General features: G+C 44.7%; 1 protein-coding gene across 1 annotated transcript; it reads left to right on the top strand.

Moving 5' to 3' along the window:
* Positions 1-14,067: 14,067 nt before the first annotated feature.
* On the top strand, positions 14,068-43,057 carry PCSK1 (proprotein convertase subtilisin/kexin type 1). Its single transcript, XM_054809643.1, has 14 exons — positions 14,068-14,392; positions 15,768-15,872; positions 19,272-19,382; positions 21,501-21,647; positions 22,100-22,176; positions 24,287-24,375; positions 28,384-28,556; positions 30,811-31,023; positions 32,209-32,309; positions 33,265-33,498; positions 35,009-35,166; positions 37,256-37,389; positions 39,209-39,370; positions 39,915-43,057. The coding sequence occupies exons 1-14, from the start codon at positions 14,213-14,215 to the stop codon at positions 40,275-40,277; spliced, it is 2,247 nt and encodes a 748-aa protein (XP_054665618.1). The 5' UTR covers positions 14,068-14,212; the 3' UTR covers positions 40,278-43,057.
* Positions 43,058-72,089: the final 29,032 nt, after the last annotated feature.

Below are 72,089 nucleotides of genomic sequence, written 5' to 3'. Positions count from 1 at the left end.
GCTCAGAATTCGGACGCGCACACCAGATAGTACCATTACTCCATTGTGTCTCCTTGGCGTGGCTAAGAGCAACCAGTATGGCCACGCAGGCACCAGCCCAGGTGCTGGGATGCCGTTGACTGCTCTGGTCATGCTGCTGGCCATGCAGGTATGAATTTTGGCAGGTCTGTGAACAGGTCTACAAGGCAGAGTGCAGTGCAGCGAGCTGTGGGTAAGGATGACCCAGGGAGGTGCACGTGGCACAGCCAGTGCCATCTGCACGTCCCCGTCCACAGCCATAAGAAGCTGGTGCACACCTTCTCAACAGGGTTTCTGAGCACTGGGTGAACGTGCCCATTTGGTTCCTCTTCCCGAACAGCACCTGGGCAGAAGCCAAATTGCCAGAGGGAAGTCCTAACGCCATCTGACTAACGCGCAAATGTCGCGGGGCCTCCAAGCCCCCGTGGGAACCAGGGGTGTATATCTCAGCCCACGGACACGGACACGGGTTCACGTGCACTGACTGCTCTGCCTGGGATGAGAAGAAGGTGTACAAAAAATATTCAATTCCAGAAAGCGCAGTGGCTTGCAAGAAATACAGCTCTGCCACTAAAGGAGACACCGCTAAAGCTACTGGGGGGTCTCCACTCACTTTGCAATTCCACCTGATGTGCGTGCTGAGCTGACATGAACAGGGCACCTCTGCCAGACCTGCTGCAAGAAGAAAGGATGAACCATGAAGAAAGACTCTTCCCAGGCACATGCGAGGCATCATGAGCCCTCCCGGTCTCTGGCAGCTACGAGGCAGGAGGCTGATTGTTCACCGAGTCCTTCCTACTACGTAAAGTGAAATGATACACAAGCAAAAGGAGATATTTTTTTTCTGTACGTGGAGAGTAAGCTCTTAAGTGGTTCTTGCAATTGTGAACATAAGGGATTTTTTGCAATATAGCATTTCAGCAAAAAGTTTCAGTTGCTCTGATTTGACTGGAAGAGAAAGCCATACAAACGCTGGCAGGTTAGTGGAAAGAATTTCTACTTAAAATTCAGCCCATTTCACTCATTATTCAGAGGTGGTCATTTAACTGTGGAGGCTGTCCTAGCAGTTCCATCAATATGGTACCTTTTAGTCAAATAGCAGAACTTTTTAAGGATATGTTCTAGAAATATGGTGCAATACAAAATAATAGTTACAAAGTCATGTCAGATTTTTATGGAAGAAAACCATTAAAAGAGAAGAGGTTACAAGAAAGTGAAATGTCTGCAGCAATTCAAAGATGAGCTCGTATGGTTTGCCTTCTATATTGATTTTGCTTTCTGCTTAGCAACAGGATTTCATGCTGGTTATATAAAAATACAGAGAAACCTGCAAACATTCTCTTATTGTTGACAAAAAAAGACCAAATAAAATTATTTAGGATAACCTGATCTGTAAATGTTGCTGGTATTAATCTTAGACAGAGTTGTTATTAACTTGGAATTTTCAAACAACAAAATACATCCAAACCCAACTATTTGATCTGTGGGGAACTAACTGGAAGCACTTGCTTGTATCTGAAAAAGACTTTAATTTGATTAAATACATTTTTATATGGAGTCCTGTTCAAACATATCACAGACGACAGAAGACAGAAGACAAAGAAGATGGGTTGATGGAAAGCAGCTTAGAAAAGCAGGCTGTCCATATCGACATATTTCAGAGAAAAGGGTTTATTAAACTTTATATAATTTTTCAAGATAAACCAAGTATTTCTATATACGTGGTCCCTTGCAACTTCCCAGCAATGTTATGGTAGCATACCTCTTGGTCTAGGTTATTCTGATTATAAACGACACCCAATCTGACGGCTGTGCAGAACTACTGAAACAATTATTCAAGACGATTGGCCTGAAGTTTCAAATGCATTTGCTTTGATTTCACTAACCTTTTATGTCTCTTTTCTAACGATACTCGATTGACTGTATTCCCCAGAAAGCACATTTTTGCCTGTGGCTAGACACCATCGTCCTGGAAGATGCTTAATGTCTTCAGCTGTCACTGGAATTAAGTTTAGCTTGTTGGGAGCTGAACTTTCCTTGCTTGCACCATCAGCCTCATTTGCCCGGCGTGGCCCTCTCTCCTGCCTCCCCCATCTCATGGCACTGTGCTCTGCCTGAGTTGTCTTTTGTTAGAGGAGATGCTGGAAGATTGCTCCTCCCTGGACTCAGCAGTGGTACGGGGAAATCACAACGTGCCTTTGTTATGTGGGAGCAAGGAATTTCGGTGAGTGTTTGGCATTGGAAAGGTGATTCAGGGAAGATTGCTTTTAAGACATACGCCCTTCTCCTTTTGCGGCTTCCACCAAATACTGGATGAGAATAAATCATCCACTGACATTTGAAGCTGATATTTTTATAAATTTTAAAGGAAACGGTTCCTCAGGTAAGTGGCAGTCACCTTATGGCATTTAATATTAAAAAAAAGACGCAGAGCTGGGCTCAGGTCACATGCTCAGCTGGGTGACCCCGACACGCGTGCCTGGGGGTAGTTCTCCTGCCCACTTAAAGAATGCAGCATCTCCACCCACGCCCCAGCAGCCCGGCTCATTGCTCCTCGGAGGACCACTGCTTCTGCATTGCCCGCAGGGATCAGCTGGCTCATAGGCCAGCACGCGGTGCTGAGACAGTAAAGGTGCAGAAGGGGTCCTGTATCTCTTCTTGGCTCCTCTGTTTTTAACTGCAAATGTTAAAAGTCCTAAATCTCAACATGCACAACACCTTTGTGATCATTTATATATGCTAATGGCATTTTGCGGTGCGCTGACCCTGGCCAGCAGCCAAGCGCCCGCCCTGCCTTTCACTCGCTCCCCTTTCCTGGGGGATAGGGAGAAAAAAATTGAAGGAAGACGAAAAGACTCGTGGATTGAGATAATGGAGTTTAATAGGGAAAGCAAAAGCTGCACACGCAAGCAAAGCAAGATAAAGAATTCATTCACTACTTCCCATCGGCAGGCAGATGTCCAGCTGCTTCCTGGGAAGCGGAGCCTCAGCTCAGTTAATGGCTACTTGCAAAGACAAATGCCACAATCATGAACGTCCCCCCTTCCTGCTCTTTTCCCTGAGCTTTTATTGCCGAACATGACATCATATGGCATGGGATATCCCTTTGGTCAGCTGGAATATCTCCATGTCCCTTCCCAACCTCCATCCCACCCCCAGCCTCCTTGCTTTGGGGCAGGGCGGAAGACACAGAGAAAGCCTCGACGCCGTGCCAGCACCGATGAGCAATAGCCAAAACGCCAGTGCGTTATCACACTAGTTTATCCACAGATGCAAAGCACCATATGGGCTGCAATGAGGAAAGTGACTTCTGTCCCAGCCAGGCCCAGCTCAGGCACCAAAAAGGACTGCGGTGGGTTGACCTTGGCTCACTGCCGGGCGCCAACCCAGCCGCTCTCTTGCTCCTCCTTCTCAACAGGGCAGGGGGAGAAATGAGATGGAAAAGCTTGATAAAAAGACAGGGATATCACTTAACAATTACCATCATGAGCAAAATGGGCGTGACTTGGTGCAAATTAATTTAACGCATTGCCAACTAGAAATGGAGAATGGTTAGAAACAAAAAGGAAAGCTAAAGACCCCTCTTGCCCCTCTTCATCCTGGGCTCAACTTCACTCCTTCATTCCTGACTCCTCTACCTCCTCCCACCTGAGTGGCATGGGGGGAAGAGGAGTGGGGATTGTGGTAAGTTCATAACACACTCTCTGACTCACCTTCCTCCTCACACTTCTCTTGCTCCAGCGTGGGTCCCTTCCCTGGGCTGCCGCCCCTTAGGATGAACCCACGCCAGTGTGGGTCCTCTCCATGGGCCACAGTTCCTGACCAAGAACTATTCCCGCATGGGCACCTCTGCCCGCACTACAGTACTCCCCACATCAAAATCAACGTAACATCATCAAATCACTGACAAAGGTGGACAATTTACACACACAATAAAACTCCACAACTGCTTCACCCCTCACAACATTATGGTAACAAAAGATTCTGCACAATTATTCCACTCTCTGGTGATGTCTGGTCCAAGTTTTGTCCGTTACCTCTCCCAATTGCTGTCCTTATCTCAAATTCCTGACCAGACCCTTCCTGCTCCTAACCAGAAGGAAAGGGAGACCCAGGTGCCATCGTCTGGTTCTTCCTGTGGGACCTGGGGAGGACATGAGGAAGTGGGACAGTGAAGCCACCGGTGAGGCCACCTCTCAGCTGGAAACCCACAAACAGAGGGGCAAGACAGAAGGGGTCACCTCTTCCTTACTAATCGATGGTATGGATCCATCCACCTCTGTGCCCAGAGCCTCTCTGTGACTACTGGGGCGACGACTGCAGCCGGGGGTTGGGTCGCCGTCTCATCCATGGCATCCTCAGAGGTGGTCTGGGTCCCTGTCTCAGCCATGCTCCTCCAGTGGTGCTGAGGGGAGGCACGACAGGCTCAGGGCAAGCCCCAGCAGAGCGGTAAGAGCTCAGGGTCTCTCCGAGGTCAGCAGGGTTGGGATGGGATGGCATCTTTAACCACATGGTCATGGCCTTAAGCCCACGGAGGGGGCAGAAGATGGTTTACTTTTTGTCTTTGCTTCTCACCATCCTATTCTATTTTTAACCAGTAATAAATTATTGCCAATTAAATTCAATTAATTACATTAATTTTTCCCCAAGTCACATCTATTTTGTCTCCCACAGTAGTTGGCAGGTGATCTCCCTGTCTTTATCTCAGCCCACGAGCTATTCCGTTTTATTTCTCCCCTCCATACCCTGTTGCGGAGGGTGAGTGAGAGGGTGGCTGGGTGGGTGCCTGGCAGCCAGATGAGGTCAACCCACCACACCTGTGAAGATTTTAATTTCTTTGTAGCCTTAATATGCTTTTTATTTAGGGTGGCATCTTGGTTTTGTTATTTTGGAATTATATTTCCTGAAGTGCAGAAAAATTTCGAAAACCCCACTAAGAATCCTCTGGGGAAAGAATTCATCGGTACAACAGATGCAGAGATGAGCACAACAAGATCCAGGCATCTTTACCAGGCCGAGTATGCACATGAGATAAGAGAAATGTCACTGGGCATTCCCTTCTGGGATCCGGAGAAGCCTGGGATGGACCCGTTATGGGTGGTGTTCGATGGAGGGGGTGTACGCCTGCGGAAATCTTCTGATTTTAATACTGCATCTTTAAAGCACTTTCTAAAATGCACACCCTATCCCTAAAAATTATATTTGCTTTGGCTACCACGCTGCTCAGCACTGGTAAAAATGGTTCCTACTAACATGCACGACACGCAGACAGAAGGGCTGGCTGTGTCTTTAAACAGCTGCTTTCGGGGGTGATTTCCTTTGAAATGCCATCGCTTTCTCACAGCTGAACCTCAGCTCAAAGAATATTTAAAAACTCTTCTCCAACAGTCAGTGCTGCTCCAGTAGCTCAAACACTTGCGCCTTTCCAGCTGGATTTTAATCATTTGATATAAATCAGCACTTGAGTTATTAGATGAAAGTACACAGGTAGTCCTCGAAAGCATCCGACAGCACAGCGCGCGGCTGAGCGTCACTTTGCACTGCGGGATGGGTAGCACGGACACCTGAAACGCTGCCCCGAGGAGCAAGGCGCAGGCAGAAGCCTCATCCATCCACAGCCCGATGCTGCTTTGCCTGTATTGGTCAAACCAAAATGGGGACATTTTAATTTCAGTTTCAGAACGGTTAGACTTAAAATTCATTGACTTAATGCAAGCCAAAGTTAAGTGTTTGAAACTGAAACAGGATGGCCAGAGAGGAATATCCCTTGTTTGAACAAATCAGCCTGATTTCAGGGAAGTTTTACAGAGAGTGGGTGCATCTCCTGGTGAGGTGACCTCAGGCACCGACGTGGCTTCAGAAGGGCAGTCGGACACCTTGGCAAACAAGGGCGGCATCGTAGCCTGCTCAGGTGGGACGTGGAGGAATGCTGTGGGAAGGTGGAGGTGAAAGCCCCACGCTTCCGCTCACCCCGTGTTCACCTGTGCGTGGGGTGACGGCAAAAAGGGACTTGGCAGGGGACACGCAGGGACCTCCTCTCCGCAACAGGCTGACCACGTAACGTCAGCATTCCTGCCATGGAAAGGGTTCTCCATCACTGGGACGGGCTGCCCAGGGCAGCGGTGGAGTCCCCATCCCCGGGGGTATTTGAAAGACGCGTAGATGTGGTGCTTGGGGACATGGGTTAGTGGTGGCCTTGGCCGATGGGTTAACGGTTGGACCTGGTGACCTTAAAGGTCTTTTCCAACCTAAATGATCCCAAGATTCTATTCTGTTCTGTGAGTCTTTTCCATTACGTGTCCAGCACCCGCAGGTAGGAAGCACTTGTAATTTAGTTTCTCACCCTTTTCTTCAGTGAGACTACCCTTTCCTCACACAGGAAAACTTGCCTGAAATTTTAACCTAAAATCATCATTTATTGTCACTTTTTTTTTTTTTTGTTACTTACTCATAAGGTCCAAAAAAATAAGAAAGAGAGAAGGAATAGACAACTTTTTGTATAGCTTTTTATACAGCTCTGAGTGGGGTTTAATCTGTTTACCCATGTATTTTTACTCTCCTCCCATGTATTCATGCTCTCTGTTCTTTCTGGTCTTTTCTCTTTTTCATCATACTTGAAATGGAACATGAAGAGGAAGAATATTGTATAAGAGCCATTTAAAAACAATTAATCAATGTACTTAGTCTTCTAAAAAGACTTCTGCAAAACCACCCCCTTTAAACGTGTAAAGTAATAGTAATTTTGAATTCTCAGCAGTGTTTTCATCAATGCTAGACATTATTGATGCTAAAATACATCAACAATTTATGAATTTATTGGTCCTTGCTTAGGTATTTGTTGACGAGTGAAGTGAGGACAATAAAGTCCTTTACTGTAAGTAAAATGTTATTAAAAATATAACCGTAAGATGCAGAATTTAAAAATGCTGGGGTTTATATCCATGCAGCCGATGTTGATAAAATGTTCCCCTAAAATATTTCCTTTCTTTGATCACCTCTGTTACCTGGATTACGAACCAACAGGAGATGAATTCGCAACCGCGGCCTCTTTCTATTGCCCGCAGTAAAATACTTTGGGAGACTTTGCCTCTTCCAAATAATGACATAATTGCTGTTTTTCTGGGGTTCTCCACCTCTCCTGCAGTCCTGCCGATGCATTTTCCAAGCTTTTTGCTTGAATTAGCGTGAGCCGCAGAGCAAACAGAATTAACCGGGTTGCTGGAAACGGACGGTCGTTCACCGAGCGCTTCCTGCTGCCTGGGAGCGCGCAGCGGGCAACGCGGGGTGTCATTAGACCCCTGTTCAACCGCACGTATGGCTGGGAGGGCATGTTTGTGTTTCATTTGTACGGATACGATTAGCTGTTCTCCGTGTTCGTCTGCCGTAAAACTGAAAATGTGTCATGCGCTATTACCCAAGCAAATGTAATGCCCCCAAAATAAACATGCCCCACTAGTTTACAGGCTGTAATTGACGGAAAAACAGGTGTTTCCCATATTCTGTGTGATTGCCTACACATATGGCTTCTTTTATACTATCCTTCAATTACTTTGTAGTGGTAGCGTTGGCTCTGGCAGAAAAAGAAATCGTGTTACCGAAAAAGAGTGGGTTTCAAGAGTCTTTTTTGTTCCACAGCCAAATTAAATATAAGCAGCGCAGCCCTTTTTAGCATTTAAATAATTAAAGTACAGCAGCTACCACATCCACTTTAGCCATCAAACTGTTGTTTCCAGCTACTCTCATTTTAAAACGTGGTGCTCTGACTTAGCAAATTAAAGCTACATATAAAACAAATTCCCATTTGAATGGTGCTAACCTTCTCAGACTGGACCTTTCAAATAGAATCAGTAAAATAATATCGACACCCACGTAACTGGCTGCTTTTACATTTGACAACCCAAAGTCTTATCCTGTGAAGCATTTAGCTTCCGACAGCCGCGTAAGATCTACTGATCTTGCAGTGCTAATAACGGGCAGATTTTATAACGAGATGCAGGCAGAAATATCAGCGGTCACTTTTTGTAACGGGTTTTCTGCAACGCATTGCTCCGAGTGAAAGCACCTGGAGAAGAAATAAAAGAAGGAAGGCGGCGCTGCTCCTCACAGATGATAGCTCTGTGCTATCCTAGCAGTTCCTCAGCGGTCAGGGTGAAAGTCGGAAATATTCTGCAAAACTGGCAGCGAGCCTGGCGCGGGAGCTGCTCCGTGCACGCTCGGCCGGCAGCACAGACCGGGAGCCGGCCTCAAATCCTGAACGCTGGCGACAGGCAGCAGCCAAAACACTGAGACGAGGACTGGGTTGATCTTCGATCCCCATGCATTGATCTCTTCCTCCAAATGAGTGTCTCCGTCTCTGCGTCACTGTTTCTCGCAAGATCCCTAGCACTGGGACCTGGCCCCATCTTTCTCCGTCAGGTCAGCGGCACCGTGCAGGGACGCGTTCAGGACGTGTTCCTCCTGCTTCGTAAACACGCCTCTTCTGGCTTCCCACACTGATGGCTGATCGTTTACCCATCAAGGACGACCAATATTTTAACCTAATTAAGTTCACATGTTGAAAGTTAGTTCTGTGGGAAGACAAAAAATGCTTAGTTTCATATTGCAGAATCAAATGGGTTGACTCCATGAAGTGACATTAGAGATGAAAACCTGCTCTCCGGCTTTTACTTTGTGACTGATTCAAAATGAAATTTCATTACATAATACCCTTCTTCATCAGGAATATTCTTTCAAAATAATAAGATGATAAAATGACAGCGTTCCCCTGAAGCTTGTTTATTTTTTTCTGCAGATAAACTTAATTCTTTTACCTGCCTTCGGTTCTGCTCTGCTCCTATTTATCTGTGCTCTTTCATTATTTGCCTCAGTAAGAAAGACAATTGCTCCTCTTCTACAAGATGCACAAAGAAGGAATGCGACTTTATCGCTTTATAGCTTCCTGGGGTGCTTTCATTTCAGCGGCAGCTTTCTCACTTCACGAGTTACAGGGTTTCATGCCTGTGCTTCCCACCTTGTAATCAATATATTTCTCAGGATACCGGTTGCCATTAGAGGCGATGAAGCTTCTGAAGTGCCCAGCCTTCCCCCGCATGGCAGATTTTGCCCGGTTCCGACTGACGGGAGGGGTTAGTGGGCAGGATGGACGTGGTGAAGCCACGCGGTGCCAGCTGGAGCAGGGAGCGTTTCCTACGCCAGCCCCGGACCCTGCTGCTCCTCCCGGGCGCCTTTTCCAGCTCAGCCCCCTCCGCGCCGCCGTGTCCCGCAGCAGCCAGCGGCGATGCCACCACAGTTAAGCAGAAAGCTGGGCTCAAAAATATGGAACCAAGCCTAGAATCGCTAGGTTTAAATGCGTTAGCCCTACTAAGGAGCGAGGAAATAGGGTGCTGCGTGTAAGCGCCTGGCTTTTCGAAACCAGTCTGTCTCCCTGTTTCGTGGACATCTCTTTGAAGGATTGGAAAGGCAGGTACGAAACACATTTCTGGCCTGAAACTCCTGCGTGCCTTTTGTCAACGAGGTCAGACAAGCCAGTCAGTTAAACTCCGAGGCATGGGAGAGCTGGAACATTGCCTTTGGCTGTAACGGGGGTAAGTTTTCAGGTGGGGTGTGTACGGACATTTCCAATGAAATTTTCATCCAGATGTCCCAGAGTAAGTTACCAAACATCAACACGGAGCTCTTCAGTGCACCCCATGAGCTAAGTGTGCTACAGGGGAGGCATCCCGAACATAAAGAGGTGAAGATATGTATTTATACTTGCTGAGGATTGCAGGATTTGAGGAGAGACTGCTGCCCCATGGGTTCTAATTTTGAGTTCATTTGCACCGCTGTAATGTACTTCTCTTAAGAATATTTTAGTAATTACTGCCGATTCACACCCTTGTTTTAGGTCAAAATCAGGACCAAGGGATTTCATTTGCAGCTCTCCTGCAACCAGTGGCTGCAGTTCTTTGAGAGTTAGGATTTCACACCCAGTATTACACACTGCATTGATGGACATCTTACCCATGTGCAAGGGAACATTTTGCACTTGGTCTAGAGGAAGACACCTCTGCTTGGGAAATGTAATGATTCTCTGTCAGCTACTACACACTGAAAAAAACCTCAAGAGCTGCTTTACTAACAATTCTCCACGAGATGCAAAGAAGTCCTTATTAGAATGTAGATCCCCTAGAAGCATGTCCATCTTGAATATCATGTTAAACTGAAGTTATATACTAGAAATAATATTTTTATGATTGGTCTTGTGCTTGTTTCTGATTTTACATTCAGGCAGAATACCATTGGGCACACTAGGGGCTAAATAAATCTTTCACTGATAAAAAACAAACCTAAATTGTTTATGGAGCATGAAACAATTATCTTTGACTCCACCTGATGCTCCTGAGCAAGCTGTTCCCTTTTATTGTGCTATTATTAGATAGGAATGTAGTGGGTTGGACAGCATCCTTCATTAATGGATGGGAAAACCAACTGTGTAGCACATAGCTCATTGTCTAGCACAGCCCATCTAGCTCCAGTCCCGAACAGAAGGATATCACAATATATAAACACATGTGATTGAATTAACCATTTAGAAAAGTTCCCACTGACTGCAACAGGGGAAACATAACGCCCATTTTTAGAAAGGGAGACAAGGAAGACCCAAAGAACTACAGGCCGGTCAGTCTCACCTCTGTGCCTGGCAAGATCATGGAGCAGATCCTCCTGGAGACTATGCTCAGGCCCATGGAAAAGGATGAGGTGATCGGTGACAACCAACACGGCTTCACTACGGGCAAATCATGCCTGACAAATGTGGTGGCCTTCTATCATGGGGTTACAGCGTTGGTGGAGAAGGGAAGAGCGACTGACATCATCTGCCTGGACTCGTGCAAAGCATTTGACACTGTCCCGCACAACATCCTTGTCTCTAAATTGGAGAGACATGGATTTGATGGATGGACCACTGGGTGGATAAGGAATTGGCTGGATGGTCACACTCAATAAGTGGCGGTCAATGACTCACTGTCCAAGTGGAGAACGGTGACAAGTGCCGTTCCTCAGGGGTCGGTACTGGGACTGGCTCTGTTCAACATCTTTGTCGGTGCCACGGACAGTGGGATTGAGTGCACCCTCAGCAAGTTTCCTGACGACACCAAGCTGTGTGGTGGGTCGACACGCTGGAGGGAAGGGATGCCATCCAGAGGGACCTGGACAGGCTGGAGAGGTGGGCCTGTGAGAACCGCATGAAGTTCAACAAGGCCAAGTGCAAGGACCTGCACGCGGGTCAGCGCAATCCCAAGCACAACTGCAGGCTGGGTGGAGAATGGATGGAGAGCAGCCCTGAAGAGAAGGACTTGGGGGTATTGATTGTTGAGAAGCTCAACATGAGCCGTCAATGAGTGCTTGCAGCTCAGAAAGCCACCCATGTCCTGGGCTGCGTGTCCAGCAGCGTGACCAGCAGGTCGAGGGAGGGGATTCTGCCCCTCTGCTCCGCTCTGCTGAGACCCCCCTGCAGTGCTGCGTCCAGCTCGGGGGTCCCCAGCACAAGAAGGACATGGAGCTGTTGGAGCGAGTGCAGAGGAGGCCACGGAGATGCTGCGAGGGCTGGAGCACCTCTGCTCTGGAGACCTCAGGCTGAGAGAGTTGGGGTGGTTCAGCCTGGAGAAGAGAAGGCTGCGGGGAGACCTTAGAGCCCCTTCCAGTCCCTGCAGGGGCTCCAGGAAAGCTGGAGAGGGGCTGGTGCCAAGGGCAGGGAGTGCCAGGCCAAGGGGAATGGCCTGAAGCTGCAGGAGGGGAGATGGAGATGGGATGTGAGGCAGAAATCCTTCCCTGTGAGGGTGCTGAGGCCCTGGCACAGGGTGCCCAGAGAAGCTGTGGCTGCCCCTGGCTCCCTGGCAGGGTTCAAGGCCAGGTTGGATGGGGCTTTGGGCAAGCTGGGCTAGTGGAGGGTGTCCCTGCCCATGGCAGGGGTGGCACTGGGTGGGCTGGGAGGTCCCTTCCAGCCCAAACTGTTCTCTGATTCTGTGATTCTATGCAAAGAGTGCAGACATTCTCAAAACGGTCTTAGGGATGTAGATGTTCTAACCACTACTTAAGACTTGGGAATATAAATTGTCATTATACGTACATATGGCTCTCATTTCATTTCTGTATGCAGATAATGCTTCTGCACAGTTGCTTAACATAAAATGCGAAATTCAAGCCAAGTTGCAGTCTCAGTGATGACAAATGAAGGGTAAAAAGCCCTTTGTGTTTTGAGTAGAACAGTAGTGGTAAAACTGACACAGGAAAAACCTGCGTGGACCCAGAAATTGCTTGGCGAGACAACCACATTTAAAGAAAGCCTCAGAATCACATTGCTAAAAACAGAAGAGAGGGATCTTTAAGGCATCTGTCCAGGAAAGTGAAGAAAATACATTTTTTGGCAGTGAGCACTGAGAAAATCATGCAGCGAATACAATAAATTAAAATGAACAGAAAACACATGTCCTAGTCGCTGGCTTGACTTTGACAAACCCCGTCTTGTCGTTATGCCATGCTGCAGAAAGTCAGCATGGGTGAATACCGGGACGGTGCTGTGGTGTCATTTTATTGGCATTCTATTCCATATCGATATTTATTGATATTCTATTGGTGTTTCTGCTATGCCTATTACTTTCCCATTGTTTTTCCCCTGCCTTGATCCATTCAGACTCCTATTATTTTGGGCTCCTGTACACGTCATGGCTCATTACTTCAGCTGCAGCGGTAACAATCCCCTCGTGCCTACGGGAGGCTCCCAGAACCATACCCATCCCGGCGCAGTGACGTCTGAGGCTGAGATTTTAGACACTGAAACACCGGCCTTTTACAATATTTTCCACTCCCCATTGTTTTGTATTTATACTTCCCACTATCTTCCTATTTTAGAAGCCAGTGAAGAGTAGGGCAGGCATACCTGTCACTCTATAATAAACTGAAGAAGGAAAGCAATGTTAAATCACAGCTCTGATACCTAAAAGCAACTTATTAAAATTTCCAGTTTAAAAGTTGGAAGAATCAAGCAATGAAATATAGCTAAGTATAAACTGAAGCTGCTAAAGGGTTCATTTTCAGAGGCAGAAGCAGGAGCATTCACGAAACATTAAGAAATTTTTAGAGGCGTTTTCTGGCATGTCAGGAAAGACAATGAAACGGTAGTAAATAAAACGGAGCTGGGGAAATGCAGATGCAAAATGAAAATACGGAAATAAGTAAATACTTAACAAATTGCAATGTTCGCTGAGAAAATGCAACGTGCAGACCACCGGATGTGATTAAAAAAATAATAATTTGAAATTATTTTAAAAAACCAGTAATTGTACTTCGGGGTGAAGCTATTTGTTATATAACACGACCGAGTAGCGGTGCCAATTAATGCAGCATACCTACGGTGTGCTGGAACTACCAGGGGACGATGCGCATTAATCAAGCATTACGGCGCAGTAGGTCCCGGGTTATTAGCTTAATTGAAAAAAACCGGTTTTTGCTCGCCCAGCTGCCCCCCGCACGGCGGCTCGGAGCCCAGCGCTGCTCCCCACAGCCACATCGCGGGGCGGCGGGGACAAACCCACCCGCGAAGGGGTCGGGTGGGGCGCAGGGGCCGAGGTCCGGGCTCCCGCCGCACCGTCGGTCGGGGGGGACCCTTGGCGATGGCCCGGAATGACGGTCACGGCCGCGCACCGGCACAAAGCAAAGCCGAGCGCTCTCTGCCCCCGCAGCTGCCCCCGCGCCCCCTCCGCCTCCACCGCCGCGACCCCCGGCCCGGGGGGCGTGGGACGAGTCCGCTAAGTTGCCGCTGCGGTGACCGGCCGCCCCCGGGTCCGGCCCGGGGCCAGGCGAGTTTCGCCCCACCGCCCACCCGCTTCCCTCCCGCTCGTTTCCGCGCACACCGCCCGCCCCCCCCCGCTCCCTCCCCACGCCCCCCCCGGGGAATTACCACCCCCCCACCCCCCCGGCTCGGGGGCCAGGTACACTTGACGTCAGGATGGCTGTCGTCGTTTTGACGTGTAAACACTCATTTCCATTCCGGCTCCGGAGGGTCTGGGCGCCGCGCAGCCCCGGGCAGCCGCACCGCGCCGGCAGGCAGGCAGGGACCCGCGCCGGGCCGCCGCCGCCCGCTCCCCCGCGCTCGCCTAGCAACGCGGCGCCCCACCGCAGCCCGCCGCCCGCCCGTCCGTCGCTCCCCGCGGCCATGGACGGTCGCCTCTGGGCCGGCCGGTGCGCGGCCCTGGCGCTGCTGGCTGCCTGCTGCCTGGCCCGCGGCGGCAGCGCCGAGCGGCAGTTCCTCAACGAGTGGGCGGCGGAGATCCCGGCGGGCCCCGACGCCGCCAGAGCGATCGCGGAGGAGCTGGACTACGACCTCGTGGGGCAGGTACGGCCGGGCGAGGGGCGGACCGCCGCGCCGCCCGGGAGAGCTGCCCCGCGCCGGGGCTCCTTTCCCTCCTTCCCTCCCTCCCTTCCTCCTCTGGGCTGCCCGAAACTTGTGCCCGGCTGCCGCTCGCGGGGCTCCGGCGAGTTTGAAGCGCCTTCTCCCTCCGCCGCCCCCCGGCCCGGGTACACACCTGGCGGGGAACCCCGCCACCGCGGCGCCCGGCCGGGGACGGCTCTGCCTGAGGGGGCCGGGTAGGGTCGGGCAGGGCGCCCCGCTCTGAGGGGGTCGGGCAGGGCTCCCCGCTCTGCCTGAGGGGGCCGGGCAGGGTCGGGCAGGGCTCCCCGTTCTCCCCGAGGGGGCCGGGCAGGAGGAGGGCGCGGGCAGCCCTGGCTCCAGCCCCTCGCCGCCCCCGTCCTGGCCCGCCGCCATCCCGCCCCCCGCCCCTGAGGCTCCATCGCCATCGCGGGGCTCCTCTCCAGCAGGCCCTCCCGGCGCTTTTTTGGGATGCCGTGACGTCAGCGTTGTCAGGGATGAGTAACCGCCTTTAGGTAACAGCCTCGTCCCACCTCCAGACGAGGGTCCTGTGCCAGGCGGTGCGGCGGGCAGCGCCGCGGACCACGCTCCTCCCCGCGCCGGGAGCAGGCCGGGAGCGGGGCGGGGGCCCCCTCGCCTCAGGCGGGCTCGGTGCTGCGGGCAGCCCCTTCCCGGCCTCCGGCCCGGCCCCGCGTCCCGGGCACCGCCGTGTTCGTCAGGCTCTCAGAGCGGGGTGCGATCTCTGCAGGTGCGGTTTGGGCTTTATGCCCTCCGAGTCGGTGCACTCGCCCCCACCGACCTCACACGGCCCCTGCTCGGGGCAGAGGGATGTGGAAGCCGGCGGGGCGCAGCCAGCTCTCCGGTGCCCGGGGTGGCAGTGCCGGTTCAGGAGGTGCCTGTGCACACAGACCCCGCAGTGAGTTTTCTGAAGCCGCACGAAGACTTTTACACCTGTTCAGACGAACCCCGGGAAGAGCAGATAAAACTGGCGGGTGAACGTGCGTAAAGCCTGTCCCTCGAAACGCGACCGTGTCCACGCGTGTCCATGAGTACGGCGGTCACTACGACAAGCGTGACGGTGCTGAGTACTGTAGTAGTAATACTGCTGCTTCGCTAGCCTAAATGCAATTGTTCCCCCAATTTCTTCTAACAAACAACACACAGGCCGTGATCAGCGCTTGCTACTTGAAGAGTGTTTTTTATTTTAGATTACAACATCTAAAGGGTAGTTTCTTGCTCTTTTCTTTTGTCCTTTAAGCAGAATGAATTTGGTCAGCTTGTGGTTGTTTGATATTTGTGGGGAAATACCTCTCGATAGTTAAAGTACTTCTCTGTCTTATAGATCGGGTCGCTCAAAAACCACTACCTGTTCAGACATAAAAGCCATCCAAGACGGTCTCGAAGAAGCGCGATTCATATCACTAAAAGACTTTCTGATGATGAGCGGGTGAGTGTTGCATTTGCTCTTTTTCATGCTCTCTGTTTATTCTGTTTCCTTATTGCTAGCTTTGTAATGAGGTCACAGGCAGGCTTTCCTTGTTTTGCAAGTCTAATATATTCAGCCATCCATACTCGTGCTGAATAATACTTTATTATTCTGTCATTAACAGGCAGAATCTGACCCTCTCTTACCATATTTTTTGCAAGTGCTTTCCAAATTAAGATTTAAGATATGCAGCATTGCAGAGGCTTGGAATTTCAGATGCCAGTGTGTCGCTGATGAAAATATGAACGAGTAACCACAGGGCTCAATTCAAAGTGAAAATCCAGAGGTGCACTTAGTTTAATCAGGCCACGTCTGTGCAATTACCACGGGAATTAGGTTTGATTTAAAGTGACTGAATATTAAAAAAAAGTAGGGGAAAAAGGCTGAGGTTGTGCTGGATTCGCTTCTATGACAAGCTAAAACCCCTTCTCAAAGGATCCATCACACGCTCTCTGCAGTCTTTTGGTACACTGGGATCCCACTGCAATCAGAGAGCAGGCACACTGGGGAGCCAGGGGTCTAAGGTACGATGCACTGCTGAAGCAGGCTCCCCATTTATTTGGCTTTATTTAAGAGAGAAGCATGTCTGTTTGTAAACACACTGAGAAAATGGGGTGGGTGGTGAATTTAAGGAACAGACTAGAATCCTGTCAGCCTTTCTTAAAAACGATTTCTGGCAAATTTCAGAACAACGAAATTTGAATTTCAAATCAGCATTATTGCAGCAATCACTGTAAAAATATGAGCAGTCCAAAACATGAAGTAACCTAGTTGTGAAAAACAGCAGTTTAACAGATAAGGACAAATCATTTGAGAACGAGTAATTGGTTATCTGGAGGTTTTAGATGCAGCTGTCATCTAGGAGGAAGTGTTCTATGTGTAGCTAGAAGAATTAAAGGAGGGGGTGAGACGGTATTTGCTTTGCCCGTGCTGTTTTAAAACTGTATGCTCCAATCTGTCTCCTTGCAAACATTGTTTTCTTCTAGGTGAAATAATTTTAAACCAGGGATGTTCAAAACCACAGTTCTAGTGTAAATTAGTGTTCTAATTTATACCCATACCAATGATCAAATGTTCAATGCCACCATAGTACAATGTTGAGGAACAGAGCCTTGGCTGCAGTTCCTCCCTTTTTTGGACTTATTACATCAAATGCATCTCTTACATAGGGAAGCATGACCATGTTTAATATATCAAATTCTAATGTCGGAACCAGAATGGAAACAATTGTGTTACACACATTAGTGCCAAGCATTAATGCAGACTTACATACTTAGATCCAAAAGCAGAGCTTCAAAGTCCTGTAGGTGATTTGCTGTTTTACTCCAATTTCCCTTTTATTTACCATCTAGTATGCAAATTGACTATGTGAATGAATGAGATGTAATTATGTCATTATGTAAGTATATAAACACAAAGCAATCATGTAATGCTGTTTAGTTATACATGGACCTTTGCTCCAAAGAGCTACTCTTGTTCAGCAATAGCCTATTTAAAAAGATTTAAATTCAGTCTTTAAAAAGGGAGCGAGAAGGGAATCCTGCTTTTGTTTGTCTAGTGCCTTCATGAATTTTACGGTATGTTAAGTGTGAAAGCTGGGGTAAAACTTGGCTCTAATCTGAATATTTATCTGCTTCCTATAGATGCCCCAGTGAATATATCAAAGGGTTACAGTTCTCTGGTTCCCTAACTTCTTCCAGTTTTTGCACTAGTTTCTAAATCTACTTTCTTGCAAGAGACCTGAACCACAGTAATTTTCTCTGCTTTATATATCAGTGACTGGAGGTTTGGCACAGGGCCTTCAGCTTTTGCCATAGATGGATGGCTGGAGCCTCACCCAGCTGCTGAGTGACAAACATTTGGCTTGTTTGTCTGACATATATGCTTGGTAGTTTCAGCTCATTTCCCTCAGTGCAGTTGTCCACATCGAAAGAAATAACGAGCATGGAAGTTGTCAATTGTTAATTACTGTTGGGTGATGAAAAGCCCAAGCTTTGCTGTGGGCAGGGAAGAGAGCTAAAGGTAATTGCTCCGACCTGTGCACGAGTATGTATGACTCTGGATATCAATAGGGCAGTTTAAAATACTTACGCTTGTGTGAGTATATTCATCTTCTGTGACTATCTACAGTTTGTGGGGGTTTTAGCACTAAATATATAGCAAAGGGAATAGTACTAGAGAGCTTTCAGTAAACCTGCCTGGTGTAGCTACCATTTTTAAGGGTTTATGTTCTTGTAGTGAATTTTCATTAGGCTCTCACTAGGAAATAGTATTTTAATCAAATCAGTACTTTTTTTATCATTATAATTTCTGAGTCACTCTTATCATTGGTTCATATATGGTGATAGATGTAAGGACCGTAAAGCCATTGGATCACAGCAGAGAAAAATAATGAAATCTGTTCAGACATTTAAAGCAAAAAGTTAGGTCCAAGGCGTCCTCCACTTGAGGCTTATAGCAGGAGCTGGGCAATCTACTGAACCCGCGTTTGCTTTGCTTGCTTGGAAATTGGGATGAAAAACACCGACTTGATCTGTGTCAGAGTGACCATCCAGGTACTAGCAATAAATAACATTTTATTCCCACTCCCAGAAGGAGCACACAGCACAGACAGAGGTATCAGAATCAGGATTTGATTTGAACTGGATTTAGTAATGCGTTGAAGGGAGCTAAGTAGGGTACACTTTTAAAATGCAATCTAGGGACCTGAGAGATTGCTGTGTCCGTGCACAAATGCTATGCAACTCAGTGTATCAATGCTTAAGTAAAACATGCTGAAGCATTTTGGCTTTCAGTCGCCGTAAGTGGAATTATGCCAGTGATGAAGTTAGTCCAATATTCATAGCTTACTAATTGATCACATTTCAAAACACCACTGGGAAGGAGATTTGAAGGTCCAGCTGGGCTATGAGTAACAGCATCATTATGATTGCTAGACTAAAGCCAGAGATAATCTTTCTCCTTTCCTTTTAGCTCCCAGTAGAAATAGATGAGGATTAAAATCTAAGTAGGAGAAAGAAGCAGGCTGTGGTTTTGCTTGTTTCAGTAACCACCACTGCTTAGATAACCTTCTAACCATAGTGCACATTTGATACAAAAGCCTGCATTGTGTGGCACTCACTGTTAACTTGTACTTAATGGTTTTCTATGAATTGATTCTATAGTATCATGATTTCACTAAGTCCTCTTCCCCAGAGAACAGTGTACTACAGTATACATAATCCTCCTCTCTGCATCAAGCACTGCTCATTTTGCTTTAGGCATCAAAATTGTGCTGTGTGAGGAAACCCCTTACCCTCTAGCCTAAGAAAGTCCTAACCTATAGAGGCTTACTTGTCATATTTATACAAATAATCGTAGGTGTCGTGGGCGGAGCAGCAATATGAAAAGAAGCGAACTAAGCGTGCCACCGTGAGAGACTCGGCAGAAAATCTTTTCAATGATCCTATGTGGAATCAGCAGTGGTATCTGGTAAGAATTTGTTTCATTGTGTGACTGGGGGGTAGGGAATTTCAGTGGTGCCACCAGCTGTATTATTTCGCTTGTATCAGAGTGATTGCACTGAAGGGAATAAATCAGAGTCCCTCACATTAACGTATGGTATAAAAATAAGAGATCTCTGTGATAATACTTCCAGACAGCCTTCTGTTTTCTTTGAAGTGTCATTTGTGCAAAGAGTCTAAAAGTCAATTCAGGTGGCTGCTTTGGATGGGGGTTGATACTAGAAAGCAGCGTAACAGTTAAAAGCTACCTTTAAGATAATTTAAAAATATTTGCTCTTGGCATATAAGAAGTCCCTTATCATGTCTGAAGCTGGCCATGTATTTCTGTGTAAAAATTGGTCATTTTCCAGACAAAAACAAAAGCATCTGTGTGCATGTGACAAGCGCCTTCAGCCTCTTGGACTAGGATTTAAATAGAAGAGGGTCTCTCAGCTCACTTGTTCAAAACCTCAAGGAAAAGGAATTTCTTGAGCTCTGTAGTTTCTGTCTGCACGTGACAACTCAGAAATAGAGTTGGTCGTTTATGTTTTATACGATTTCTTTCGAGAGTCTGTATTTCCACTACGCATCTAGCTATACCTTCAGTCTAGGCTTCATTGCTTTCACTCAGAATAGGGATGGGATTAAAGGTGGGTATAACAATTTAAGAAGAAAGGCCAAGAACAAATGTGGCCTAAGTGGCTGGAAATACCTTTCTCTTCTTCAGTTCATCTTAGAGAAAACAGACCAAACTCTAGACTGTTTGTATAATGCTTCGTCCTCTTTTTCCTTTGTTTGAGCTGGGAAAAATAAATTATAAACCATGTAGCATAACATATTTCCATGAAGATTCCTGCAGACTTCTTTTCAACATAAAAATGATTATCTTTAAGAATTTAACGTTTCTTTGAAGCTGAATATGTGTTTGCTTTTTTGCCTGTTTCCAGTAGGAAGCAGGAAATTTTCCCTCTGGCTTTCCCACATGAGAAACAGAAACATGATGCTTACCCTTGTTTGCAGTGCACATTGAATTTTTTCCTGTTTAAATGCATAAATGTGTTAAATATTTTCTTCTAAAATATGTTCCTTGCCTTGTAGTAAATAACTTATTATTACCTTATTATTATGATTTGATGGCAACAGTTTTTAGCTCTATTCAGTGTACCTTCATGCATCAACAGAAAAAATGATTATTTTATGGATTCTAGAGAACAAAACTTGAAACCTCAAATAATTCCCTGAACAGCAACAGTTAGAAAAGAAAGCGTAAAATGAAAGAAGGGTCATTCCCGTGACACATTTCTTTTTCTAAGCCTCATATTGTATGCAACGTTCCTTTGGAAACAAAGAAATTAAAAACCTGCGATCAACTAATGTGATTATGCATAGAGAAACAGAAAGAAAATGCTTTTTTTACACCTGTGTTTTTATGGGAGTTGCAAGCAAGTTTTCTAAATAAGAGGTATGTACTGCACATTTAATATTAGAGAAGAAAGATGACCCATTTAGGAGCTAGTCTTCAAAGAACTTGCTGTGGAAGAAAAGGCTATAGATGATTCATGCTTCCAGTTGATTTACCGCAGGAACAGTAATGAGGGTAGTAAACAGAAAGTTGTGATTCAGCACAGTTGTTCCTAACCAAATGACTACCTTAATTGTTTTATCCATTCATTATTTTGCTCTGGCTAACTTGAATGTCAAAGGAGAAGACACGTTTGGAGAAAACACAGCTCACTGTACTGTGGGGTACTGTCTTGGCTTCTTATCAAATGAAAAGAGCAAACATTAGCAGGTCTGATTATTAACTCAATGTTCCAAGGGTCATCGGTGCTTCCCTACCATCCCCATGTTTCTGCTGCCTGCCTCCAATAAATACAAGATGCTCTTTGTTCAGAGGTGGCCTTCAGGGATCTTCAAGTAATGGGGTAAATCTTTCAGTTCTCCAAGTATTTGAAGAAACTATGTTTTGTTTTGTCTTTGCAAAATTTGAGCAAAATATACAAGTTCAGGCTCAGAAGATTTAGAGCATGTTTGAAATACGGCTTTGGACCTGTGTAGTGTAAATGGATTAAAACATTGACATATTTTAATCGTTTCTGTCTTCCAGCAAGACACAAGAATAACTCCATCCCTGCCCAAACTGGATCTCCATGTTATTCCTGTATGGCAAAAAGGGATTACAGGCAAGGGTGTTGTCATCACAGTCCTAGATGATGGCTTGGAGTGGAATCACACTGACATCTATGCCAACTATGTAAGTTTGGGCATTAGAATGCTATGGAATAAATTAATCAATTGATATACAAATTTGATATACAGACACTCTTCTCCAGGTTGCTCTCTGTTCTGTAGGTTAGCTCCTACAGTACAGAGACTGAAATATTTGCCTTAGCCATAATTTGGAACCTGGTCTGTGTCACAGGAAGCTGAATGTTACTTAGCAATGATAGCAGGGTTGGTTTTTTCTTTCCCTCATTGGATTTAGTTCCCAGGCATGTTCGTATACAGTGGTTTAATGCTGAATTATTAAAGCTCCGTGAAAAATTTATGGAATTGTTAATGCCAATCAAATTGTACCAACTTGATTGCTGTCAACATGAGGCACAGCAAATAAGTAAATACAGACTCTAGGACCCATTTTGTTACACATTTTAAAATGCATTTTATAATTGTCTGAATTAATTCTGGGTTTTTTTTAACATGTAGGATCCAAAGGCAAGTTATGATTTCAATGACAATGACCACGATCCCTTTCCTAGATATGACCCAACAAATGAAAACAAGTGAGTAGCCTCCCAGTTGTGCAAAGACAACAAAACAGTAGATTATTAATTTGTGTGTTAGAACATGCAAATGCAGAAGTATCTATGTATGTCCCCTATGACAATTATATAATAAAAGGAAACATGCATATAACAGAATCACAGAGTGGTTGAGGTCAGAAGGGAGCCCTGGAGGCCGTCTGGTCCGAGCCCCTGCTCAAGCAGGGAGAGCTAGAGCCGGTTGCCCAGGGCTGTGTCCAGACAGCTTTTGAATATCTCCAAGGAGGGGGACTCCACAGCCTCCCTGGGCAGCCTGTGCCAGGGCTTGGTCACCCTCACTGCAAAAAAGTGTTGCCTGATGTTCAGAAAGAACCTCCTTCATTTCGGTTTGCACAAGGATTTGCACACACAGTTGGCACAAATCCTGGAAACTAAGAAAATTAAATTCCCAGATGAATAGCTTTGTAGTTGTAATCTCCCAATAATGTCCTGAATTTCTTCATATTTTATATATGTAAGGTACTGATATGTTTCTGTAAGCTGAAGGGAACAATCCCTGTCACCGTATGTGTTTCTAGAATAATACCTCCCAAAGCAGATTTTGACTTCAGTTCTCTGCTTTGCTCTGGGAATTTTAAAATAATATGTCTCCTATGAAGGAAGGGCTCTGGAAGAGACTGTTTCTACTACCAAGAAACCCTTCCCTTCACGTCAGCTTTTGTAGCTAAGGACAATTTTCCTGTTCTGGCAATATCTTTTGGACCGACAGAATAGCTTCTAGCTCAGTGCACACGATCACAGGTGAAGCCGTGCATCTGACGTCCTCTCCTGTGGGCATGACACACGATCAGACACTGGAGGAGGTTACATTCACTCTCACAATAATCTTTTTGTCTCTTCTGAGGCATATGAAAGCTTTATTTGGACCAGATTTGGCCTAAATGTTCTCGGAGTAATAACCTAGGAAGTTTCGAAGGGCTTGAACACAAGACAACCAGCCAGTTCATTTAGTGGACTTATGTGTCTTGGAAGGAGAGAGGAATTTTATCTGATGCTCTCTCTAAAGCTCTCTCTTTGATACTCTGTGGAACATCTTGATGAGTCTGTCACACCTAGGCATATCCATGGTAATTTAGGGAGGGATTTTGTCCATCAGAAAGAGAAGAGAATGGACCTATTTAAAAGCTGGTACACAGAAGAAGTCAATTTCTTAAACCCATTAGGATGCCGCTACTTAATAAAGATACAGTAAGAAACTGATGCACTGGTTCTCTATTGTCTATGAGACAATACAATAGCATCCACAACGTAGATCAGTGTATGGGGAAAAAACGCCAATCAGTCAAAGGGTAAATGTCCCATCAATAAGACATTTGAAAAATGACATTTCTGTTTTGTTACGGTGTTATTTAAGAGCAAGAAGCCATTATCCTCTTGTTCCGATGACATTATCTCTTAAATCTACCTGTATTACCTCTAATCTTTATTAATAAGTAAATGGAATTCAGCCCAGAAGCATTCAGACACTTCATCGAATAACAATCTGTAGTACTAAATAATACAACTCTTTTACAACTACACTTACATGAAGGTTTTCTGTATTGTGGAATATGAATCACCTATGGCAAAAAAGAATTGCATAAAAAATAGTTGGTTACAAGAAAAATTTAGCAATGGTGAGGATACTTTAAAGGCTAAATTTCTGAAATCCTAAATAAATGCAGTCATTAAAAAAAGAATATCTAAAGGTATGATTTAAAAAGACTTGTATTGTATTTCTGTGTGAAGAAGTTTAGCAGCTTCTTAGCCCCATAATTTCATGCTAATTTTGCACTCTACTAAAATACTGGTATCTAATAGGTCTACGGACTTCACTGTGACTTAGATGAGGTATTTAGCATCTCATCACAATGACCCTTTGATCATTAAGTGGGTAAAATTATGCTCATTGAAGCCTACAGTAACAAATATTTTTGTATCATGTAGATACAACTCAAAAGCTATTTCAGCGGTTGCATTGCATTAATTTAAAGGAGGACTTCCACCAAATCAAGAAGGTCATTGATGAGTCTTTGTGTACATTACACAAAGATGTTACGAGATGTTGTTTATTCTTGCTATATTTATTCAGGCATGGGACAAGGTGTGCAGGAGAAATTGCCATGCAAGCCAACAACAGAAAATGTGGAGTTGGAGTAGCCTACAATTCCAAAGTTGGAGGTAAGAAAAAGAAAATAATTAGATGTCTAATATGAATGAAAACCAGACAGATCCTGTGAAGTGCTGAGTGTTTTCAGCTACCATTAATCTGAAATACAAATGATTGCTGCTTCTCGGGAAACACCAATCTTGCACTATTGGGCTACAAAATCCTGTCTGGCCGTAGTGCAGAGTATTACATCTATATGACAGAATTTCTTGAATGTCAGCATAGTCTCTGGAATTTGCTTATCAGTTGAAGATAGGTAGAATATGTAACAACAGCAGCAACAATATAGGTGGTGATTGTGGCGGTGGTGGTGATGATGATGATCATAATAATAATAATAATAATAATAGAAACAACCTATGTTGTACCCAGAGATAAGACTGTATTTTTTAAGGAATGATGGACTCACTTCTTATTATTGGTTATCCTGGAAGGAGGTGGCATGGAGGAGGAGAGGGATTGAGTAGAGTGAAAGTAAGAATATACAAATTTATACCCACTTCTGCTTGCAGCATATTCTTTCCATCTACACAATTACATTCAAAAGGTCATGTCAGTCAAGATATTCAAACTGCTGTGGTTTTTGTTTCAACAGCTTACTTCTGTACTATCATCATAAGTTAATTTTGAAAATAAGTAGAGTCTTGCTTGCCCGTCAATCAATATTGTCATTTTTTTTTTGAAGCGATGACTAAAAGCTTAATCCATTAGAGGTTTATAAAATAGTCATGATCAAAGTATCAGTTGCAAATGGTTATTTAGCTCAGAGGAAGATAGTTGTACAGTCCTAGTTTTTCCATTACTCCCTTTTTTCCTTTTAAACAAAGGGATGATGAGTGGCAATTGACACCCATAACTGCCGTTCCCACCATTTCAGTCTTATGTTTGTAGGTTCCCATTTACTCTACTGAGCTGTCATAGATGTCAGCTTTGCAGTCTGCCTTTGCCGTAATGCATTATGCTGTCGTGCTCTGTTTAAATAAAATATCTCACTCATAAGACGAAGATGCCAAATTTTCAAAGCAGGGCAAAATGGATGAAGCTGCAAAGATGTCTGAACTCCTGCTGTGCCCATATTTTAAGGCACTTGCATCTACAGAGAAGATTCTTCCACAGTTATTTGCATATGCTCTGTGTTCATTTGCAAATGCAAACTACAGACCTGTGCAGTGTGTTTTGTCTAGAAAAGGAAAATAGCAGGAGGAAAAGCAGTCCAGCAATCCAAATTACCAGAAAGCTGCTTATACCTGGGCGAGGGAGAAGAACAAATGGAAAAATTGAAAGAAATTGTAAGTTGTTACATATGACCAGCGTGATGAAGAAAGAGATGTAACAAAAATATGTTCAAAGAGCAACGGAAGATAGGAGAAGTCTTCAAAAGATTCAGATAAATTCGGAGTGGCTAAACACTGGAAGACTTTTTTGATGTTCCAAGCTATACAGCATTCATTTCTTCACAGACTTTTTTTCTTCTTCTTTTTTTTTTTTTAATCCATGAAATGATGCATTACACACTTCTATTTGCCATTAGTTCAGGATGACTTCTTTACCTGGCTGTTTGCTTGTAGCAATTGCCATGCTGGATAAATCCAGCTTTAGGGAAGGAAACCCTGACATTTGGAATATCTTGTTCTCTAACCTTCAGTGTCACAGGTTGGTTTAACTTTGCCTTGAGGGGTAAAACAAAACATTCCATTCAAAATTTTTTGTTTTCTGTGAAAATACTCACTTTAATAATTCTGAGTGTTCTCACTAGTCACATCAACGCCTGGCCCTATTCTGAAACCTTATTAGTCTCTTCGTTACTCTGTGGCTGTGAATCCCACAGGCTTTTCTGTGCACTGCGCGAAAAAAAAAAATACTTCTTAATGCCAGTTGTCAAAGTGACACCTTTCAGCGTCCTTTAACATTCACCTCATGTTCTGTATGGAGCTAAGAAGTGTGTGTGTATCGATCACCTTTGGAGTAAGGCGCGGTGAATGTATATTCACACGTACCTAACCACAGCACTGTGCTATGATATTTCTCTGGTGCTGCCATGGAAATCAAATGATGAAGAAGCTCCATTTTACAAAGGACTGGGCTGGGAGTTCTCGCACAGTGGTGTGTTGCTAAAAATAACCTTCTGCCAGGCAGATACATGTATGTGTCTGAAATTACCTTGGGCTTTGCCCTTTGATTTCGTGGGACTGATGATGGCAGCAAGCATGTGCAAGAATAGGAAAGAGTTTATGCAAGAGGACATAATTGGAGTCTGCTTAGGGAAATACCACTGCAGTCATCAAATCCCTGAGTTGACTTAAACGAGCAGGATTTTTGGAGATTGCAAAGACAAGACAGTGGCTTTGGTTTTTTTTTCTTCAACTGTTTTCATCAGTGCGTTGTCAGTGTTCTTGTTTTCTTCCTTACTACTTTATAATAATGCGGAGATGGCTTTGTCTTCTGTGGGAAATATCTGTACGCTACTCTCTGCGTTCCCAGTATCTCATTATGTGTTGCAAGCTCACACCCAGAGCTTGCAGTCATTTCCACACAGGCAGATCTTTGCTCACAGTGTGCTGGTATGAGAGAATCTCACAATTCCGAGCCAACTGAAAAATGAGTATTCAAAATGTTATGAGTTTAAGCCTATCCATGGTAAGTGGTGTTTTTAGTACCTGAGGCACAGGATATACCTTGATTCTTTTCCCGGCTTTGTGAGTGATAGTGCAGTGGCAGTGGTTCAGCGGATTAACTCCTTTGTTTTTGCCACTAATTAATATGAAATAATAAAGCCCAGCTTTATCTCAGAGGTATTACGAGTCTTACAGGCCAGCCATTTGGGAAAAGAATTATGCTTGCAGGTTTTATTTTTTTTTCCTGCTTAATAGTATAAAAAAAGAATAAAGACATTGAGCTGCAAGGGCAAGGTTGGGGGTTTTTTTCCTTCTTTTTTTTTTTTTTAATAGAATGACCACAGTTTGCTTACCGTGCTTTGGAAAAATCCCCATTTTGTGGAAAATACTAGAAAATGAGTACTCATAATTCACCAACTGCCAGTAATGGTGCAGCTGCTATAGTACTAACTTGCCAAGTTCAAGACAACCCAGACGTTTTTATTGCTTGAAAACACAGGCTGAATCCTGACTGCTGTGGCTCTTATATCGCTGCTGTTGCTGGGAGAGCCATGCCGTAGTGGGAATTTTGCCAGACTTGAGCTATTTCCATCCTCCTCCAGCGCTGGACAGTGGTAGCAGTCCTGCTGCAGAGCTCGGGATTTGCAGAGCGAGAGATCCGGTGCAGATGAACCGCTGTCTGCCACTGAATTTTAAGTACCACTGAGATCAGGCTTGCTCTGAAGAACATTAGATCATGCAGTTCCTAATAAAATGTTAATGGCTAGATATCTCTAGCATCTCTGGATTGCTCACAGTAGAAGAAAAATGTGGCAGTAAAGCAACAGAATTTTGTGTGGTAAAGATTGAAGAGCTAGTGAAATAGAGTCACAAAGACAGCAAAACCTTAATGACTGTGAGGGCAAAGTGTTTTAGTCAGAACATACAGAACTACCTCTTTGAACTAAAACTCTTAGAACTCTTAAAGATAAGAGTAATGTTGATAAAACCTATTTAATTTTAGTGACATAGTAGCAGTTTGAGAAGTCGTTGTCACAGATTTAACAGAGGAAGGAGGAGTCAAGAAAGAGCTCAATGCAGTAAGGAAAAGCAGAAACAGTAAGCAAAACATCATCTTCTTGGCTTTTTGTAGAAAGAAAGAGGTAAATAAGAGGCAACCAAGATTTCAAGAGGGGTTTTTTTTAGTGTTTGTAGAGAGCACTAAGCTCTGCAAATAGAGGGTAAGTGTACTGTTTCACACTGACGTGAACTGTCCTCAGTATTACTTACATGAACAGCAGCAGGCTGTGGTTGCAATAGTTATGGATTAATTTTGCTGTAAACAAACAGTTACAAACAATTAACAAAGAGGAGTGAACAGAAAGTAAATCCAGTCTGCTTGCTTTGTTTTTTTTTTCTGTTAAGGTATACGTATGCTGGATGGAATAGTCACCGATGCTATTGAAGCCAGTTCAATCGGTTTCAATCCAGAACATGTGGATATTTACAGTGCAAGCTGGGGCCCTAATGATGATGGTAAAACTGTGGAGGGACCCGGGAGACTGGCACAGAAGGCTTTTGAATATGGGATAAAACAGGTATGATACTTAAGAGAAAGATACAATAACACGTGGCAGAGAACAGAATTTTAAAATGGTTGATATCAGGGAATAAATGAAAATGGTTTGTGCTCTCTTTGCTCAAGCATATTTGAAAAGGAGGAGATAGACTTTAATAGTACTGGTCAGAGAAATTACCAGCCAGAACAGGACTTTTAAAAAAGCACCATTAGAGGTTTCTAAGCTGGTTTTAAGCTGCCGTTCTCCCCAGATAAGCTTTCTTTTTTCTGTCCTTACTTTTGCTGCCTTTGTCTCGCCCTACCCCCACCCTTCTCTGCTGCTTGTTTTGCACTGAACAGTAATTGGATTTCTGCACTGAAAGCCTATAAAATTTAATACAAAATTTCTGCTTTGTGAATATTTTTCTGTGTGAAGTAGTAATGCATTTTAGTACCCCTGGATGGGCTTGTATTATGTTAATTGCATTAGTTTATAAATAGGTGCGTATCATGATCCAATTAAAATGAAGATAGTAAAAATGCATGATGAAGAGTATTGGAAACAATGTTTTTACAGTTCTTTTTTTGGATCTGTTTGGCAGATATGTAGGATGCAGATGGAGAGCTACCAGGGACGTATTGATAAACTACTCTTGCTCTTGCCAGTGAGGTGAAAAGATAGCTAAAGACGGACAGGTACTAAGATAGTGAGGAAGACTGAGTCAGAGACCAGAGAGGAGAGAAAAGCCCGAAGGACAGAAGCAAAGAGAAAGAGGATTTTGGAAAAAGGACAGTTAACATTGGCAGACAGAGGGAGAGAAGAAGAAAGAAGAGTCTGACAGCTGACAAACATGCTGTGAGGGAGGAATGGAGACCAAGAGGAGTGGGCTGGTGATAAGCAGAGATCTAAGTCCATAGGTAGGCAGCAAGAGAAGAGGGAGAATTAAAGGCAATAATTAGGGAACCAATGTTGAGTGGTCTTACTCTGAAGCATGTATATTTTTTTACAACTTGTTTTATTTCTTAAGGGGAGCAAATTTACCTGTTAATTTGTCAGGCTTCTCTTTGCAAGGATCTGGATGGTCCTCATTCTGCTCAAACTCATCCAGAGTTGGGGTTGCCAGTGACTCTCATCCCTGACGCCTACATTGCTGGCCTGGTAAAGCACTTTAGCGTATGCTTAGCCTTAAGCATCTGAGAGGTGTAAGTGGCATTCTAAGTGAAATCAAAGCAAGTGCTTACATATACCAGTGCTTTTCTGGACTGCAGCCTTTATTCTCAGAGGATGATACTATCTCATTTTCTGTAATTGATGTGGCTTGTCCTTCTCATTTTAGCAGTTGTATCACAAAGAGTGCAGCTTATTTCTCCTTATTTTTAATGTTTTAAGTGCTGCAAATGTCTTAGCACTTGCATGAATAACTTCACTTATCTGAGTGGGATGATGAAAAGTCTGTATTTCAATTGCTGTTTCCAGCGAATGTACATATATTAATAATGAACAACATACGAACTTTTCCTCTTCACATGAAACGGATTTTTTGACACTGAAGGACTAGCACAGCATAAGGCTGGCTAAGGTGCAACGTGTGTCCTCAACGATAGCTGTGATCGTTTACACACTGTCAGCTGTCAGCATCAGTTGCTATCTGCTTCTCCCTCATTGCACGCTGGAGACCAGAGCAGGGAGTGAATGTGATTATGTCTGGAGATGGTGGTGCTGGCCCACAGATCTGTGAGGGGAGGGAGGGTTTTCAGTCACATGTGCTTGCTGGTTCACTGTGTTTCAGCAAGTGGATGCTAACCGTGAAATGCTTCCTTACAAAAAAGATAAATTGGTGGAGAAGTAATATTGTGTACATCATTCATACTGCTAACTCGTACCTCTGTGATTACAGGAAAGGCAAGGGAAATAAACCCTGGTAAACTTGCATTTCTTTAAAAAAAAAAAACAACACAAAAATCCCCACATCAGCCTGTGGGAAACATCAGTCTGTGAGCGCAGACTCTGTTTTTAACTGAAGAACCTATTCTGAGGAAAGCTGCTGTACCTGGAACACTAAGCCTGATGTTGGCTAGACCAGTCAAACTCAGAGATTACTGTTGGGTGTGAAGTCAGATGCTCAAGGAGCTGGTTTCTTCTGTCTCTGTCTTCTACAATGCTTATGGAACATTGTCCTTTTCTACCTGAAAATGTTTGGTATATTAGGCTTTTTTTGGGGGGGAGGAGTTGTTAAGAATATATTGCAGAGACAGAAATCTCGTTGATAACCACTCTTTTCCATTTTCTCTAGGGCCGAAATGGGAAAGGCTCCATTTTTGTATGGGCTTCCGGGAACGGAGGCCGTCAGGGTGACAACTGTGACTGTGATGGTTACACTGATAGTATCTACACTATCTCCATTAGCAGTGCTTCTCAGCAAGGCCTTTCTCCCTGGTATGCAGAGAAGTGCTCTTCAACTCTGGCCACAGCATACAGCAGTGGGGATTATACTGACCAAAGAATTGTAGGTTGTTTTTACCAGATTCAGAATAAACATAGAAATGTATTATATATGCAAATAGCAAGTGAGAGCTCTCAACTACTTGGTTTCAAGTGCCTGTTTTATGTTATGTGTTACATGCTTTGTGGTTTTGCCTTGAAACACTGAGGGATTTGTAATCCAAAAAGTGATTGTATTCCTGGAACATCTTCTGCTGTAAAGCAATGGCTAAACAAAATCATTGTGTCAATGCAGTTAAATTAGCATGCTGAATTTGTCTGCTGTTTGTGTATGACAGAGGTCTCTGCATGAAGTTTGATACGGTCCCATCTTTCAGAAGGGGCAGATGAAGAGAGATGTAGAGTAAAAGGAAAAAGAACCTGTGAAGTTACTGTACCGTATGAGTCAGTACCTCTGATATACCTTGCCATTAGCTTTTGTAAGATTGTCATCCCCCGAGTTCCCACTTATGACAGCAACAATAGTGCTTCCAAACCTGTGAAAGGTACTCAGCAAGCAGGCAGAGCAGTCTGTGTGCCTTTATTAAATGTGCAAGAAATAACTTGTACTGGAGAAAATTGCTGTGATAAAATAATGTTGAAGTACTGGTAATTTCTGTTCAGCCCTGGTGGATGCTAATTTTACAATAACTTACATTGATGGGGATTAAAACAATGTCATTCCAAGTTAGCCAGGAGATCAGTCCTTCCTAAGTGGCTTCTCTTCATAGCCGACATGTAGATACATGGGCAGATGAGTTTGGTATTTAATTTCCAAATAAAGCATGTGTTTCATTGCAAATTATAGTTCTTCTGCTGAAGAGGGAGCAGAACACCAATACTAATCCTATGAGTAATTTTCTAGCAAGCAGTAATTTTAAATGTTCTAGGCCCAACACAATGATCTGTTTTTATGATTCACCAGTAAGCCTGAAACGCTTATTGTGAAACCTTAGAATAAAGTAAGATATTCAGTGTGGGAGTATTTTGTTCCAACACAAAGCGTTTTGATACAAAAATTATAGTTGAAGTAAAAAGAATGGATTGAAATATGAACAGATTTAAACATTCATCACTTTTTCTGCTGGTGAGGAATGTATTAATACGCACCAAGCAAAGGATGCAGGGTTATGTTTGTGAGTGTGGATATGACTGTATTTACAACTGTTTATTCATGCAATCTGGTTTTTTTTTGTTTTTTCTCTGTCAGACAAGTGCTGATCTTCACAATGAATGTACAGAGACTCACACTGGGACCTCTGCATCTGCACCACTGGCAGCAGGAATTTTTGCTCTAGCACTGGAAGCAAAGTAAGATGTCACACAGTTACCTTTGAAACTCCTTTCTCTCAGCCACCCCGACATCTTCCCCAAAATGTTGTCTGTTTGAAGGTGGCACCATCTCATGCTGCAGCTCTACTTTTTGTCAGTCAGGCTTGCTCAGCCTAGTGACAAAAATAACCAGCTACTTGCCTCTACACCTTCTTAGCAAAGCAGAACCAATGTAAGTAAACCATGATGAGCGAGGAATTGTGCATTGGCAACAATTGTTTGCTGAGTTCTGGTCAATTGCACTTAAAAGCAGTGAGGCATGTATCAGGAGAAAATAATTTGAGGACAATAGGTTGCAGGAGTTTAAATTAAGTCTTTAGTCAATTTACAGAACCTTTTCTGCCAATGATGAGACATAAAATGGGAGATAACCAAGCCTGACGGTCAGAGCAGGCAGGTTCAGATCCTGTAGCACTTTTAGTCAGAAAGTATGACTTGGAGCTGGTAAGGAAGAACAGGATAGGACAGGACAATGGCTTTTTCACAGAAAATATTTCAGGTATTAGGGCGTAGGTGTAGTACTTGAATGGAGTAGGTTCAGCTCCATTTTCTACTGCATGCTCCTTTGATGACAGAAGCCAAGATACTTAGGGCCATATTTTAAAGGGTAGAGTAGATCACCAATAGAATCAAATACCCAGTGAATTTTTGAAGTCCAGGTCCAATAATACTGGTAGGAAATACTAGTTTTGCTAGTTAATGCCTGAATAATTTTGAAGGACTGGACTCTAATCTTGCTAGATACCCATTCTTCATTTACACAGAAATCTTGTCTACCTGGAGAAGTATTGTGAGGATAAGCATGCGACGTGCTCTATATTTTAAAATAATGGGATGCCATATACATTCAAAGCATGTTCTGTTGCAGGCTAATAATTGAGAGAAAAATGATAGATAGCCCTGAAACAATTAACCAGGAACATTTTCTCAACAGCCCAAATCTAACATGGAGGGATATGCAGCACTTGGTAGTGTGGACCTCAGAATACGATCCACTGGCTGGAAATCCAGGATGGAAGAAGAATGGAGCAGGACTGATGGTCAACAGCCGATTTGGGTTTGGACTGCTCAATGCCAATGCATTGGTAGATTTAGCTGATCCCAAAAGGTGGAAAGGTGTACCGGAAAAGAGAGAGTGTATTGTCAAAGACAAAAGTTTTGAACCAAGGTAAGAATTTGCATTAGCAGTAACTTAAACTTTTGTCTATCTTAGCGAAGCCTGAAGGATAGTATTCTGCACAGGTTGCTCTGAACCAGACTCAGATTTCTTTTGATTCATTTGGTTTTGCCTTACTGTATTCCTCAGGGGCAGGCAAGCAGCGTTGGTTTGCTTGCTTTTTTTAGTGTAAGACTGATAGAAATCACTACCATAAAGCCTTAAAAAAAGATTAAAATTATTATGTCTGTGCAGCCAGCGTACGGATGGATGATCCTGTGAGACTGAGCCTGATCAGATAAGATGTGAATGTTTAGACTGCTATCAGAAGATGAATAAAAAGATACCAAAGTCTCCCAGGGAATTTTTTTAAAAAAACATCTATACTCGGTCTTGGCAATTCTTCTCCTGTGACAGGCATAATATATGTAGAAATCAAGGTGATATATGGACCTTTAGTCACATCCATAGCATGTCTCTTAACGAAACGCAAGTGTCTCAAAGGCTCACTGAAAAGCAGCCACGTTCACAAGTACTCCCAGCACAGTGAGCCTAAACTGAGCTCAACATACAGGTAAGTTATAATTAGTCACTATGCTGGTTAATCAGTAGGGATATCTAGACTGTTTTTGTCTCCACTTGTTCACTTACAGATTTGTTGTCTCGAAAAAACACAGCTATTTCAATGATTGACATTATACTGTATGAGTGCATGAAAAATCTGTCTGTAGAAACATATTACAATGTTTTGGAGTGTCACTGCTTGGTAACGTTATTATTTATGCTATTTTACTATCAATTTGCTTTTATGAGCTCTCTACTTTCCACAGAGTGTTGATCCAGCACTGATGTATGTAATACTTGCTGTTTATGTATTTTTATTGCAGTCCTCTAGGTTACATTATAAAAACAAAGATACCACAATTCTGAGTTTAGAATTATTTATGTGGAGATTTAGATACCCTGTTCTCATTAGAAGTAATGGAAATTGTGCAGAGAAAGCTATGCACAGTAGCTCTGTCCAGAGGACGTACAGAAGATGTTAGCTTTTTTTCCTTGAGATGGCATTGACTACAAAGGGTTAAAACGGCTGTGCCTGCTGCAATATCTTAACTCCATGATAACAGCTCTTCTGGATATTCGGACAAGGCAACTAAGTCTAAGTCTGATACAGTTGTGTGATGTAGCTGCCTGCAAAGACTGGTTTTTTTGTAGTCTCTGTTGGACAGCAAAGTGTTGACAGAAACCCTTGACTATCAAGCTTGCTTGCTTGCTTCCAGGGTGTGTTGCACAAGTCTGTCTTACACAGTGCCTATCACTTGTTCCACTTTAGTACTATCTGTGCTTCCAGAACTTCCCATGGTTTGTACTGGAGCGTTCAAAAAAAAATGTAAAATTTGTCTTTACTTCTTCCTTTCTCATCATTCTGAAATAGGTGTTAAATGTCTCATTCGCACTTTGCATAATGATCCAGAATCAAAAGTTTCTGTGAGTAATCAAAGAACTTCTTTAATTTTGCCAGATTATTAAGAGCAAATGAGGAAGTCATCATTGAAATTCCTACAAAAGCCTGTGAGGGTCAAGAAAATTCCATTGCATCTCTAGAGCACGTGCAGCTTGAGGCAACGATTGAGTATTCCCGTAGAGGTGATCTTCATGTCACTCTGGTATCTCCATCAGGTACAGGAGGCAAAGACACATTTTGTTTGTGTTGCTGTAGTGTGTAACATTTATTTCATTAAAAACCACCTTTGTGTTCTTCAGTGGCTTAAAAAGAGCTAAATGTATCATTAGATAAATCTGGTCACCCCCAACAGGTGAGTGTGAGGATGAAGCATCCTGGGAACTAGAGAATGGGTTCTCCGAAACCCCTTTCCAGCCTTCATGTGTTCTGGGTTATTTTTGGGAGAACAGGTTCGATAATCATACTTCAGAAAATGAAGGCACCATTTCTAATGTGTATTCATTCTGGCAGCAGGACCTTTAAAAACTCACAGTTTCTGGCAGACAACAAATCATAGTTCAATAGTGCTTATCAGCCTTACTGTGATTTCACAAACTAATGGAAAGCAGGGTATCTGACTCCCTAGATTTCTAGACTTCGTGTCACTGTGTCTTCCCATTGGTGTATTTAAAACCACAGTGTATCTGGTAGGCACTTAGTCCTAAATGCACTAAATGTGCTAGAGCATGGCAAGGTATCTTGACAATGCCCTGAAATAACACCATAAGGAGAAAAAATAAAAAAAGGAGAATGAGTATAAACAGCTTTGTAGAGAGTAAGATCTGTTGGATCAACTTACATTATTAGAAGAAACAGACAAGCTTTCAGGTATGAATTTAAACATCAGGCTGATCTAATTTACTGACATAAAAGGCTAATCTAGTAATACACAGATAATAAACCAGTAGAGCCTTGTTCATATTATTGCAGGACATCACTAGAGAGCAGGGTTAAGATACTGTATGTACAGTACGTTTCCAAACCCTACCTGTCTGTGGTTCCTTTTAAACCTAACCTTAATTATTCCTTTTCTGAGTTAACTTTTTGTCCTGTGGGATTAATGTTGCTGTGAGGTGTTTTACCCTTGACTCTTGGTGGTATTTTCAAATTTAATTCCATCTTAGATAAGTTTTAGTTTGGGAATAAATATATGTACTGCCTGTAGGTACATCATGGAGATGACAGCAACAGTAGCTCTCATTCTACCTTTATAGAGGTATTTCCCTCCAAGACATTGTTCTGCTGCTAATCTGTAGGAAGCATGGCTTCATCTTAGAAAAACACCCCTTTTTGCAAGACTGACGACAGTAATAAGTTCTTCATCCTTGTAAGCATTGCTGTGGGTTTAGCTGAGGTAGCAATAGTCAAATGCTGCTGCCTCCACTGCAGTATCATGTTGCTTTCATGGTTAAACTGTTCTTTGCCTTGGTTCTTGCTTTTTTTCCACTTTCCTGAAAACAGTACTAGCAAATGTATGTCATTCCTTTTTTATATTTATGGCGTTACTTTTAAATATATTTATAGCTTCTGATCAGGCTCCCTGGGGCTTCTCTGCTCCTTCTTATGCAAATACAGCTCACTTGCTCTCTCCTTGTATGCAAACAAGCACAACAAATTTCCTACTGTGCAGTAGAATCTGTTGTGCTGCAGAAATACCTTGTGAACTGCAACATTTTTGTAATAAAAAATAACAATGCAAATATTTTTCACCCTGTTGGAGTTCCAGGCTGTAACGATTTACATCCACTCACAAAAAAAAAAAAAATTAAAAAAAAAGATACAGTGATGAATTCAGGATAAGGCTTTGGTTTTACAATACTGCGGGAGCTGGTTTGCCTTCCAGACTTCCATCTCAGAAGTTTTCTGAACTGTTCATCAGCGGAAAATACTGTTTGTGTCTGACCTCTGTTTCTTTTGCTTCTCTATGTATATCCACTACTTTTTTCGTGTTAGAGATTAAACACTAAGCAAGATGTACCTTTTTAACGTGACCTAATATGCTAGTTTTTATGCCCTTAAATACTGCTGTGAAAATAATCATAGAATGAATCATAGAATGGTTTGGGCTGCAAAGGACCTTAAAGATCGCCTAGTTCCGACTGGAACCACTGATCAAAAATAGCATGTTTCCCGTTCCACAAGCCGCTGTTAAATAGTGTATTTTCCAGTTTACCTACGCACTCGATACTGTGCAAGCTGAGCAATGTGAAAAGTAAAAGTGGACATATATGAACAGTCACCACTGTTGGTCTTGCACTAACACAGGGACCAGCACTGTCTTACTGGCTGAGAGAGAGAGAGATAAATCTCCCAATGGCTTTAAGAACTGGGACTTCATGTCTGTTCACACATGGGGAGAGAATCCAACAGGCACCTGGGTTTTAAGGATTACTGATCTGGTAAGTATGTCTGCATGTTAATTTGCTATGTTTGGAAGCTAACACAGATAAAATGATCACTAACCACTACCAAGTATGTTGAACAGTGAGTCTTCTCATTAAGCAAGCTACAACTAGAGTTTATTTACGCTAAGTACCCATCCAAAGATTAAAGAAAAAAGATAGCGTCAGATTTTCTTGTTCTTTACACAAATGCAAAGCACCATCCTCATTTTGCTGACATGTATCTGTCAAAAAAATTTCATGCCTGTTTTTTTCACACATTATATGTCACTGAAAGAAATCACTTAATATAATTTTCTGTAATTCACAGAGTGAAATACGTAATCAAATTAACACATGGTTAACTGCAAATTAGGTTGTTCTGCAGAAAAGAGCACAGGATAGATGTAGTCTTCTCTTGGTGCATGTGCATAATTTTCATTAACCCAAAACCTTTTGAATTAATTGAATTTCTGGTGACCTCAGAGAGCTATTCTGATGTATACCTTTCCCTAACTTCTTTCTTAGAGTAATTACTGCTGAACAACATTTAAGGATTAAAGCCAAGAAATCTACAGATATGAAATAAATAAATTTACTAGAACCACCTGGGGATATGGATTACAACAGCGAGACACCAGAATAAAGCTGCTTGATAGGCAACTGAGAAATCATTCTCTTCAAAGAGGGAGTGATCATATGCACTCATCTCTGGAGAATTTCATTGAAATTGTCTGTTAATAACCTTGTCATTGGGGGTCAGACCCTGCCAGAAACTGAAGGCTTCCTATCAGACACTGAGCCTCCAACCCCTATTGGCCTCAAATTGTAAACAGGAGGATAATGCTAAGTACTAAGCAGATGGACAAGGCAGTAGAAGTAAATATTATTATCAACAGCATAGTGTTTAATACTGCAGGCTTGTAGATAACCCCATGGTTACAGATATCCTGCTCTTTGTAATTAACATAATGTGGTTTTTGGAACGAAGTTAAGAAGAGCATTTTGTTGGCAATTATCTCTCATTTTCCATTTTCAAGTGAGAGGTTCCTCAAACTTAGAATAAACCAAAGTTTTTGTCCTCAAGAGGTAACGCACTCTTTCCTCAGCTTGTAGGGTTTTGTGATTCCTGAAATAAGCTTTCGTAGTAATGACCCTAACGGAAATCACAGATACCAGTGCAGAGTTACTCATAACTTAGTTGTCATATAAGTTGTGTATGTAGCTTGGTATAGACTTATATTAGAAAAGAATAGCTTCAGCAGCTATCATCAGTCACTATATGACTGAGCAAAAATCCTGGAACAGGCTTTGGTAAAATAAAGTTTCAGTGTTCTTGATACTTGTCTCTTCCACTTCCTACTATTTAAATACTGCCACCAAAACTAATGGACAAAGCGTTTGTTGGTCCCTTCCACAGGCTGTGTTTCAGATTGCTGTTCTACACCACTACAGAGTGTTATTCCAAAAGTAACTTTTGTGAAGAAGTTGCCAAGGAATGGCTTAGTGAACAAATACTAATACACAAAATACTACTGCAGTAATTTTTAGCATTCTGTGTTGTGACAAAATTCCATTGATGTTTACATGATTAATTGTTGTGTTGCATCAAAATGTGAATATTTGGAGTAGTTAAGCCATTGTATGAAATCTCACTTTTTAATATATCCTGTCTTTTAATATTTCAGTCTTTTTGAGCTTACAAATCATTGTTGAAATGTAGATATTGAAAGCCTTATGATTTATTTTAGTCACTTGTGACTACTTTACAATCAAGCGTCCTGTTTTCTTTTCTCATGCCCTGAGAACCTATACTAATGCCATGCTTGTCTTTCAGTCCAGAAGAATACAAAATGAAGGAAGAATTGTAAATTGGAAGTTGATTTTGCATGGCACTGCTACTCAGCCTGAGCACATGAAGCAGCCACGTGTATACACATCCTACAATGCTGTGCAGAATGACAGAAGAGGAGTGGAGAAGATGACAGACTTTGTAGAGGTAGTGTTGCATTAATTTTTTTCCTAATGTATTTTTAAACTTATAAGAAAATTATATTTTTTCCTAGTAAGAAGACATATGCTCATTCTGTATTCATTTTGTCTAGCCCCTGACTGCTTTTGAGTTGCGTATTGCAATTTTGTCCATGTCAGCAACTGATACTTTTATTAGTCTCTGTTTTCATATGCCAACATCTAAGCATTTTAGGATGGTAAGTGCTACTAAAGCAGTGAACGCAATAGCTAATGCAGTTGGGTAGTACAAGGAGGGAGGAACACACCTCTGACAGTCACACTGAATTTACATAATTCTAGCGAGAACAAGCGTTGTGTCCAAAAGGAGCTTTGCCTGCTAGAGTGCTTCCTGGGAGTTTGGGAGGAAGTTGGTAACAAATGACGTGACAGAAGTCAGGGACTCACTGATTCAGAAGGTTTGGTGAAGTGGATCTGTTACTGCTAGCTCCTTTGTCACTAACCAGAGTAAATCCTAATCCAGTTAGTTTTTCGTTGACACCTAACCTTTTCTATGCTAATCCGTGTTCTAGGACCATACCACACAGGAGAACCTGAGTGAAAAACCCAAAGTCGCAGAAGATACCAGTAGTAGCAGTGACAAAGCAGAAGATAAAGTCCCATCAGAGGCTATGATACATTTACTGCAAAGTGCTTTTAGCAGACAGATGGCTCAGAAGCGACTGCCAAAGAAGACTGCAAGTGAGAAGTTAAATATTCCATACGAACACTTCTATCAAGCCCTCGAAAAATTAAACAAGCCGTCCCAGTTAAGAGACTCAGAGGAAAGTCTGTACAGTGACTACGTTGATCTTTTTTACAATGCCAAACCATACAAGCATAGAGATGATAGACTGCTGCAAGCCTTGGTTGATATTATAAATGAAGGAAACTAAACTATTGGGTATGGCACTGAGTTGGAAATATTCGTTCTCCCCACACCACCCGTAGTTTTTTTTCCGAAGTCTGTTGTATGCTCTAGTTGTGTGATTGCTGCTTTGATTGCTTCATATTTAATACAAATATCAAGGAAGGGAAAAAATGGGTGTGGGAGGATAAGGCAGTAAACTGATGCTTTTTAGTAATAGCTTTTTTCAAAGCCTTTCTTCATTACCATCAGAGTAGATTTGCCCCCTCAGGCATGAAATTCAATAGTATTCCCCTGAAAACTGTAATGCTCTATTTTAAACAATTTTCACGTTACTTATTCTTCCACCCTATTCAGTTAGCATGCAGTAGGATTCAAAACCTGAATTACCAAGCAGTTTTGAACCGAACTGCTAAAGCTATGGGGAGGTACTCTCATCCCTGAATTTGTAAAGAATATTGCAGTCTTTCTCACTCCAGGTTTAACAGTTGCAGCTAGTGCTGCTTCCATCGTAGGTCTTTTGTTCCTTCTCCAAACAACAACGCTCCCTTACCCTTCTGTTCTCCCGTAGAGGAGCAGCCGGGAGGCTGGAGTTGGACTGGAGCATCAATGAACACCGTGAAGTTACTCACAATTTAAACTGCAGATATACACTAACATAAAAGAGCCCCAAATGAGGCATCCCAGACCATGGGATGGCATTCTCACCACCTGACTTTAACTACCTAAGTGAAGTGCCTGAATTATGAGGCTGTATGTAGTTAATGAAGACAGAGGCTCCTATAGATAGCACTTCAGAGCGCTTGGCTAGTCTTCACACTGGTTTTGAATTACCTGATGGAGTACTGATCTATTTGTACCGACTACGTGAGCTTTGGGGACCAACCTCCTGCCTGTGGAGCCTCAGTTAAATTTCTGAAGTTAAATAGTATAAATGCCTTCTGAGATGCCTACGTCTGCAGTGGTAAGGACAGCAAAGCTGGGATCGCTGTCCTTTCCTTGAGCTGTGGCCAAAGCGGAATAGGAAGGATAACCGTACCAGCAAAGTCCACTTCAAGACCCAGTCTTGGAGAGTCTCTGGTAGATTGTAACACTTCCCAAATATCTAGGAAGTTAAGGCAAAATGGATGGGGAGAGGTGTGAGATTAGAAAAGAAATACCCTGAGAAGAGACTGAGAAGTGGAGGGAAAGAGTGCATGGAATGTGGAGGAAGGAGAGAAAGAGAAGGAGGAAGAGGAGGAAACAGAGGTGGCTGTCAGAAAGCAGCAAGGGTGGGCAGCTCCCGAACATTTGCAGTATGCTAGGCAAACAGTTTTCCACACATACCTCTTTAAAGTCGGAGTCAAGATTGACATACTATTTTGCTTTTCATAATTAAAAAAAAAAAATACAGTGTTGGATGCTCAGAAATTGGAGGGAATCTCGAACAAGAAAATGAAGATTCCCAGGGGATAGTTATCTCATTGCAGTGCTAAAGACAATCCAAACCAGTGCTGACTGGTTTTTAGTTTTCTTTCTCTCTCATCTACTGTTGAAGTGTGTTTTCCAGACACGCTAGAAATATTTGATTCTCCTTCACTGTCTACTCCGTAAAATGATGCAAGTGTCTGTAAGACAGGAATTCAGCATTTTTCTCGTAATTCATCAGTTTGGATAGAGATTTTTGAAGCTTCACACTAAATTCTGTAATTGAACTGTAAATCTGTTTACTGTAGTGATACTTAACGTCTTCTTTGATGCAAAAAGGAACTGCTTAAAGACAACTTTGAAAATTGTCTTTTCAAAATTAAGATTTAAAATCTCTGCTTATTCATTCTTGGTGATGGTTTCATGCCTATCTTGGGCTTACTCTGCTTTTTTTGCCAGCTTTAAATAGATTGAGCTTAGTTGATTTGAAGAATTCTTCCGTATTTCTAGTCCATACTTCAAAGATAACTCCACCATTGAATGTCTCTCTTACACTGAATCACTCCCTCTTTACTAAGAAATTTGCTTAGAATGAGAAGTGATTAAAAAAATCCCTGCAAGTGATCCAAATCAGAAAGCTTTCTTGTGTTGTCCCTTCAGCACACGAGCTTTCTGGCAGTACGTAACTACTGAACAAGCAAAACGTAAAAATGTCTAATTGCAGAGTGAGAGCACTAACTTATTTTCCACTAATATTTAATTTTCAGAACTGGCAGTTAATCTCCATGATAAATATTCCCATCTGGTGAGGTAGGACCACTTTTAGTCCTGTGCAATGAAGCTCAGAGGCTGGTTCTCTCAGACAACAGCGATTTTAGCCAGTCCTCATTCAGGTATGTTACAGCCAGGAAAGTACTAGCAACACTCAATCTGCCCTCGGAAGAAGATTTCAGATTAAATGAGTGGAAAACATAGGACCCTCTGTTGTTTTACGATCAGCTCCCATGTTGTAGCCAAAGCTTCATCAGAGGACAAGTTTAAAATCTCTCTTTTGAATGTTTCCAACCCAGAGTAGATTGTACAGGAGAAATTATTTTTATTGTTAGTCTTTTCTTGGTGCCTGTGTGGGTTTTGTGAAAAATGTAAAAGGAAAAAAAAAAATGTTTTCTCTCAGAATTTTAAATTATATTTTCATTACAGGTATTTATAATATAGCAAAGATTTTATTGAACAGACAGAATTTTAAAAGGCATAATAAATTATATTAAAGAACCAGATTTTTCTTGGGAAAGAGACAATTTCATCCAATAAAGGTATTTTTTAAAAGGCATGTTCCAACAGCAACCACAACATGTATGTGATGTGATGTTAAAATTTGTCTACTAGTAGCATAATACAGTGTGTTAGCAGAGCTCAGAGTGTGTGGTCTTAACATTTGTAAAGAACACAGTAAGGTAAAGTCAAGCCATTGACTTAAAAGGGCCGGGAAATACAGTTTAGAATTAAAAATAATGGCTTGAGGAAGTAACGGGGAGGTGGGTGGAGAAAATGCGTAATTTGCTGAAAGCGAAGACTTGGAGGATTTCTTCACCGGGAACGCTGGCGTGCTTTCCTCTCACAACTGCAGCTGCAGTAAGATTTGCTGTGGGTATCAGCGACCGCAGCACTCCCTGTAGTTCAGACCCGGTGGCTCTGAATTATGGAATTCTGCCCGTTTCACATACAGGCGTGTGTGTCAGAACCACTACAATGACAATACAGCAGAATGAGTCGGAGCCAAATTAAATGCGCTGGTCCTCACTTCCTTGCGTCAAGGCAGCATCATATAAAAGATATTTCTTGGGTTTTTTTTCTGCCCCACTGCTCACATTGCAAGCCCTTACATACCCTTCTGCACTGGAAATAGTTGTGTAGAGCTGCTTTCTAGGGGCAGGTGTTTGCGGGTCCGTGCTGGGGATTGGGCTCTGGGGGAGCGCGTAGCCTTGTGTGCGATTTGGGGTGTTCCCTGGGCTGCTCGAACCTACGCTGCTGCCCAGATGTGGCGAGAGAGATGCAGCTGTCTGCGTGAAACGCCCTGCTCCCGCGAGGCTGGACGGACAGCACGCTGGAGCAAGCACCGCGGGGATGGACGAGTCTCCTTTCCAAAGCTTTAACTCCTTCAGCACTTAGGGATCGTACTTACACTCAGATTTAGTTTGCTGCTCGAGTCTCAGCGAACTACAGCTCAATTAACAAAACCTGCTTTGTCCAGTGCTGTAAGGATAATTAAGACATTTTCTGTGCTTTCAAAAAGCTACATTTCCATAGCAGAAACACTTCTGGTAAATGTGCATAGGTAATAGATTTCTGAAGTAGCATAAAAAATCTAAGTCTACACTCAAGCAGTAATAACTAGCTCCCACACTAAGCAATAGATTTTCTCTCAAGTTGGTTTGCTTTTTAAATGCCAGGCTGCATTTGAACTTTCTAGCTTTCACTGTTTTGAGTTACCCAAGCAGAGTTTCTGATCAGTCATACCTTGTAGCTCCAAACTTGAGAATTCAATTTTGCAAAAGCAGCGTCCTCTTTCTTACCTCTCCCAAAATCACTTCAATCTGAAAACAATCAACCATTGTCAGCAAAAAGAAAATTATTTTAAGAGAGACAGCGGGACCTTACAAACACAATACTAGAATTATCTTAGTATCAGAAATGTGGTGGATGCAGTCTGTGTATGAAAAGAGCATGCAACGTCATGAGCTGTTACGTACCCCACGTGCAGGTCGCACCGTGGAGGTGACGCCAGGCTTAGCTGACCGCACGTGCTGGCATCAGCGCACCGCACCACCCTCCACCCCCGCCATTCGCCAAACACTGCGAACCTAAGGAACGTTGGCTCACGAGTTAGTTCAGCTCTGAAAATTATCACAGTTTAAAAATTACAGGGAAAAACTGGTCATTAGTATGCAGCACCGCTTCTGTGTTTATGCAGATACAAAATATCTGCACAGCCTGAAACCCTTCTGCTTGATCAAATCTTTCCTTTCAGGAGGTCCATTTCCAGGGCTCCGAGGAACCATTGCGCTCACAAGAGCATTTTAGAAAGGGACAACTCCAGAAATGTCTATTTTGCTCTGAATCAGTTCCTTGGCTAGCTAATACTCCTGAATGCAGACTGAAACGGCTCAAACTCCAACCCTACTAGGCACTAATAGAGATCATTTCAGTAAGCAGTTTTCTATTTAATGACACAAGTACTCATTAAAAATATCGCTTCTCTTATTGCAATTTATGAGGATAATGTAACCAGAAAGAATGAGAAATTTTGCTTCCAGCAAGGCAGTAAACGCTCAGTGGAAAAAAATAGGTCAGATATGTTCCAAGTTCCGCTAAGATACCAGAGAAAAATAAATAGATCATATGTGAATATGGGTAGTTATCAGGAAAATATATCTTAATGGTTATATCATTTCAGCTATTTCACTACCTCCAATCAAATGTAGCTGAGCATATATCTCTTTCTTTCTGATGTCATACTCTTTCCCTAAAACAAATGAATTGGTTGCTGTTACATGTACCATTTTGTTTGACTATGCCCACGTTATCAGTCGGTGTTTCAAATCATAAACGTGCAGCATAATGCAGTGCCATATATTCTGATAAGGAAATGCACTTAGAACTAAGGACGTGCAGCTTTGCACAGGCTGATCCACCAAGTGCTCATGTGAAACAGACCCATAAAGGTTAGGCAAAGAGGAGAGCCATATGCCGGCTCCATTAGACCCAGCGACTTAGTCCTGCGCCTAAGAATAGCGATGGTGTGATGCAGAGCATCGCAAACATCCAGGACGCCAGGGCAACGTTTGGTACGACAGTTCAAGGGGAAACTCAGTTACATTCGCGCTAATTCAGACCTTGGGAGGGACATAGTAAAAAGTGAGGATGTGGAAAAAACTTGTAGCTATTAGTTTTTCCTCGTTTACACTGTATTTCAGTTACCCCGCTTTAGAGTGGTGCACCACAATTGAATGAAACTTTTCTGAAAATACCCATGGGTATTAAAAACGCTGCTTAACCAGTGACTTATATCAGGCTGTCTGAAGTCAATGCAATTCATTACTTACACCTTTACACAAAAAAAATGTACGTACATGTTTACACGACTCCATACACACTCTCTTTGATGGCAGAACATAGCAACTCTTAGCAGGAACGGCAAGAAGGAAGAAGTTGCAGCACTAATTTGCTATAAGAGTCTAAAGCTAAATTTCAGCTCAGATTTTACATCAATGTAGTATTGATAGTGCAGGTTGGTTGGGGGGGCGGCAGAGGAGGAAGGGAGATTTGTTCATTTGATAATCCTTTTGACAGCTGGGGTACATTTTGCCAAAGAATTCTGTATTTCTGCAGATACACTAATGGAAAAATAACGCTACTGTTACTATGCACAAGATAGCCGTAGCTCTGTAGGGAGCTTTGAAAAGATTAGACGGTTAAGTAACGCTGGCTTTGCAAGACAGCAGTAACTATTGTGTCAGGCACCGCAAATGCTGGATCTTGGGTCTCTGGTGAAAACACTGCAGCCAAAATTCCTTCAAGGCTGTGAGCCTTGAATTTGAAATTCTTTAGGGAAGAGTATTTGTAGTAATCAGTATTTCTTTAGATTTCCTTCAAAATTAATAGAAACAGCCTCTTCTAGAGCATCTGTAGGATTCAGGCGTTGTTCTAAATCACACTGTAGAGGAGACTGTCTCACCCTAGGTACCAGCTCACTTCTGAGTCGCACGGGCTCTCCAGGCCAGTGGTCCCCACAGGAATTTTACATTTCAGCCCAAGATTGCTCTCAGTAAAGACCATGTGTGACCCCCCCCCCCAGGCTTGAGGGAAATCAGCTCAGAAAGCAATGGGCATTCTTCAGTTTAGCAAGTGGTTTAAGCACATGCCGCAGGTGATGTAAAACCATTAAACATGTGCTTAATCCTGTACGCTTGCTGAAATCACTCTCCTGTCCTGTTTAAGCGTAAGTGTGGGATCGAGTGCCTGACTGAGCGCTTGGCTGAATCCAAAAGGATTGCTCCCCCAGGGTACCTCTGCGCCCCGGTAAGGGGATGTCACGTTAACCGCGTAGCTATTGCAAATGTCTGCCTGCAATTCTATATTAAGTGTCGTGAGTCATGCCTGGATTTCCATGCAGTGTGCAACTGAGTGTCATGACTTGCTTACATTGCAGCGTACTGGGTCTCAGCCTTGCAGGGTGAATCACTTTCCCTCAGGGACGTGCATGTTCTTCATCAGGGAAACAACACGTACAGAGCCCCGGGCAAGCCCTGTAGACTTGGAGACCTTACTTCTATGCAGGTTAATTTCATGTTCTTACTGAACATTTCAGGTATTCGGGCATTGCGAACCTGTGTGACCTTAGTCTTATGACGTTCAGAGGACGCTATCCTTGATAAGAAGTTAGACCGTAGCATATTATAATAATTAATTTAGTTTCGTATTATGGTGCTGTACAAATACATTGGGATTGAAGAACAGTCTGAAGACAGATGCGCTGTTACTTACTTTGACATAAATTTTGAATAACTCCGCTGTCCTTATAGGCTCTCTCCAAATGTTCTCCTGTATCTGAGAAACGAAACTGGCTGAAAATAAGTTGAGTCAGGTGTTACTCCATAGCAGCGGAAAGGAAGAGAAAAGAAAGGGATGACAGACTGGAAACAGACCCAGACAAGAAAGCATGGATTTTGTGCTTTTCCATTCTCTTTATTCAAGCAGGTTTTAGTTGCGTTACCCTGGCTTCAAAGGACAAATTTTAAAGATCTTTCTGCTGCTCTTGCTGATGAGTCAGATATGGTTTGTTTTGTAGCAAAATTCATTGCTTTCTTGATCTCTCATGTCTCCCCTTCCTACCAGAATTCTAATTATAAAATCCAAAAGCCCAGCATTTCCAGATATTCAAGGTTCATCAGATCTGCAATTCGTGTTAATCAGCTCAGTTCCTTGACTACACCTCTGTAATTTTATGTTAACTGAGAGACTAATCCCTTTTCCATTTTTAGGAACATTCATCAACATGTGCTTACCTTTGGAGATGCTCAGTACTTACTTTTCTCATCAAAGCCAGTGGCAGTTGTGTCAGCTCAGCTGGCTGCACTATTCAACATCCCTGCACACACCTGTCTGAAGCACGACCACAATACATTATTCTTGCAGAGGAGTGTCGATGGAGGAGTGTGTCATTCCTGAAACTTTAAAAGGAAATGGAAGGAAATAGGGGCCAAACTTCCTTCACCTTTCAATGGCATCTGAGTACCTAAATCCCTTCGGAATTTTTAAACCCCAGCCCATATCGCATCTCTCCAGAACGGAATATCCCTGCATGGATTGCGAAGCACGGCTCGGGGACTACGCACTGAACTGAGTGTGATCATCTGTTAGCACCAAGCCAAGGCTCAGCCTGCAAATGTCTTCTCCTTGCCTGCATCTGCAGTGTGCAGAGTCATACAATTAGTTTCTTTGTGTGGGTGGAAGTAACAGTGGAGGGGGAAGAGATTTAATTTACTGCATTGCACCTTGCACATTAAAAAAAAAAAAAAAAGCTGACGTCTAGCTCACCCTGGCCCCTTGCAGGGCGGGATCAGCTTGTCCTTTCCTGAGTCACAAACTGAGCTCATCTGCTCATGCTCTTTGTTTTCGTCAGGCAGGGCTGCTGTCAGTCTGCTCAAAGAACCGATTCACAAAAAAGAGTTAACAACCTCATAGGCTTTATAGATTTTAAAAAAGAGCAATCTTTTCCTTCAGGGAGGCATCTTCCTTGCCCTCAACCCTCAGTGAGTGTTTGAAGGTGATTTTCCATTAGAGGCTACCTGCAAAGAGGTGATGACGTGATGTACAAGAACTTAGCAAAAATGCGTCTTTTTCCCTTACCCGGGAAAACTTGAATAACCTGTGAAACCCGCAGTAATTCAGGCAGCGTTGGCAGAAGCAGGGCGGTATTTCACCTGGGTCCAGCCCAGCCCTGCCCAGCCTAAAGTCTCCTGCCAAAATCAAAAGTCATTTCTCTCTGCTGATCTCCACCCTGCCTACCATCAGCTAAGATTTCATCGGTGCTGGGCAGGTTTCCTGGTGTGGCTTGTCCAGGTGCACTGACTGTCAATGAAACACTGGTGCTGCCAGTGTAGTTCATGTTGATTCTCCAAAGATGACAAATTACACCAGAAAAGCACTTGTTTTCCTGGCGTGTTTTCACCAAGACATTCTAGCAGCCCAAACGTTTCTTGTCTCTTTTGCATTTACACAGAAACAGTGTGGTCGGGATTCCGGTGCATTTCTGGTGCCGTGAAATTAATGACAAAGCACAGTATCCCATGCATTTAATTCTCATTAACATCGATAGGATCTACTCATGGTGTGCAAGTTTTGCAGGGCCCGTATTGTGGGAATTGGTTCCCTCGTAGGTACCAGAGCAGATTCCAGATTGTAACCAACCTGTAAGGGCATCCTCAGGACTAGAAAGCTGTAAATTAGCCAAGGGCTGTGAGACGTGGAACAGAAGTACCTAGCCTGCAGATAATGGTCATTCTGCTCTAGAATTACTGATAACATACACATACAAGCATGCATGTATCTCTCTATAAAACAATGTAAACTTATAAAGATAAGCATCACTAACTCCTCTCTTGGGTATCATTAGTTTTCCTTCAGTGACGATGTTTCACGCTCGTTTGTAGACAGCAACTGGAGAGCAGACTGCCACAGCTGCCTTGTTCCACCACCTACCCTAGGTTTTCATTTTTCCCAGCCTGCAGATGTCCAGGAGAAAGATGAGTTCTAGAACTTCAGCTAAGCGTAAAAGTAACGCAGGAGAGGCAAGATCACCTTTTGTTTACCCTGAAAGAGGGGAAGGCTGAGTCATCATCAGGCACATTGCATGTTCAGTAGCTTGCTGTGCCATCTGTGTCACTGCTGTTCAAAAACTTTCTGATTCGGGGTTATTCTTGGCATGCCCTAGGTACTACTGCTGACAAACAGGTTGCTTGGAAGCCCCTCAGCCAGACTAAAATGTTATTTATGGTGTTATATGTGAATCCATAGCAGTGCTTTTCTATGCTCAGTGATACTCTGGTTTCATCAAGATGAGCAGAGCCTGCCCAAGATGAAGCTGTGCTACATGAGACAGCGAGTAAATAGTCCCTGCTCCGAGCAGGCTGGAGTCGGAGCAAGATGCAGCGAGATGAAGGGTGAAGGCAGGATATGGGTGTCAGGCCACAGACTTCTCTGTGCATACCGATCCAGCCCGCCTGGCAGTAACCTCCATAACCACAACTCCTCATCTCTGCCCCGTTACCCAACAGCTGTTCTTTACAGTTTGGAGTGGCAAAGACCATGCCTGTGATGATGGCATTCATGTTCGGTGCTCTTGTCATGATCCTTCAGGTGCAAAGAAAACATTTCTGTTTTCTGAAGAGCCACGATCAGCCTTGGGAATTTTCTTGGCAAGAACGGCTTTCTTCCGCTGCGAGCAGAAAGACTGCAAGCTTTGCAGGGAGCCGCCAGCTTTCCAGAGCTCCTGCTCCCTGGATGCTGCTCAGCACCTTTGTTGACGCAGCTCTGTTTTCTGCTCCGGACAGGCCAAGAAACCCCCGTCCCACCGGTGTCCAGCCACAGAGACATCCTCACTGCCTTGTGGCTCCTCTGCCAGGGCAGGGTCTGCCTTGAAAGTCGGCAGTTTTGGATGGGCAGCTCCCTCTGAGTCTGTCTGAGTCTCTTCTTGCCATCCATAGATTGTCTGAGAAAGGATGCAGGGAGCAGCTAAAGGTTCCTGAAGACCCGTAGGAAGCACTTCTTGCAGCACCTGCTGTGGACAAGGGGATTCCAGCGTGTCCCTCAGAGAGATTAAACAGGGGAAGAAGATGGTAGCATGGCGTTTGCCTCCCCAGAACCCCCCAGAACAGGGGCTTTTCCCACAGATGGGTGACCATGAGGACCTGGCTTGCACAGAGTCCTAGGCCTTGCAGCAAAGACCCGGGAGCCCCATCCAGCCTGGGGAGGGTCGGAGTCCACTCCAGTATCACTCCTGAGCTTCCCAGTTGGTCCTTGGTGTGAGCCAAGCCTCGGGACAGGCAACTGTTGGACATGTATGTCTGACGTTACAAATAACCAACAGCACCGGAGGATTCCTCCTTGCCTGTATTACGTGGAGGAATTAACTCTTTGCAGTACCTAATTTTTCATGTGAACTTGAATGGATTACTCCTTATGGGCTTCAATTTCTGTTCTACGTGGCTCCGTTGAGATAAAAAAATACCCTGTGGGCTTCCTGACTTTTTAAGAATTGTAGAAGCCTTGTCGCAGCTGCGTGGACGTGCGGGGTTCCTGGAGGGACGCTCCCTTCATGCTGCTGCACTGCTATGGCCCTGCTGAAACTCAGAGCAGGGTAAGTGGAGGTGGGTGAACTGGAAATTAATTTGTGATACATGTGAATTATCTGACAGTGCTGTCAGGAGGAACGTACTGAATTTGTCCAGGATTTTTTTTTAAAGTTTTTAACAAGGAGGTAGTGTTAATAAAATGGGAAAACAACACCTCATTCCTGCTGCAGCTCAAACCCTGAACCAGCAAATCGCCCATGAGGTTTTGGATTCCAAATGCCCTTCCTTTTACTGCTCGTTAAAGACCTGCTGCTGCCCGTGCGAGCCGTGTGCCTGTGAAAACCAGCGTGCAACGCGTGAGACCGCGACGAGGGATGCCACCGTCTGCCAGTAAGTACAGTCTGACGCTGCAAAAGATGGTGGCAGACAAGCTGAGGAACAGCACTCTCGTTCCAAGGAGCTGCTCCCTTTTCAGGTTTTCGAGAGGATTTGTATTTCCAGGGGATTCAGCAAGTGCTGGCTGATGGAAAGCTGCTCATCTGGTGTGGTGGGGGTTGCAGTCCCCTCCAACGCAGCTGGAGGCATTTACTGTGCCTCTTGCAAATACTTGAGCTATATGACCGGAGTCTGTAACCACCCATAACTGCTTAGAAATATTATCTCCATGCTGTCAGTCTGCCTTTCCGAGCCCAAATGAATTAAAAGCCTTATTTGCGTAAGGCTGATTTTTTTTCTTTTCAAGTAAATGTTAATGTTGCAGCATCATCATCTTGCTAACTACATAAGATCTTATAGGTTTTTGACCTTCGTTAGAAATCAACCAGATTGCTCTCATATTCTCAGATAGGGGAATTTCCATACGTGCTATGGCCCAGATAATGTGGAAGGAGTTGCATCTTCCTTGCCTGACAGGCGAAGCTTTGGTTTCAGTGCTCTGAGCTGCATTTTGCCTTCCTATGCCTCCTCAGACGTGACGGCCGTGCCCCCCCCATCCATTCCAAGCTTTGCCATGCTGTGCTAGCCTGCAGCACTCGCAGGCTTTTCCCGGAGATCGGCCTTTCGCCACCAATTTATTGCCCTTTTCTGCAGTCTGGCAGCGGCACAGATGTGCAGGATGGAGCAGCTGGGCACGACGGTCCTCTCCAAAAGGGTGCCGAGACGTGGGGGTGGCTGAGCTCCCCCCGGGCGCTGCAGTCTTACACGTCCTCAGCTTTTGCTGTGGCCCCTTCGCAGCAGAGCCTGGTGCGTGATAACTCATCTGCTCTCCTGCTGGAATTGTTTCCCATGTTACTGCTTCCTAGGTTTCCTCTTACTGAAGTGATGTTTCCTCTGGCTGCAATTTCCTCAGGTTTCTCTTTATTAAATTTGTTTTCCACCCGTGTGCTTTGTGCCTTTTGTTGTTGTTTGCCCGTGATTCTGGTGTCTGTTCCTCTGCATTAATTTGCAGCTCTTACCAGTGCTAACTAATCCTCCCCAGTATCAAATCTCATTACGTGCTGCTTTTTTCTTCTTCTGGATCATTAACGAAGATGTTAAATAGAACGAGTCCCGACACCTATCCCTCTGCCATCATATTAAACAAACCCTCCCCAGTTTGCTATATTGTCACTTATCATTTTGTTTACAGTCTTTCAGCCAACTTTAAAATGAGAATGTTCCTTCCAAGCCTGATTTACATTAATTTATTGGAAGGAAATTTCATTAGTCTGTCAAGTATTTCGCTGCAGTCCAAATCCGGTTGTTTTTTGCTCTCCTTCTACCTTGCCCTCTAGTGCTTCTTTGGTGATTCTTTCAAAATAAGAAAATCAATAAGTGTCAGGCAACACTTGTTTCTCGCTGCTTGGGGGTTTTTGGCCATCTAAATTACTGGTGGTACAAATCACCATCCATAATCTGCGTTTTACTTCTGTGCTAAGACTCATCTTTCCAGTGACACAGATCATCTGGTATGATTATCTGGTACAGTGTCTTGTTTCTTAAGCACAACCTGCTGCAGATGTCATATTTTCACCGACGCACAGGAGTAGAGCATAACGTGGGTTTTGGATGGCTGTTCATTTCTCAGCACGTTGAGCTGCAAACCCTTAGACCTGTTCCTTGCCGCTCCAGGTAACGGTGGAAAAGAAGCTGGGGGATGGAGAAAGGGCAGAAACGTGGCTGCGGATGAGCAGACAAATGCAGGAAGGCTTTTGCACGTGGACGTCCCAGTGCTCACAGCTGCGAAGCGTTTGCTGGTGCTACCGCTGTTACGTGCTGCCCTGTGCGTTGCAGCTGGCTGTGACCAGCCCCTTCCTTTCTCATCCTTTCGCTGCTCTACCCGCTGGCAGCTAATCTGGTGGGACTGACCCTGCCGTAAGCAAGGCACCAGCCTTCCTCCTGCTCCAGGGGAACACCAGCCTTCCCAGGGATCGGTGTCTCCATCAGCACAGCGTAGGTTTGTGGATACCCGTGTATACAGTATATAAGGGGTACCATGCATCCGGTTTTAACTTTGCACCCAGAATCATTGTATTTTTGGTGGTAGCTGAACTATGCAGATCTCTTTTCACTTCCCTCCTTTTGCGCCCTGGTAGGCACTGATAAGCACTATGTTTTTTGGGGTGAAAAGTGAATGGAATAATGTTTGGGTTGTGCTTTGTTGTGTGAAAACGAGACGTCTTTTTCACACTCAGCAAGAAGCAATGCACTCAGGTCTTATTTTCCTAGTTAGCAAGAAGACCGTGTATAATTAAAACATTGCCAGGTGCCTTCCTATTTAGCATGCTTACAAACCATGAAGAGTGCTCAGGCTGCCTTGAAACTCACCAAGCTTGTTAAAACATAAAAATTGTACAAAATAATTGGACAATTACCAGTATGGAGAACATCCTTCATTTTACCACCAGAAAATTATACCCTTTACTGAGAAGGTAATTTTGACAAAATCAACACTTTGGGATAAGAATTTATTAAGCAAATAAAGGTTGATTACCACTACTGGATAAAAGCTTGAAATAGTCAATGATAAATTACTAATATCATGAAAACCTCTTGCTCTTTTTATTTACTGAATCATCTTATCTATTGATGTAATAATTGCAGCATACAAGTTCAATAGTAGTCTCGATTTTGCCATCAGTTAAATGGCGGAAAAACCAATATTACCGTGAAGAATTGCAAAATTATTTTTTAATTTTCATATCGCCTTGTGACCTTTGGAAAGAATTGCTCTGTAGCATTGCACATTTTCCTTCAGCTCTTTGAGACCATATGTTTTGTTTCTAATTAAAGCGTGATCTTACAATGAGGATGAATGCCTTCTTGTCATGAGCTGCATGAAGTGCTCCTCCTGACTTCTTAGGTGCGCAGGCACCGTGATTTATTTAATCCTCAGTATTTCTCTAAGACCAACAAGTCTCCCACCAGCTGAAACATTTTTTCCCTTTACCTTGGGCTCTAGTGCCCCATTCCTAAGGGACCTCCCTCCACATCATAGTCATGGGCGTGGGTGCGGGTACAGGAGGGGAAGGTGCCATCGGATTCGGTAACGGCAGCCAGAGGCAGCTTTTCAGTGCCATTGCTTAAATGTCAACGAGCAGTACTGAAATCCAAGGAACGTTTTTTGGCTGTAAACACGCAGTATAACTGCTCAAATGGAAAATACTTTGTCTGTCTCAGTCTTGAGATATGTGTCTTATAAGATGTAGGATACAAGTATAGTTGCGAGAGACATGAGTATCTTTTATGCCCTCACTTTTAGTTTTTTGCCTTCTTTCTCCAACGTCCCGTCTCGCTGACTTTATTCTGGGTTTTGGTGGAGGCTCTTCCAGCCCTTCCTTAGGTTTGTAGTCATGCTCTGAGCAGCTCTGGGAGGTCAGAGACACAAGTCTCCGGTGCTTTGCTTCCTGAAATGTTGCACCTTCGCAGGGTGAGCAAACACCTCCTGCCAAGCACGTCCAGCCAGGGTCCGGCAGGACCCTGCACCAAAAGCCAGGCTGCAGCAACAAGTGATTCGGGTCCCTGCGGACCGGCTCAGCCAGAGGGCTTCAGCAGGAGCTGTCGAGGTGTGAGTTATCATTCCCTGGCCAGAAAGCAACCCTGAGAGCAGAGCACCTGGAATCAGGCATAAGAGATGCCAGAGGTCTACCATGAGTGATGATGGGGGTCAGGGCGAAACAGCATCCAGTGAGGGGGTCTGGACCACGTGGCAGGACGTGGGGTGAGAGCTGAAACTCCAGCTGAGGGGCAGAGGTCTTTGGGTAGGACGAGGACCCAGGGCGCAAGAGGCAGCAGGTCGTGTCCAGACAGCCAAACCTGCCCTCCCGCACAGGCCGAAATAAATTGTAATGTTTTCCAGCAGTTGAAAATGGAAGTGAATTAGCACCCTGACTGAAGAGCCCTGATGGGGACATTACCTGGACAGTGACGCCATGGCCTCACCAGTTACCGCGCTGCCGTCCTTGGTGAGTCACTGCTCCCGCAACGGGAGGTCAAAGCCAGGCGACAGGCACACAGCGGCTGCTCCAGCTGAAGGAGTCGCTCATCAAAAACTGATAGGAAAATCATCATCTCCGCCCGAAGAGCAGCAGAAGAACATAGGCACGTCTGGTGGGGTGTACTCCGGCGCGCGGGGCTGTTGCAAGAAGCAGGGGTCTTGCTTCTGCCGCGTCCCTGGGGTGAGCAGGTCCCTGCCAGCGCCCCAGGGTGCTGGGCTGGCGCTGAGCATCCCCTTGTCCGCAGCCCAGCAGCCGGCAAGGGGCTTTCCTGCAAATTCCCTTTTGTAGCGAGAGTGCGCGAGGGGTGCTGGAGCTGAGCAGGACGGTGACTACCCACCAGATTTCAAAGAACCCTAATCAAATTGGCTCTTATTTTGTTTGATGTTAACAAACTTTCTGGCTTGCCTCAGGTAATATCAGCACTCCTACTCTCAACATTATGAGAAAAACAAGCAAAAATCTCCTGAAAAACTGTCCCTTGTAAAGCTGTCTAAGATTAATCAAATTACTCATTTTATTTCCAGTCCTCTATAGTTACCATGACCTGTTTGTGTCAGGGCTGCAGGAAAGACATTTACATTCCTGCCACAATTATAGAAATTGGCTAGGTGAAATTACGTTAAAATTTTCAGGGAAACACTTGAAATTCTTGAACATGGTTCTGTCTGTGTCAACTATCATTAACTGTCATTATCTACCATCCGAATTTACCGATAATCTCTGCTTTCTGGAGCTTTCAGCGTGAGAGAAAAGTGAAGCTGACCTAATGCTATTTGTTCGCAATTATGCCCCATTTTCTAATACGCCATTTGGTTTTTTTATTTTGTATCTAAGAGGTCCTGTGATGGAACAAGAGCACAAATCGGCATTAGGTCAAGTCAGAGAAACAGATGGGAAAGGAAACCTTCGTGCCTACTTTTGAAACAACCACTTATTTAATAATAATAATAATAAAAAATGCACTACCCAGCTACAGCCCTACAGGTCAGCGGGAGGGAAGAGGGAAAAACCGAGTGCGAGGAGGGAGGTGGGGTGTCCCCCAGGGCTCATCGCCAGGTTGGGAGCTCCACCTCGTGGATGTTGGCCAAGGCAGCAGCCACCGGCCAGGGATGCCGAGGTCTGTCAAACCTCTTTGGTACCTGGAGCTGAACGGGGCTGTCAGACCTGGACACGTTTTTAGTGATAAGGTTACTATCGTTTTTTAATGGTGACAAGTGCCGTGCAGGTACTATTGAATCGATCTTAAATGTCCTCGTTGCAGTTAGCGACAGATTTGCATCCATGTCCTGGAGGTTTGTCTGTCAGTTCTTTCTGCTCTGTCATGAAACAATTGGACCAAAAAGGATTGCTTTGTCTAATTAAAATAGTTAACGTGCAGGCATTTGTCATTTTTTAACTGAGGTCCTTCCCTGAGGCATGTTCATAGAATCACAGAATCAGGGAATGATTTGGGCTGGAAAGGACCTCCCAGCCCACCCAGTGCCACCCCTGCCATGGGCAGGGACCCCCTCCACTAGCCCAGCTTGCCCAAAGCCCCATCCAACCTGGCCTTGAACACTGCCAGGGAGCCAGGGGCAGCCACAGCTTCTCTGGGCACCCTGTGCCAGGGCCTCAGCACCCTCACAGGGAAGGATTTCTGCCTCACATCCCAGCTCCATCTGCCCTCCTGCAGCTTCAGGCCATTCCCCTTGGCCTGGCACTCCCTGCCCTTGGCACCAGCCCCTCTCCAGCTTTCCTGGAGCCCCTGCAGGGACTGGAAGGGGCTCGAAGGTCTCCGCGCAGCCTTCTCTTCTCCAGGCTGAACCACCCCAACTCTCTCAGCCTGAGGTCTCCAGAGCAGAGATGCTTCAGCCCTCGCAGCATCTCCGTGGCCTCCTCTGCACTCGCTCCAACAGCTCCATGTCCTTCTTGTGCTGGGGACCCCCGAGCTGGACGCAGCACTGCAGGGGGGTCTCAGCAGAGCGGAGCAGAGGGGCAGAATCCCCTCCCTCGACCTGCTGGTCACGCTGCTGGACATGCAGCCCAGGACACGGGTGGCTTTCTGAGCTGCAAGCACTCATTGACTGCTCATGTTGAGCTTCTCATCCCCCAACACCCCAAGTCCTTCTCCTCAGGGCTGCTCTCCATCCATTCTCCACCCAGCCTGCAGTTGTGCTTGGGATTGCCCCGACCCGCGTGCAGGACCTTGCACTTGGCCTTGCTGAACTTCATGTAGTTCTCACAGGCCCACCTCTCCAGCCTGTCCAGGTCCCTCTGGATGGCATCCCTTCCCTCCAGCGTGTCGACCCACCACACAGCTCAGTGTCATCAGCAAACTTGCTGAGGGTGCACTCGATCCCACTGTCCATGGCACCGACAAAGATGTTGAACAGAGCCAGTCCCAGTACCGACCCCTGAGGAACAGCACTCCTCACTGGTCTCCACTTGGACACTGAATCATTGACCTCTTTGAGTGTGACCATCCAGCCAATTCCTTATCCACCGAGTGGTCCATCCATCAAATCCATGTCTCTCCAATTTAGAGACAAGGATGTTGTGCGGGACAGTGTCAAATGCTTTGCACAAGCCCAGGCAGATGATGTCAGTCACTCTTCCCTTCTCCACCAACGCTCTAACCCCATCATAGAAGGTCACCAAATTTACCAGGCATGATTTGCCCTTAGTGAAGCCATGATGACTGTCACCGATCACCTCCTTATCTTCCATGGGCCTGAGCATAGTCTCCAGGAGGATCTGCTCCATGATCTTGCCAGGCACAGAGGCAAGACTGCTCTATAGTTCCCTGGGTCTTCCTTGTTTCCCTTTCTAAAAATGGGGGTTATGTTTCCCTTTTCCAGTCAGTGGGAACTTCCCCAGGCTGCCACAACATCTCAAATGCGGTGGAGAGTGACTTAGCCAGTTCATCCGCCACTTCCCTCAGGACCTGTGGATGCATCTCATCAGGTCCCAGGGACTTGTGCACCTTCAGGTTCCTTAGAGGGTCTCAAACCTGATCTTCTCCTACAGTGGGCGGTTCTTCATTCTCCCAGTCCCTGCCTTTGCCTTCTGTGACCTGGGCAGTGTGGCTGGAGCCCTTGTTGGCAAAGACTGAGGCAAAAAAGCCATTGAGTACCTCAGCCTTCTCCATATCCTGGGTAACCAGGGGCTCCCGTTTCATTCCGGAGGGAGCCCACATTTTCCCTCTCCTTCCTTTTATCGCTGACATCTCTATAGAAACTTTTCTTGTTGCCCTTGATGTCCCTGGCCAGATTTAATTCTACCAGGGCTTTGGCTTTCCTAACCTGATCCCTGGCTGCTCCGACAGTTTCTCTGTATTCCTCCCAGGCCACCTGCCCTTGCTTCCAGCCTCTGTAGGCTTCCTTTTGTGTCTGAGTCTGTCCAGGAGCTCCTTGTTCATCCATGGGGGCCTCTTGGTGTTTTTGCCTGACTTCCTCTTTGCTGGGATGCATCGCTCCTGAGCTTGGAGGAGGTGACCCTTGACTACAAGCCAGCTGTGTTGGGCCCCTCTTCCCTCCAGGGCTTTGTCCCATGGCACCCTACCTAGCAGGCCCCTGAAGAGGCCCAAGTCTGCTCTCCTGAAGGCCAGGGCAGTGAGCTTGCTGTGCGCCCTCCTCACTGCCCTGAGGATCTTGAACTCCACCATTTCATGGTCTCTGCAGCCAAGGCTGCCCTTGAGCTTCACATCCCCTACCAGCCCCCTCCTTGTTGGTGAGAACAAGGTCCAGCATGGCACCTCTCCTTGTTGGCTCCTCTGTCACTTGGAGAAGGAAGTTATCATCGATGCATTCCAGGAACCTCCTGGATTGCTTGTGGCCTGCTGTGTTGTCCCTCCAACAGATATCGGGGTGACTGAAGTCCCCCATGAGGACCAGGGCTTGTGAACGTGAGGCTGCTCCCATCTGTCCATAGAGGCCTCACCCACTCGGTCTCCCTGGTCAGGTGGCCTGTAGCAGACCCCCGCTATGATGTCCCCTGTCCCTGCCCTCCCTTTGATCCTGACCCATAAGCTCTCGGTGGCTGCTCACCCATCCCCAGGGGAGCTCCACACACTCCAGCTGCCCAAGATGCTTTAAATATGTGCAGTCTCCATAAGTCAGCTACAAAATACAGTCCAGTATATATGTCACAGTGCTGCAACGTATGCTAATATAATCTGTAGTTCCTTCAGAGAGAACTAGGACAAAGTCATTGGAGAATTTAAAAAGTGTCTACCAGGTATGTGTGCATCAGTAGCTATGGGGGAAGAAATCAATAGCAGTCTGTCAGAGAACACTTGCAAAGAGAGTACACTTGCTGTGTTTGCACCAGGAAATATGTTAAGCATAACAACAGAACTCTGTAGAAATAAGAAATCTTTTGATGAAAAGAGGCGTAGATAGCCGAGTTGATACTCAAGATAGCAACACAAAACTAGTGGTGAGCATTGCCGACTTGGGGAGCTTTACGGCCATGGTGAAGAAACCCTTTGCTGGAGAAAACATGTAATTTAATCCTCTAGACAGAGAATATCTTGAGGTGAGTACCTCTTGTGAAAGTGCAGTCAAGCTAAAATGGTTGTAGTTCTTTTATGGAACCTTTAAACAGATCCACAATAAATTATTTACAGGAACAGAACACCCCCACCCCCCATCCTTCTACAGCACTGGCAAGGACGCAGAAGCTAAGGGTTTTAAATGAAAAAAAAAAAAAAAAAAAAAGGATTCAGAGCAAATGCGCCGGACAGATGCAGCTGTCAGCGACTGCCGCTCCCTGGGTACGAGGGCCTTTGAGACCACGGCATTTGGAGAAGGTGCTGGAGCAAACTTCACGCGCCAAAGCCCACGTGCTCTCTGAAAGCCAAGCTCTCATTTTGCCACATCATATAGATGTGTATGGCTGCAGACCAAGTGCTAAATAAAGCCCTTGCTGAACAGCCAGCTGGACCCTTTCCAAGATGTTCTTAATGATCGACTGACACAGCAGAACTGATATACAAAATCCTCTACGGAGGGGGAAATTCCTAACCGCCACTTTCTCAGCCGCAAAAGGTGGTGGCGAGTCGGCAGACCTTGCAGGGAGGTGACGAGCCAGGCCACTTCGCTGCTCTCTGACGGTGTTTATGGGCTGGATGCAATCCCTCCTTCAGCTCCATCCAGCCAACGTGGGAGTGAAAACACCCGCACCTGACACCTCTGTTAGCAGAGACCCTCAACTCCGCTGGTACAAAACCCAGCGCCCATTTGCAAGCTCTGAAATGAACTGGTGCGGCAGCACGATGTGATCGATGTGCAGAAGCCCCAGATACGTTTCCAACAGGTAAATTACTTTTTTAACTTCAGCCGGACGCTCGGTGTGAATACGGCCGGTGAGGGGTGTGCGCCAGACCAACAAAAGACCCTATTTCAGCCCAAATGCACTAGAGGGCACCATGCTCCCAGAAAACGCGGCGTTTCTCCCCGTTTCAGCAGAGGACGCCGGTTAAATTTGCGCTCCTTCGTTCGGGATGTGTGGGGAGACTCTGCGCTGCCGGGACAGCGTTAGTCCTTCCTCCGGACAGGCTTGGGCTCCCCGTGGGCATCTCACCTCGTCAACAGGCGTGGGGCACAGCAAAAGCCGTATTTGCAGCGATGACTTTTAACACTAGAACTGATTTTGCGTTAGTTCACATGTGCTAATGAAGGAAGAGCAATCAGCTGCAGCAGTGGTCTTTGGGGTGGACCACTGCCCATAGCTGGGACACCTTCCCATCTCCACGCGTGTGCCCGGGGCACTCCCACCCCTCGCCCTCTCACGTAGCATGTGCCAGAGGTCTACGCCTCGGCCGGCAGAAGAGGAGACATCTCCTGACCTGGGTGAGGGCAGGACCAGCTCCAAAGAAAGCTGCAACTGGGATCTGCTAGAGGCATTTTGGGAACCATTCCTCTTTTGTTTCGTTTTCTTTATAGATAAATAGCCAGGCCCTTGACTCAGACTACTAACAGATGCTTCTAGAATATTCTTGAAGAAGACACGTCTGCATGACCAGGGTTTACCTAAGTTCAATGGAAAATGAAATGTTGGCTTCTTCTCTCTGACAGACCTTCCGCTGTTCACAGCCTCCGACTTCCAGCTGGGGACAAACGCTATCAACAGAGCTTCAAACGGTATCTTCATGCTGTATCTCTGTTTCTAGCCCAGGTCCTGACTTTGGCACAGAATAAAAGACAAATAATTTTGTTAAAAGGAGTCTGTGTTGTTTCTCTAAGATACAGATGTGGGTTTTGTGCTGTGCAGCTGGCAGAAGGCAATGGGCAGGTGAAGCACTGGGATTTTGTTTCTAAATCTCAGAGGAGATGAAAGCCCAGGCAGTGAAGCAAATTTCCAGCTGCCACCAGATTTATTTAGGCAAGTGTCTGAAGTAAATTTGTTGCTTTGAAAGTTCATTTGGGATTGGAATTATGGGTTTAAAAAAGGAATGTGTTATGAAAACAGCTCTGACATTATTAGAGTCCACATAATTTTCTGTCATTTGGCCCATAGTAGAACTATTGGCTTGTTAAGAACTGTCATTTCCAGTTGATTCGGTAAGCACTTCATTTGTGATAGCAGTATTCTGACACGATTAAAGCTGTCTTTCTTGGTTTCAATGCAATCTAGAGTGCTGGAGGGCTTACTATGGGCCAAATTTTCTCTTTGGTTCCCCTTGTTTACTCCCTGAAGAGCCTATTTCTTGCTCTGGCAACATCTGAAAAACAATAATTAGCAGGCAGACAATTTTAACAGGTAGATCGTTTAGACATAGTGCCAGGCAAATTGAATGGGAGGTGAAACTGTCTGGGTCTTAAGAGGTGGTAGACTTCCCCATGTGAGACCTTATTAGGAGAGGAAGAGGAATGGAGCTTTGGATGGAGGTTCTAATTCTCAGAAAGTCCTGATAAACTTCCAAGCTTTGTAGACAAAAAATACAAGTTGAAAAGCTCTTTTTCTGCTCTGCTAGCAGGAACTGAAATGCTGGTTAGGGAGAATGGCAGTGCTTGAAAGGGAAACAGCAGTGAAAAAAAATGAAATAAGAGACCCCAGAAAAGACAGCGCATCTCTGTGATGTGCCATAGCAAGATTTGTATTTGTGATAATAATTTATTTGTGATAAAATACATCCTTTTCTTAAAAGCAGTTCCTGAAAGGATGCCATAGAATGTAAACGACCCTCCACCAACCCTGTTCCTGTCCGTGCGCTGCAGCACCCTGCAGAACGACCTCGCACCGACCGATGGGACTGCAGGGCAGACCTCGGCCCCGAGCGGGGCAGAGCCGGAGCCCGCGCTGTGGGATCGCTTCCTCTCTCATCAGCGATGGCTCCTGCAGCCCTCGCTCGTCCCCTCCACACCCACCTGCACCCAGGGACCTCCACGTGCAAGAGGCTGGAATGGGTTGCCGTAACACACACACCCCCCCCCGCCCCCATTGCCCAATTACCATAATTAGTAACTGCAGTCCAAATAAACACTTGCTAAACTTAGGCCTTCAAAGAAGGATTTTTTTTACAAAGGTGGGAAACAAAGGCTGGCAGGGTTGTCTGCGGTCTGGCAGGGAGCCCGTCCCGGCGGGAGGACGGCAGGAGGACGGCCACCCGCCTGCCCATCCCCTGGTCTGGCCCCGGGACGAGGCTTCCTTCCCCTGCAATGTGCCGACCGCCCTGCACAGGTACTGCTGCGTTTGGCCTCGGTCCTATGAAAGCATGGGCAATGCCAAGGGAAATAATGCAGGAAAACTGTTTTTGGCCATCCTATAGCTCCATGGCTGGCAGAGAGGTATTATGGCTTAATCTGGTCAGTGGGGTACCATCAGCTTTGTGTAAGAGATGGTTTTTATTACTCCTAATTAAGTGACAGCTGGACGTTTGCTGGCACTTGTTAACTGTCTGAACCAGATGAGGTCTAGATGCAAGGCCAAGTGAAATGAGTAACTGAGGCAAACACGAGTCTGACCGTGTATCCACAAAGCAGGGGTTTCACCTCAAAGCTTATCACTTAAAATTTAAACGGTCCCTATAAATGCAGTGGAGTGAGAGCCCATAATCCTGTTGTCTTTAAAACCAATTTTCTGGGATGACTCCAGGATAGAGCTGTACGACCGACTTCCAAGTTTTCTTGGAAGAGCAGAGCAGAAGCTAAAGCAACGACTGATAACTAAAAGTTTTCCTGGCAGTGAGAGAACACGTCGTATGAAATCCCCGTCAGCCGTACCCCCAGGGCAGGCAGTGCTGCTCAGACCGTGCTGGGGGGATGCTGCCCGCAGCGTGCCAGCAGCCACAGGGAAGACCTGGAGGGGTTGTGGTGGAGGCACCGCACTGCAGTGCTGTACAGGGGCAGTGTCAGAGTCACAGACCAGGGGATGATAAAAAACAGTAGAAAAGTGTTTTTTCTCCTATAGGTGACCTATGTCAGGTTCAGCAGCTGTCGGGTTTGCGCACAGACACAAAAGTCACCACAATCACCTTGTGGACTGCTGGAAGCAGGCGATGGACGAGGCAGGAATCGGCTGAGCTGCTGCAGGGCAAGAGCTCATCATCATCATCATCATCATCATCAGCAGCAGCAGCAGCAGCAGCAGCAGCAGCAACCCGGGCAGGGCTGTGGTGACGCTCCCCCAGCTGCACGTCCCTAACCCGCGGCAGCTTAGAGCAGAGGCACCTCCCAGCCCGTGGACACGGTGATGGGCAAAGCGTGGCGATGCGGCCAGCAGCGGCTGGAGGGGGGCAGATCCCTGGGCAGCTGTAGGCAGGGGGGGTCTCTGCCCGCATCCCAAGCACGCACCCATAGCTCGCACAAACGTGGGCCGAAGCTTTAGAGGAAGAGATAGTTTGTTTGCCCAGGCGCCCGAGTACTGCTCAATGCACTGATGGGCTGTCAAAGAGAACGTTAGGAGGTGACTTGATTACAATCAAAAAGCACTGATGGGAGAGGAAAATAGACATCCTGAAGGATTCGTTAATGTCTTGAGCAGGAACACAACATGAAGCTGTATGTCATGCATGGATAAATAGTGAGGGGAAGAATCACTGAAGTAAAACGTCCAGAAAATGGGGTATTCCCCTGAACTCCTCAAGTACAGATGGGATCACTTTTTTAGAACATAGGTAACTCAGTAGAAATGTGATTATCTCCCTCAGGAGAGGTGTAACTGGATGAAATGGATCAGCCTGGAAGTTAGACTAGATATTCTCGATCTCCTTTGGCTTTCAGATGGATGAATGCACTAATCCAGCATTAATCCAAATAAAGTCAGAAATCCCAGGAAAGGAAAACCTAACCCTGGCAAGACAGAAGTCGAGAAGTTAACCTGCAGTTTGGCTTTTGTTTTCTCATTCTCCGGCAAACAACACACAGAAGCGCTAAGCCTGTTCTACTGGAAAGCCACCCCACAGGCCAGGTAATAGGCAGGTATATGAAGAACTTTTTGGGAGATGGGGATCTTGCTCGTATCTGTGCAGGAATGCAGAAAAGGCTGGTACTGAAAGTTGCAAGTGCAGGAACCGAAGCTTATGCATGGAGACAGAGTGATCATGTATGTCAAGATCCCACCACAACGTTCAGCTCCCTTGGCCAGCTTCAGTTACAGAAGTGTAGATGTTGCAAAGTTCCTACAGGGTGCATGAAAGAGACAGCCAAGCAGAAAAGCCTTTCAGAGCTGCAGTTACTACAGAAGATATAATATCAAATGGTATCTTCTAATATCCTGGAGAATTCATGCAAAAAAAAAAAAAAAAGGACATTATAAATTCTGTAATGACAGGGCACATTTCAAATGGAGCTCTTGCTTCCTTTCGACATCAAAGTCAATCATGCAAGAGATGCAAATCTGCAAGGAGCCTGGCCTTGTTAGGTCTGGTGCTCATGAAACTACTCTTTTTCTTTAAATGAGGCAACTTCATGGACTATGCAATGTATCCTGTGCTTAGGGATACCTTACAGCAAAAGCCTTATCCACTAAGAAAAAATAATTTGAGCTGAGCCTTTCCTTGGGGTTTTTAATTAGGGATTTAAACCAGGTAGGTTTGAGTGAGAGATCTGCTTCAGTAGATCCATCCTGCTGCATGAGCAGTTCTCTACGGCCAGCTGTGAGCAGATGTTTCCTCCTAACACAAAACGGCCCAAGAGAAGCCTTGGCTCGACAAGTACTCGAAGGATATCTTGAAGCACATGAGTAACATCAGTAATCAGGGTGCAGGAATGATGTGGGTTCGTACGGGATTGGCAAAGACGGTGGGTCATGCCCAGGGTGCAGGCTGAGAGGGCTGCCTGGGCACTCACAGCGTCTGAGCGGTGGTTTCTGAGGGGTTTGTGGACAAGGAACCCTCCGACCTGCCAGAGCCTGAAGTGAACATCTCCACGAGCTTCAGGTTATATATTCAAAAGTGATTTAGGCGCTTTTTGCCAGCCCAGCCTGTCATCTCTATCTGTTCATTTTCATGCCGTCTCAGTTCCTACCTGCCCCTTAGTACCAGCAGTAACTCTGAATTCAGTTGTGTACAACTGAGTCTGACTTTCCCCTATTTCAAAGCAGCATGTCCACCACCACTGCATCTCACCAAGTCATTATCTAATTTGGGAAGTGTTTTCCTCATTTTTACACCTGCAGAACTGAGGCCTGGTCCGTGCTGAGCAAGGTTAGAGAAGTGTTCCACAGCAGGAATCGAAGCTGTTGACTCTGATGCTCGTGCCCGATGCCAGAGGCCATCATCCTCTTCTCCCTGTCACCAGTCCCAGAGCGAACTGTTCACAGGAACGTCAGCGTAGTGTGAAGCCTATGCCTTTTCTTTGAAACTGTCTTTTTTTTTTTTTTTTTTTGGCCAGATTGTGCCCTGCGACGTTACACGCAACATCCTGGCCGGCGTGCATCTGCCTAAGGACCTCCTCCAGCTGCACTTGCCTGCATCCCGCCCAGCGTCACCCCGCACCCTTTTCCCCACGCCTGATTTCTGATGCCCGACTCACTCACGCTCTCGGAAGAATTTGGCATTCGGTTTTGGGGGTGGCTGGCTGCTGACAAAATGAGGCTGCTGAGCTGTGACATCCACACCGTGTGCTGTATCTTCCATTTCAGGTTTCCCACTCCACTTCAATTTACCTAACTTGATTACTTTAGTTCCAGACTGTGCCAGAAGCTTTTCTGAAACCAGCTGTGAAAAAAACCCAACCCTCAAAGCCTCAAGAAGCTGGACTCCAACCAGCGTCAAACACTGCACTGAGAGCGTGCCATGTCCCATTTGGTTCATGTCCAGAGAGTATCCCTTCTAGGAGCTGTGGTGTAAGGAGAACACCCCCGTCCATCTATAGAGACAACTCCAAATACTTCATCGGTGCCCGGCGCTTGATGACGTATACCTCAGTCTTCAACTAAAATCATATAAACAAATTTAAGGGAGAAAGAGGAAGAAAATAAAGAGAAATTTAAACGCTAGTGGCCTTCCAACTGTGATTTTTAAAGACTTCTATAACTAAAAAGCCTGTATGACAGGCAGCTGAGATTGCTTGCATTAACTGTGTGTGGTCTGGCTACTTTTCTGGAGGATTTTTGCTTTGCAGTCAGTTTTATAGGCCTGTAGCGCAGTCCGCGTTATTGCTAGTCTGCTTTCACAGCACAAAACACTGGTCCCAGAAGAGGCGTTACACTATATGCTGCCTATGAAAAATAATGCAGCCATGGCACAAATATCTACAAAGCTCTACACGCATGTTTAATAGTTCCTAATTATAATGAATTTCCATTATTTCGCAGGGTATTTTCACGTGTCCGTTGCTCAGAGCAAAAGCCCTTTGAGAGGGAGAGGAGGTCAGGGAGAGACCTGACTTCATCCCCGTGCCTGCACCCCATGGCTCGAACCAGTTCTGCTTTTTTACTGTTAATATTAGAAGGCAGAGCAACAGCCGGCAGACTGGAAGAGTCAAGTTGACTGAATCCTACTGAGGACAAGCCTAATTACACAGTGCTTAAAATGATGCCACCGCATCCTGCCTGTATCAGGGCTCCTACAGCTGCTGACAGCAGGCTTTTTGTTTTTAATATCCCTTCTGTAGTCACAGCCCCTGCATCCCTGATGCCCTATTATTCCTAATACAGCATACATACTCCATCATCTCGTTGGGATAAATCATTTTACCTATTAGAAATGATGTTACTAACAATTTTTTAAAAGTTTCTTATTTAAGCAAAAGTTCTGATTTCTAAAAAAACAGTAGTTGATAAATAAATAATTGGTGGAGAAATGTCAGTGCAGTCCTTTATTCTTCTAATACTTAAACCAAAAATAAAATTAATGTAATGCCAAGGCAGTGGTTGACACAGTTAATTCTAGGGTAATACAAGCAATAAACTGGTAATATTCTTTCTATTATTCACATGCATGTATGTATACCTAAATATACAGGTATAGGTATTGATAGATAGACAGACAGGCAGATAGATATATAGATATTGATGTATTTTTTCTGAAATAATCTTTAGTGCCACATTCTTTAATAATAACCATATCCCATGGCAAATATAAATACAGTTTGGTTTCACAAGTTAGCCTGCATCTCCTTTTGTTAAAATATATATTAAAAAAAAAGCAGGAGGCAATTAGAACTTATTTGACCACGCCTTTCAAAATTGGCAGCAATGCTGTTCATCTGGAGATCCATCTGATTTCAGTGCACTCGGTAAGCGTAATTCGAATTTGGTACAAAAGCAAATTTTAGAGGATCTTTTCCAGCCTGTCATCCGACTCTAATCCTGCGCTCCAACACCGGGGCTGGCACATTGACCTGCAGCACGCACCAAACTTGCTACAGGGTGTGCAGAGAAAAGATTTGTTGCATGGAACGACTCCAGGATCCTTTAATCTTCTGCAGCTGTATTTGAATCTGCCTGCTCCAGGCACCTTCCGGGTTCTGCGTTCCTGATCTAATGATGCTGCAGTGACGAGTGCGCTTTGGCAGGCCCTCGCGTGTGGATGCTCACTCGCAGGCAGAGGAAGATGCTGCTGCGATAATGAAGAGCTGAAGCCACCGCAGTGCAGGATGGAGAAGTGCCACATCCGTTCTCATGTTAGTAGCTCAGAGGTAGACAGCCAATATTTGCGGATTATCACTGCATTAAATGATTTTGGAAAGTACCTCTTCCATTTGCTCCTAGAGGGTGTCCCCATAGTCAGAGAGGTCAACATAATGAGTTTTATGGCCAGGTTTTCCTTTATGCTAACGTTCGACCTATAAACGCAGTTTGTTCATTTTAAATGATTTAGTTGACCCATAGAAATCCCTGAGTGAACATCCTTTATGCAGTTTAAACCTCTTGTATCAGTTTAGCTTACATCTTAATTCCTTTTTACAAGCACAAACCAAAATCCTACGGCAAATTTCAGCCAGCACATGTAAATATTCGCACAGAAGTTTACCCTGGTTTACCTAAATCAACTTCAATTTTAACACCTTGATAAAGCCTTGTGACCCTTCTAAACATTTCTGGCAATGGCAAGAGAACTTCAGTGCAAATCAGGATCAAGCTCTTAAGTCTTGATTGAGTTTCATTAACATTAAACCAATTTAAAGGAATGTAAATCGGAATACTTACCCACACACAAGCTCTTGCATGTTGCATGTCTGGTTTAGCTGAGTTTGCTGCTTGGTCTTCAGGGATTTGATCTTTCAGCAGCTTCATCTAAAGAGCATTCCCTTTCCCAAGAGCTCGGTAAAATCCTTCTCCACGGGAAGCTGGAATCAATAGGGTCCTCAGGGAAACTGAACAAAGAAGTGACCCTGAAATGAATTTTCTGCATGGACATCTGACCCATGTGAGGAGCCATCTGGCATTGAGTCCACACCTAAAGCAATTCGATGGGGATGGTGGGGAAGTGAACCTAGAAATCCTGTAATTTATATTCGCAAACCTAATCCAGCCATCAGCTCCTTTGAGTAGCAGCACGAGAGTGACATCCAGCCTATTTAAAACACCTTCTTTGACCCACTCTGAGAACTGGCAAAATTAGCATTCATGTCTCTCTTTGTTACTGGTGACTCCTACAAAGCACCAGCAGCTCTCCTCCATGGCAGCAAAGGGAGAGAAGGGCAGGAAATTGTCTGCTTTAAAAAAAACAGAGCTGTCAGTGGGAATCCTCCTCATTGGGCTGTTTAAAAATGAAGTTCCTTAGAGGCAGTTAAAAAAAAAAATAAAAAAAAAAGTAAAAAAATGTCCTCATGTCCCCAGGCAGAGGATTGAAAAGTCAGCCCAGCTTTGAGTAGCTCTTTCCGAAGTAACTTTTTGTCATTTCAAAACTACAAAGTAACTACACTGAGTTCCCCCACCCAGGTGGTCTGGGGAACAGCAATATATAGCAATTCGTGTGAACCGAAGTTTGTTGCTGAAATAGTTGAAAAGGTACAGATAAACACACTTTTCGTGCAGAGACGCCAGCTACAGCTGATTGTGCACGGATCTCTTCCCCTGCGGAGCAGTCAGCCGCAGTTTCAAAGTTCAGTCTTATAAATGCAAAGATCAAACAAACCCAAAACTCCGGTTCAGCCATAATATGCCACGAGGTGGGGAACAAAACTGGGTGCATGACGGGAGAAGAAATGATGCTGGACCCTTGGGAGCAACATCAGATGCCACTGGAGTCCCAGAATGTCCCAAAAGCCCCAAATCTTTGTATTCCTCAAAGCACGATGTCCTGTCCTGGCGTGGCCACCACAGGTTGTGCCCAACAGTCGTGGGTGAAGCTCAGATGTTCAAGGCCGTCAGGTGGAGACACGAGTGGATCCCCTTCCCATCTTGGACAGAGGTTTCCTTGATGCCCTTTAGCAAACTGGGAACCACCGTGCCTTACTTTTCACCACCCGTAAAAAACAATGCGAGCACCTTTTAATACTCAGCTCGTGTTCGTCAATATTGGTAGGTCGTTACAGAATGCATAGGCTGTCACAGAGGGTGAAATTCAGTTTAGAGAGGTCTTGTAAGTGCTAGGCAACAAACGGGGTTTTGTGTGCTAGGCAATGAGCACTGCTGCTCCTTAAAAGCTTAACTTTGAGCCCCATTTTCTCCTTCCTTAACTTTGATTTCTAATAACACGGATGAAAACCGAGCGTGATGCTGTGCAGAGACAAAGCGAGTAGTGCTCAAAGGAACAGCTTCTTCTCGTTGTAGGTAGCACCGGGCAGGGTTCTGCTAGCACTGAACATTCATCTTCCCTGTGAGTTGCTCTACATGTTCTGTTCTGTATTACCATAAACTATTCCTGTCGTAAGAGAGGAGATAGCAGTTGATAATGATTAAAACACATGCTTACCCAGATTTCTTTCCGTGATGTAGAAAACTGATCTTATGGAGACGCTGGGCACGCTTTGGCTCAGCTGCACCTGTAGCAGGTGTAGCTATCTTGTTAACTTTAATGTTCTTTTCAGCATGGAGGAAGATGGAGTAAAGATAAAATTGTATGAGTTAAGAAAAAAGTTTCAGCTCAGCTTCCAAACCTCAAAACATTTAAGCTTTAGATGAAGTTTAGGAAAGAGAGTCACATCCCAGATTAATGCATTTTGCTTATGTTGAGATCTTCCAACAGCCATTGGAGCCACTGAATTTTTGTAAAGTATTTCTAACAAGAAAATGATGTCGTTGGTTCATCAACATCTCTCTCTAAATGTGAAATTACTTGCGTACCACGTTCTGTTCAGGTACGGTATGCTCGGATCTGAATTACTGCATTGGAGTGTGAACTGAGTCATGCAGAACCAGCTCTAAGATTTTGTGGCTCTTCCTGAAGAAGAAAGAGGGTTTCCTCTGCAAAGCTGGGACAGTTCTTCTTTTGGAGACCAGGCTAGTGCTGACCCGTGAGGCAGGAGATGGCTGTCCAATTTCTACTTCTCGTTGTCCCCATGACTTGCTCAGAAGGCTGGCCTAATTGTGACCATAAGCTGAACTTATTTATGATGTGGTCCCGTGAAATAAATAGTCTCTCTGACCCTCAGTGCCTCAGTTTCCCCAAGTGGATGAATAATTACTGTCTCTCTCTTGGCTTGCAAATGTTCATTACTATAATTACAGTTTATAAGGAAAGGCTCCACAGAACTGAAAGGGGAAATATTTAATTCTGCAAATGAGTCCTCATATACTTGTCTGCCAGTGACATACCCTATAGCTCTACTGGCCTTTCGTGTGCAAGAGCATCTAAAGGATTTAATGGGGCTGCTCCCAACATGCAAAGCGATAACCTGAAAGACTGCACTCATGCAAATGTCGTTCTGCTTGTCGTGGTTGTAGGTCAAGTGCTTGTGCTGGCTTGCTCTTATCCCCATCAAAAACGCTTTTTCAATATCACTTATGCCTGAGGGAACTATCCTTGTATCTGTCAGCCAGCTTGATCTGGTTACGATCTCCCCAGATTTTTTAATTTCTGGAGTGAAGTTCCGCTGGAAGTGGGATGGCGGCAAGCAAGGAGAGCGCGGTTCTCTCCATGGAGCTTCATTGCTTCAAACGTGGGGGGTTTCTGCCAGCATGCTTTGATGTAATTAAGAAGATGAGTTGTGGGTCAAATCCATCACTGGAGGACAGAAAAGGCAAGAGTTTGGGAGCTCGGTGCAGAGGGTGATGCCGTGTCTGCAAGGAGCC

Source organism: Grus americana, chromosome Z, assembly GCF_028858705.1.
Source record: "Grus americana isolate bGruAme1 chromosome Z, bGruAme1.mat, whole genome shotgun sequence".
In the NCBI taxonomy this organism is placed as follows: domain Eukaryota; kingdom Metazoa; phylum Chordata; class Aves; order Gruiformes; family Gruidae; genus Grus; species Grus americana.
The sequence above is the reverse complement of the archived record's forward strand: the minus strand, read 5'-3'. Positions and strand labels throughout refer to the sequence as shown.

Coding starts and splice junctions, on each gene's coding strand:
- PCSK1 (XM_054809643.1), top strand. CDS start 14,213: ATGGACGGTCGCCTCTGGGCCGGCCGGTGCGCGGCCCTGGCGCTGCTG. Junction 19,383..21,500: donor GGAATCAGCAGTGGTATCTG/GTAAGAATTTGT, acceptor TCTGTCTTCCAG/CAAGACACAAGAATAACTCC. Junction 24,376..28,383: donor CTACAATTCCAAAGTTGGAG/GTAAGAAAAAGA, acceptor TTTTCTGTTAAG/GTATACGTATGCTGGATGGA.